Here is a 72,089-nt window from a genome sequence, read left to right on the forward strand (position 1 = left end):
GTATGGACACACAAATAGAACAGATGATGTCACAGTGTCACTCATGTGCGGAAAATCAGTCCGCTCAGCCACAAAAATTCTCTGCTTGGCCTAAGTCGCCATCACCATGGCAACGTGTGCATATAGACATTTCGGAACCTTTCTGGAACACTCGTTGATTGATTGTGGTGGACTCATATAGCAAGGTTCTTCTTGCTGCGCCAACGAACTCGACAACGTCACATAGCCCAATTCAGGCGTTGTCCACTATTTTTTGCCTCGAAGGTTTGGCTGAAGCTACAGTGTCGTGCAACGGCCCCCAGTTCGCGTCAACTGAATTAGAAACAGTCTGAAAACGCATCTAACTAGTGCACCGTTCCATCCACAGTCAAACGGCGAAGCGGAACGCTTTGTTAGAACCTTCAAGCAGCAGATGGCCAAACTTGACACGGCACACACCAGGAATTAAGCATTGCATACTGTTTTTCGCCTCCTATCGTTCGCATCTACGAAATGGACCATCGCCGGCGGAATTGTTTCAAGGCCGCCGCCATCGGACACTGCTCCACTTTCTTCAGAATCCGGCGCCGAAGGATGGTCGCAAGTTTCTCTTGGTATTGTGTTTTACTCGGATTTTAGCGGAAGCAGACGGTGAGCTCGGGCGAGATCCTTCATCGACTTGGCGCTTGCGTTTATCTCATTTCAGGTCCTGAAGGCTGGCAGCGTCGACGACACAACCAAATTCGCCACTGTCATTTGCACGGTGTTCCCTCTGTGTATCTTCCTCCAGATTCACGGATCACGAGGACAGCGCAGCCACAGCAGTCGCCAGAGGGTATCATCACGACACCACGGGTCGACCCCATGGAACCTTCGCCTCCTCCACCTCCTCTCGTCCTACCGATGGAGCTGGACTCGCCCATGCCGCAGCAGCCGACGCCTTCTGCATCTGGTTATGGGCCTCACGAGGTGGACGCGTACGCTTTGGTCGTTTTCTGGGGACGTTTCCACCGGAGCCAAGTCCGGATGGCTGGGTGCGACTGGAAGCCTGGCGTCCCCTGCAGCCACAGCTTCCAGCCCACCGCAGCATCCATGCCCCTGCCTCCCGCACCGTTGTCGTGTGCCTTATACGAAGACAGCCCGTCGCTTTCGGGTGGCGGGGGGGAGGGGGGGGGAGAGGGAGGAATGTTACAATGTTACAACGTAAAGTCAAGCGCCGCCACGCAAGTCGGGTACGATAGAGAAGAGAGGGCGGTGTAAAAGACGTCAGCCAATTGCATGCTGACGGACGCCTCTCCAGACGACAACGCGACAACAGCGGCCTCTATGCAAAGAGAACATAAGCGCCGCGGCCGACTTGCCACGCCCAAGTTCAAGAATAGCATCAAGGCTAGTCATTTCGTTTCTACTATATAGCATTGTCTGCACAGAAAAACGTGCTTATTTTGTCCATTGCCCTTTGCATGCGAGGCATCTGTGTAAATACAAAGTCAAGTATTGTAATCATTGCTTTTTGTAATAAAATTTATTAATACGATTTGTGATCCGAGAAAGCATGTTTCCTAGACACCCCATATTTGACGAGTAGGCAGGATTCAACAAGAAGAAAGTTGGTGATTGAAATTTAGTGATAAGATTCCACGGCAAAGAAAACGCCTTTGTTTTAATGATGTCCACCCAAAACCCTGTGACAGTCTCTCCCCTATTTTTAGATAATACAAAACGTGCTGCTCCTTTAGAACTTTCTCGGTGTACTCCTTAATCCTGTCTGGTAAGGATCCCACACTGCGCAGCAGTACATCAAAAAAGGAGAAGCGTATTGTAGGCTCAAATGGTTCAAATGGCTCTGAGCACTATGGGACTTAACAACTGAGGTCATCAGTCCCTAGAACTTAGAACTACTTAAACCTAACTAACCTAAGAACATCACACACACCCATGCCCGAGGCAGGACTCGAACCTGTGAGCGTAGCGGTCGTGCGGTTCCAGACTGAAGCTCCTGGAACCACTCGGCCACACCGGCCGCCTATTGTAGGCGGTCTCTTTAATAGATCTGTTCCATCTTCTTAGTGTTTTGCCAATAAAGCGCAGTCTTTGGTTCGCCTTCCCTACTAAATTTTCTATGCGTTCTTTGCTATTTAAGCTGTTCTTAATTTGTACTGCGTAGGTATTTTGTTGGCTTCACTGCCTTTAGATTTGACTGCTTTATGGTGTAACAGAAGTTTAACGAATTCCTTTTAGCACTCAAGTCGGTGACCTCACATTTTTCGTTATTAAGGGGCACTTGTGAATTTTCGCACCATACAGATCTCTCTTCTAAACCGTTTTGTAATTAATCTTCTGATGACTTTACTAGACGATAAGCGATGACATCTGCAAACAAAGTAAGACGGCTGTTCAGATTGTCACCTAAATCGTTTATATAGACAAGGAACAGCAGAGGGCCTATAACGCTGCCTTGGATATCTGTTAAATTCGACTCTATGAGGATGAAGGAGACAGCATTTTTATTTTTTCTATCATGGGGTTCGTTTGCAACTCCTTCTTGTTGAAAAATGAAGCTTCCGCTATTATGAGACTGAAGTGTTATTTTTCTCTGTATTCCTTGACCGAGCGGTATGGATAGACAGCCCAAGATTCATCCTGCTACAGAGATGGCTTCTTGCTAACCAAACATCACAGAATTGACAGTGGAGCTGACCAGTTTCCAAACAGGACTATTTGGGAGCGCAGCACCAGTTTCAGCTTTTTTTTATTTTAAACACAATGTAAACTACATGAAAACCTTGGCCGGAACTAGAAAATTTGAATTTTTTTAAAATGGGGCACTAGGAAAGCATATTCCAAGTAAGGATACGAATTCCTAGAGTTTATGTGTGAATTTTGTTGTACGCAGGTTGTCTCAGGACGAATGGTCCATATTCAGGCAAGTGACAGGAACAATCATTTGAAGCTAAAACTTCACACGGACATATGACTATCCCAAGGCTTTCCGAGATAGAACAGATTTCTATGTACATTGTTCTAAATTTTATGCATTATTCAGTATATTAACAGGTTTACACATGTACTACACCTAGTAAACACTGCAGTATGCATTTTACAAAGTATCAGTTCAAAAGTACCTATTTTTAACACATTCACGTGCAGGCATCATCGTGCAGATCACCACGCTGTGCGATTTAAACAATGTGTTGTTGTTCCTGGGCAGGCTCTTGAACTACATGTTCGAAAGTAAAACGGGTACTTGGAAGAATATCTATTTCACGCAATATGCTGGTAACTCTGCCAAACACCTTTCCATGAGGAACTGTGCATTTTACCAAATACGTGCAAGAATGATTAACGTGGTGTTTTCTTTTGTTGGCTGCCGAAGGACAAACACCGGTAGACGTCCATCAGAGGATGAAGAATTTGTGTTGGACAACAAGTGTGTCGGAAACTACCCTTGTGGAATGGTCAGGTGCTGCTGCTTCCTGATAACGCACTTCCTCATACGGCAAATGTCCTAACGCCGAAGTTACACCATGTGGGAGACATTCGAGCACTCGCGCTATAGTACATCTACAGGGTGTTTCAAAAATGACCGGTATATTTGAAACGGCAATAAAAACTAAACGAGCAGCGATAGAAATACACCGTTTGTTGCAATATGCTTGGGACAACAGTACATTTTCAGGCGGACAAACTTTCGAAATTACAGTAGTTACAATTTTCAACAACAGATGGCGCTGCAAGTGATGTGAAAGACATAGAAGACAACGCAGTCTGTGGGTGCGCCATTCTGTACGTCGTCTTTCTGCTGTAAGCGTCTGCTGTTCACAACGTGCAAGTGTGCTGTAGACAACATGGTTTATTCCTTAGAACAGAGGATTTTTCTGGTGTTGGAATTCCACCGCCTAGAACACAGTGTTGTTGCAACAAGACGAAGTTTTCAACGGAGGTTTAATGTAACCAAAGGACCGAAAAGCGATACAATAAAGGATCTGTTTGAAAAATTTCAACGGACTGGGAATGTGACGGATGAACGTGCTGGAAAGGTAGGGCGACCGCGTCCGGCAACCACAGAGGGCAACGCGCAGCTAGTGCAGCAGGTGATCCAACAGCGGCCTCGGGTTTCCGTTCGCCGTGTTGCAGCTGCGGTCCAAATGACGCCAACGTCCACGTATCGTCTCATGCGCCAGAGTTTACACCTCTATCCATACAAAATTCAAACGCGGCAACCCCTCAGCGCCGCTACCATTGCTGCACGAGAGACATTCGCTAACGATATAGTGCACAGGATTGATGACGGCGATATGCATGTGGGCAGCATTTGGTTTACTGACGAAGCTTATTTTTACCTGGACGGCTTCGTCAATAAACAGAACTGGCGCATATGGGGAACCGAAAAGCCCCATGTTGCAGTCCCATCGTCCCTGCATCCTCAAAAAGTACTGGTCTGGGCCGCCATTTCTTCCAAAGGAATCATTGGCCCATTTTTCAGATCCGAAACGATTACTGCATCACGCTATCTGGACATTCTTCGTGAATTTGTGGCGGTACAAACTGCCTTAGACGACACTGCGAACACCTCGTGGTTTATGCAAGATGGTGCCCGGCCACATCGCACGGCCGACGTCTTTAATTTCCTGAATGAATATTTCGATGATCGTGTGATTGCTTTGGGCTATCCGAAACATACAGGAGGCGGCGTGGATTAGCCTCCCTATTCGCCAGACATGAACCCCTGTGACTTCTTTCTGTGGGGACACTTGAAAGACCAGGTGTACCGCCAGAATCCAGAAACAATTGAACAGCTGAAGCAGTACATCTCATCTGCATGTGAAGCCATTCCGCCAGACACGTTGTCAAAGGTTTCGGGTAATTTCATTCAGAGACTACGCCATATTATTGCTACGCATGGTGGATATGTGGAAAATATCGTACTATAGAGTTTCCCAGACCGCAGCGCCATCTGTTGTTGACAATTGTAACTACTGCAATTTCGAAAGTTTGTCTGCCTGAAAATGTACTGTTGTCCCAAGCATATTGCAACAAACGGTGTATTTCTATCGCTGCTCGTTTAGTTTTTATTGCCGTTTCAAATATACCGGTCATTTTTGAAACACCCTGTACATCTACACCCGTACTCCGCAAGCCACCTGACGGTGTGTGGCGGAGGGTACCCTGAGTACTTCTATCGGTTCTCCCTTCTATTCCACTCTCGTATTGTTCGTGGAGAGATGGATTGTCGGTATGCTTCTGTGTGGGCTCTAATCTCTCTGATTTTATCCTCATGGTCTCTTCGCGAGATATACGTAGGAGGGAGCAATATACTGCTTGACTCTTCGGTGAAGATATGTTCTCGAAACTTTAACAAAAGCCCGTACCGAGCTACTGAGCGTCTCTCCTGCAGAGTCTTCCACTGGAGTTTATCTATCATCGCCGTAACGCTCTCGCGATTACTAAATGATCGTGTAATGAAGCGTCCTGCTCTCCGTTGGATCTTCTCTATCTCTTGTATCAACCCTATCTGGTACGGATCCCACAGTGCTGAGCAGTATTCAAGCAGTGGGCGAACAAGCCTACTGTAACCTACTTCGTTTGTTTTCGGATTGCATTTCCGTAGGATTCTTCCAATGAATCTCAGTCTGGCATCTGCTTTACCGACGATCAACTTTATATGATCATTCCATTTTAAATCACTCCTAATGCGTACTCCCAGATAATTTATGGAATTAACTGCTTCCAGTTGCTGACCTGCTATTTTGTAGCTAAGTGATATGAGATCTATCTTTCTATGTATTCGCAGCACATTACACTCGTCTACATTGAGATTCAATTGTCATTCCCTGCACCATGCGTCAATTCGCTGCAGATCCTCCTGTATTTCAGTACAATTTTCCATTGTTACAACCTCTCGATACACCACAGCATCATCTGCAAAAAGCCTCAGTGTACTTCCGGTACTACAAGGTCATTTACGTATATTGTAAATAGCAACGGTCCTATGACACTCCCCTGCGGCACACCTGAAATCACTCTCACTTCGGAAGACTTCTCTCCATTGAGAATGACATGCTGCGTTCTGTTATCTAGGATCCACAATTGGATCTGATAGTCCGTATGCTCTTACTTTGTTCATTAAACGACTGTGAAGCCGTGTCTATGGCCCTCTGAGTCTCGTGGACGAATACCGCGAGCTGGGTTTCATACGACCGTCTTTTTCGAAACCCATGCTGATTCCTACAGAGTAGATTTCTAGTCTCCAGAAAAGTCATTATACTCGAACACAATACGTGTTCCTAAATTCTACAACTGATCGACGTTAGAGATAATGGTCTATAGTTCTGCACATCTGTTCGACGTCCCTTCATGAAAACGGGGACTACCTGTGCCCTTTTCCAATCCTTTGGAACGCTACGCTCTTCTAGAGACCTACGGTACACCGCTGCAAGAAGGGGGGCAAGTTCCTTCACGTACTCTGTGTAAAATCGAACTGGTATCCCATCAGGTCCAGCGGCCTTTCCTCTTTTGAGCTATTTTAGTTGTTTCTCTATCCATCAGTCGTCTATTTCTATATCTACCATTTTGTCATCTGTAGGACAATCTAGAGAAGGAACTACAGTGCAGTCTTCCTCTGTGAAACAGCTTTGGAAAAAGACATTTAGTATTTCGGCCTTTAGTCTGTCATCCTCTGTCTCAGTACCATTTTGGTCACAGAGTGTCTGGACATTTTGTTTTGATCCACCTACCGCTTTGACATAAGACCAAAATTTCTTAGGATTTTCTGCCAAGTCAGTACATAGAACAATACTTTCGAATTCATTGAACGCCTCTCGCATAGCCCTCCTCACACTACATTTCGCTTCGCGTAATTTTTGTTTGTCTGCAAGGCTTTGGCTATGTTTATGTTTGCTGTGAAGTTCCCTTTGCTTCCGCAGCAATTTCCTAACTCGGTTGTTGTACCACGGTGGCTCTTTTCCATCTCTTACGATCTTGCTTGGCACATACTCATCTAACGCATATTGTACGATGGTTTTGAACTTTGTCCACTGATCCTCAACACTGTCTGTACTTGAGACAAAACTTTTGTGTTGAGCCGTCAGGTACTCTGTAATCTGCTTTTTGTCACTTTTGCTAAACAGAAAAGTCTTCCTACCTTTTTTAATAATTCTATTTACGGCTGAACTCATCGATGCCGTAACCGCTTTATGATCGCTGATTCCCTGTTCTGCGTTAACTGTTTCAAATAGTTCGGGTCTGTTTGTCACCAGAAGGTCTAATATGTTATCGCCACGAGTCGGTTCTCTGTTTAACTGCTCAAGGTAGTTTTCAGATAAAGCACTTCAAAAAATGTCACTGGATTCTTTGTCCCTGCCACCCGTTATGAACGTTTGAGTCTCCCAGTCTATATCCGGCAAATTAAAATCTCCACCCAGAACTATAACATGGTGGGGAAATCTACTCGAAATATTTTCCAAATTATCCTTCAGGTGCTCAGCCACAACAGCTGCTGAGCCAGGGGGCCTTTAGAGACATCCAATTACCATGTCTGAGCCTGCTTTAACCGTGACTTGCACCCAAATCATTTCACATTTCGGATCTTCGTCAATTTCCTTCGATACTATTGCACTTCTAATCGCTATAAACGCGCCTCCCTCTGCACTGTCCAGCCTGTCTCTGCGGTATACATTCCAATCTGAGTTTAGGATTTCATTACTGTTTACGTCTGGTTTCAGCCAACTTTCTGTCCCTATGGGCGTTGTGACCGTTTATTAATGAGAGCAGTTCTGGACCTTTCTGTAGACGCTCCTGCAGTACTGATCTCACTCGCCAAGCGATTATCACGCCTTCGGTCACTTAAAAAAAGGCCTTGAAGAATCGACGATCCATGTTAGATGAGGATGTTCGGTAGGCAATTACGAACTTCTTCACGCAGCAGCAGACGATGTTTCATCAAGCGGGTATTTTCAACCTAGTGCTTTGGTGAGATCATTACCTCAATGCTCAAGGAGATTTTGCCTGATTGTCACACCGAATCTGGACTATACGGCCTTCGAACGGAAAGTTTTTCATCGGCCATTATATTTTAACATTATACCGTTCTCTACTACAAAAACGAAGCTGATTTTGGTCGTAGATCGCCGAGAAAGATCAGTAAGAAGATGCATAGGTAAGAATATACTAAATAATACCAATAAAATCGTCTCGTGTCACGAACAAATTAACTGCATCGTCTTGAAGCGACGTTCACACATATTCTCTGTTGCCTTTGGGTAGCCATACTCATATACTTAAGTTGAAATGCAACCTCAGGTTGCCATCGAAGACCATATCAATAATTCAGTTGAACAATGATACGAAGAAGCAGTTAATGCTAGCTGCTTTAAAGAAACATCCCAGCCTTCATCTCCACCTATTTTAATGCCAACGGGAAGGATATAGTTTAGGACGTCTGGGCAGTAATTTCAAAATTTAGGTCACCTTGAACATTCGCTACAGGTTTATGAAAAAAAAAAAACTCGTCTAAAGATGTAAGCTTCGACTAAACGGGATGAAGCCCCAGACCTGGAATAGACCAGCCCTTTCAATTGACATTCTCAGGAGTGTTTGATTTCTTCCACGCCTCGGAAGAAAAGGTCGTGATCGATTACGATGTCCATAGTTAAACGCGATACAACATATTCGCCCATAAGTCAGCTTTTGTACAGTTGCTAGTATGTTTCAAAACGTCCACGGAACTGAATACAGAACAAGTCACTGTAATTTGTTACCGCTGTTACACATAAATAATTATTCGAAGTTTGTTGATTGCCGTTTTCTAAGCTTAGTGTCCCTGATTCTTCATTTCTGGGTCATTACAATGATCCTCGTCATTCGTTAGCGTGCTTGTTCTTCGAGTAGCTTTTTGTGACGTACACTTGTATGGACAGCAGTCACGCACTTCCTAATGAAGATGTTAGTATTGTTCTTTTGTTATCAGCGGTGTAATTCATCTCTGGTAACCTACTCCTACTTCTAGATGTTAAGAAAATACCTGAGACCAAAACTAAGATAAAAGAATGGTCCATCTTCTTCTAGAAAATGAGAAACATTTTGAGTTTTAAATGAACTTTTTTCGAAAGACGTCATGTTTACGCCAGTGATTGTTAAACTTTTTATTTCCACTATTGCAATTTCAGCTTTAGGCCATTATCAAGTGCAGCTGAAATACAATGTTTATAAAATACGAAGTTAATTTAAAAGAGCTGTACATCTGATTAACACTATTTCCTAACAGAACAATGTTTATGATTTTGTCAGTGCGTTCCAGTCGTTGAAACACAGACTGTCGAGGTGTCGCAGTTACACAGAGAGAGATCATGTCTGTTACATTCTACAAAAGAATATTAACTTATCTGAATTAATATTCGAAATACAAATTCGTACATCAACAGTCACCCTCATGTACCTCAGTGGAAAAGTAATGTCCTTTGCGGTTATTTTACATTGCGTCGCTTCCTTCATTTCGAAGCCGCATAACCTTGCTACACGTATTGTAAATTTATTCTTTTTCTGTCAGAGCTGCAGAGGTATCGACGACTAACTCGTAACACATATAAATTCGTATTTCTTCATATAAATTTATATTTTTATCTGTATAGGAATTTTATCGACGGTGCCTGTTTTATTGTATCCCAAATTCGCCATTTATCGTGGCAAAGGTGAAATGTATGGGGAATTAAAGTTGCTCAAAATGGATTGTATTTTTATCTCTTATTGCGAACCATTCATTTGGAACACATGTTATTATGATTATTACTTGTAGCTGCTCGATGTGCCTCGTATAGGCTATATATCGGAGCTGAAGGCGTGTCAGTGTGCTCTTCCAAATTATGGTAACGGGGAACAGTTAATTGACGTTTATCGCGATCCGCTCCGCATACATTAATGCATGTGTCCAGAATATTTATCGCCTCATCCAGCACAGCAATTTTCGTGTCAGAAGCCTGAGAAACTTCGGTGTGGTTCTGGGGAACAAGGTCTACATTCTTTTGGGGTTTCAACAGTTTTAAATGAAGTTCTGCCATTGATGATTCAGCCTCCTGTCTGAGACGACACACAGAACCTGCAACAGTTGCTTTCAGCTATTTAAGGCCATCGGCCTTGCTAATGGCACTTAGAACCGAACGTACAAACAGAGCTCAGAGAATATAATTACACTAAGTAGAACAGAAATTTACTATGGACGCCTTGTAACTGGCGAGCCCCATGTCAAACAAAATTGTAGAAAAGGGCTATGCAACGGAATCTCCTATCAAACACTCGAACAACACTGAAGAGTAGCTATGTCGATTGAAGGTGCAATTTAGGAACTTGTTGGAAAGAAACCCATCTTTAGTTGCGAAGAAAAGATAAATTTGTGAGGTCCTATGAAGCAACATGTATTATGCATGACACAAATAATAAAAGTAAACAGTTCTACGTTATTACCCTTGGCGGCAGTAGCGCCACTGAATTAATAGACCTGTCTGGCGCCACTGGCTCACGTGTAGTATCGACTATCCCTCATGCGGTTCAAATGGTTTAAATGGCTTCGAGCACTATGGGACTTAACATCTGAGGTCATCAGTCGCATAGAGCTTAGAACTACTTAAACCTAACTAATCTAAGAACATCAGACACATCCATGCCCGAGGCAGGATTCGAACCTGCGACCGTAGCAGCAGCGCGTTTCCGGACTGAAGCGCCTAGAACCGCTCGGCCACAACGGCCGGCCTGAAGTTACTCCGTGATCCTACTTGACCAGTACAAAAAAAGTAATAATAATATCAATAATGCCAAAGACTCGTTGGAGAACATGCCAAAAGCTCCATTTGCCTATGGCAAGTAACAAATATGTTCACAAGCCATAAAATGTTGATGAAAAGATACATACCATATTACTGCGTGGCTTCCAACTTAAGACATATTCGAATACTGGGACACAATACAGCAGAATCATAACTGTGGAGAAACAGAAAGTGTAGATCATTGACACTGCCATCCCACGAGATGGCACAAACAACGCGTAACGACAAGAAAAGCTTGCGAGATACGAGGATTTGAAAACTGCTACAACGAGTGAAAGTGGTCCTAGTGGTTCTCAGCGCAGTCGGAACAGTGACAAAAGAGCTCAATGTTCACTTGAGAATCACTGGTATTGACAAAATATTCATATTCCACGTGCAAAAAGCAGCTGTGATGATATCTGCACGAGTTATCGGCCAATACATCACATAGTCACAGACGCGACGAAAATGTCCAACTGGTGCGAAAACACGAAATCCAGCATAGTGATCTAATTTTCTGGTGCAGTAATACTACACTGATAGCATCAGATAAAAATGTATTTGTAAATATACGAAAGTGGAACTGTCCTGAGAGACAAAAACTTAGATGGACTGCAGTTCTCTGACATAATGAGGGAGGACATTCAGCAGTCGCGTTCCTGCTACTGAAAAAGACAGCGAGAAAGCTACTGTATGATGTAATGGGACAAAAAGATAATGACCTGAGGAAACGAGTGTTTCTCCTATTTTGTTCAGACAAGTTGTGAATGTGGAGGAGAGACTGTATACGCTGAAAAGATGGTAAAGGCCACAGAGTGTCCCTGTGCTTCAGTTGGTGTAACCACGACAGCATTAAATGGTGAAATATTATAAAAAAGCTGGGTGCCACAGCTATGTAGTACGCTGGCGTTCATGACCAGTTAAAAACGCCATCAGTTTCCAGAAAAAGACCTAGCAGGGTAACAGCGCTATAATCTATGACTGGAATTACAAGCGTCTGTACAATTTTTTCAGGTCAAAAACAAAGATTTTTGTGTTTTTCTAGGGCTTGGAAAGATGTTGATGCCTTTCTGGACACTGCAGCTATGTTCTTAGCCCATTTTAAGTGTTCACCTATTATTATCCTAAGCTCCTTGCTCAGGGAGAGAAATTGATATTTATGCCATTTAGGACTAAAGGTGGTAAATATTCCCCAAAATTTCGGGCAAATGAGCCTTGAATGATCAACAACGACCGCTTGGTTTTGGACTGATTGAGCTTTAACACTATATTCTGTGCCATTCTCATAATGCACACAGGTCTGCACTGAACCTCTTGATAGCTGTTTTGAAGATAATTGGTTTCGTACTTTGATATAACTGGAAGTTTTTAGCCTCCATGTCGTATTACGGAACTCACGAAACGACACTGTCGTAAAAGGAAAAAAAAAATATATATATATAGAACCTAAAAGCGAAACCTCTCTACACAGAGGACAAGAAAACAATTCTAATTCCTCATTTTGGTATATACGAGATACATTCACTAAAACGAGACAGAATGCTTGGATCTGAACTACCGGGCAAGTATAATTGCTGGAAGATGGCAATTTCCACAAGGATGTGTGAGTTTTACTTGTCGGTCTTCTGTCTGTATTCAAATCCTTCTAGCCCATCACTTGCACACTACAGTTATGTGGATGAAATCGGTGTTATTCAAATATTTATAACCATCAGGCAATGTATGAGATTCACACAAAGGTATTTATCACAATGACGAACATCATAGATTAGACCTACTGATCTGCTTCTTCTTATAACTTTACGCACCACATTTTCAAAGGGTGCCAGGTACTTTTCATTCCTTTGGTAGTGAATTATAAAGCAACGTTGGTGACCAGTTTTCTTCCATACGCTGAACATACTTCTCTCACTTAATTCTATGTACTTGATCGAATGTTCAATTTCGCTTTCAACATAGCGTATTGCGTAAGGCAGTTGGCACCTAATCAACATTTACGTATTTAACGTGTTGTGTCGGCAGATAGAGTAGAAGAGACCATAAAATATTCATATTTATGGAACAGTAAATTCACTACAAACTTTTGCAAGTATGGTTACGATAGATATGGTGTAATCTTAGTGAAAGAATTGTGATGAATATGAGACATAATCGTTGTTTAGATTTCCTGCTTAATTAAAGATTTATGGATGATTAAAATCTACTGATTATTTTCATACATCGGTTATTCAATAGAATTTCGTTATAGACTGTCTGGTCAAGTATGATCGCCTCTTCTTGTGTTTTGTAGTCACTTTGCTTCTTCGCAAGTTGATTGCCTTCGAATGAATACACACTGAAGAGCTAAAGAATCTGCCTAATATCGTGTAGAGCCGCCGAGAGCACGTAGAAGTGCCACAACACCACATGATATGGACTCGACTAACGACTGAATTAGTGCTGCAAGGAACTGACACCGTGAATCCTGCAGGGCTATCCATAAATCCGTAAGAGAACAAGGGGATGGAGATCTTTTCTGAACAGCACGTTGCAGGGCATCAAAGATATGCTCAATAATGTTCATGTCTGGGGAGTCTGGTGACCAGCGGAAGTGTTTAAATTCGGAAGGGTGTTCCTAGAGTCACGATGTAGCAATTCTAGATTTGTGGGGTGTCGCACTGTCCTGCTGGAACTGCCCAAGTCCGTCGGAATGCACAATGGTCATGAATGGATACAGGTGATCAGACAGGATGCTTATGTACATGTCAACTGTGAGAGTCGTATATAGACGTATCAGGGGTCCCATATCACTCCAACTGCACACGCCCCACACCATTGCAGAGCCTCCAATAGCTTAAACAGTCCCCCACTGACATGCAAGTTCCATGCATTCATGAGGTTGTCTACATATCCGTACACGTCCATCCTGTCGATACAATTGAAACGAGACTCGTCCGACCAGGTAACATATTTCCAGTCATCAACAGTCCAATGTCGATGTTGACGGGCCCAGGCGAGGTGTAAAGCATTGTGTTGAGCGGTCATCAACGATACACGAGTGGGTCTTCGGCTCTGAAAGCCCATACCGACGATGTTTCGTTGAATGGTTCGCATGCAGTGTATTTGTGGAAATCTTTACATTAGAAGGCCATGGTGTGTGTCTCGTTTACAGCCGACAGAATACTTTATCTAGTAGCTATTTTCTCGAAAAACGTTTGTCATTTGGCGTGGGGTAATCCCCCAAAAAGAATGAAAGGCATTACTGCATTTACTAGGCAATCTTGCATTTTAATAACCGTTTAAATTTTGTGTCGAATTGTTTGTGCTCTCTGTAGATTAGTTCAGACGTTCTTTGCACAACAGTTTTAGCATGGATAGGGACTGCAACTGCTGTGTTCGGATGCAGGCTGAGCTGGCATCCCTTCGCTCCTAGCTTCAGGCAGTGTTGGCTTCGGTCACACAGCTTGAGGCTGTTGCCAATGGGCATCACTGTGGCGGTCCGGATGGGGATTTGTCGGGGCGGCCAGCTCGTCCCAGGCATCCCCCGATCGGACTACAACTGTGGCTGCCCGGGATACTGCCCACATTGAGGCTCATCCCTCACCTGTGGTAGCGTGGGAGGTAGTCTCGAGGTGTGGCAGGGGGCGAAAGACATTCCGGAGGGCTGAACGGAAGGCCTCTCCAGTTTGTCTGACGAACCGGTTTCAGGCTCTGTCTGAGGCTGATACTGATCTTCGGCCGGACATGGCTGCTTGACCTGTTCCAGAGGTTGCCCCTCAGTCTGCAAGATACGGGCGGTCGCAGAGGGAGGGCTTACTGGTAGTTGGGAACTCCAACGGCAGGCGCGTAATGGGGCCCCTTAGGGATATGGCAGCAAGAGAGGGGAAGAAAACCAATGTGCACTCCGTGTGCATACCGGAGGGAGTCATTCCAGATGTGGAAAGGGTCCTTCCGGATGCCATGAAGGGTACAGGGTGCACCCATCTGCAGGTGGTCGCTCATGTCTGCACCAGTGATGTGTATCGCTATGGATCGGAGGAAATCCTCTCTGGGTTCCGCCGGCTATCTAATTTGGTGAAGACTGCCAGTCTCGCTAGCGGGATGAAAGAAGAGCTCACCATCTGCAGCATCGTCGACAGGACTGACTGCGGACCTTTGGTACAGAGCCCAGTGGAGGGTCTGAATCAGAGGCTGAGACAGTTCTGCGACCGTGTGGGCTGCAGATTCCTCGACTTGCGCCATAGGGTGGTGGGGTTTCGGGTTCCGCTGGATAGGTCAGGAGTCCACTACACGCAGCAAGCGGCTACACGGGTATCAGGGGTTGTGTGGCGTGGACTGGGCAGTTTTTTAGGTTAGATGGCCTCGGGCAAGTACAGAAAGGGCAACAACCTCGAAGGGTGCGGGGCAAAGTCAGGACATGCGGGAACCAAGCAGCAATCGGTATTGTAATTGTAAACAGTCGAAGCTGCATTGTTAAAGTACCGGAACTTCAACCGCAGATAGAAAGCACCGAAGCTGCAATCGTTACAGGTACAGAAAGCTGGCTGAAGCCAGAGATAAATTCTGCCGGAATTTTTACAAAGGCACAGACGGTGTTTAGAAAGAATAGATTGCATGCAACCGGTGGTGGCTTGTTTGTCGCTGTTAGTAGTAGTTTATCCTGTAGTGAAGTAGAAGTGGATAGTTCCTGAGAATTATTATGGGTGGAGGTTACACTCAAAAACCGAGCTAGGTTAATAATTGGCTCCTTTTACCGACCTCCCGACTCAGCAGCATAAGTGGCAGAACAACTGAGAGAAAATTTGGAATACATCTCACGCAAATTTTCTCAGCATGTTATAGTCTTAGGTGGAGGTTTCAATTTACCAGATATAGACTGGGACACTCAGATGTTTAGGACGGGTGGTAGGGACAGAGCATCGAGTGACATTATACTGAGTGCACTATCCGCAAATTACCTCGAGCAATTAAACAGAGAACCGACTCGTAGAGATAACATCTTGGACCTACTGATAACAAACAGACCCGAACTTTTCGATTCTGTAAGTGCAGAACAGGGAATCAGTGGTCATAAGGCCGTTGCAGCATCCCTGAATATGGAAGTTAATAGGAATATAAAAAAAGGGAGGAAGGTTTATCTGTTTAGCAAGAGTAATAGAAGGCAGATTTCGGGATACCTAACAGATCAAAACGAAAATTTCTGTTCCGACACTGACAATGTTGAGTGTTTATGGAAAAAGTTCAAGGCAATCGTAAAATGCATTTTAGACAGGTACGTACCAAGTAAAACTGTGAGGGACGGGAAAAACCCACCGTGGTTTAACAACAAAGTTAGGAAACTACTGCGAAAGCAAAGAGAGCTTCACTCCAGCCAAAACCTCTCAAACAGAAGCTAAACGATGTCAAAGTTAGCGTAAGGAGGGCTATGCGTGAAGCGTTCAGTGAATTCGAAAGTAAAATTCTATGTATCGACTTGACAGAAAATCCTAGGAAGTTCTGGTCTTACGTTAAATCAGTAAGTGACTCGAAACAGCATATCCAGACACTCCGGGATGATGATGGCATTGAAACAGAGGATGACACGCGTAAAGCTGAAATACTAAACACCTTTCTTCAAAGCTGTTTCACAGAGGAAGACCGCACTGCAGTTCCTTCTCTAAATCCTCGCACAAACGGAAAAATGGCTGACATCGAAATAAGTGTCCAAGGAATAGAAAAGCAACTAGAATCACTCAACAGAGGAAAGTCCACTGGACCTGACGGGATACCAATTCGATTCTACACAGAGTACGCGAAACAACTTACCCCCCTTCTAACAGCCGTGTACCGCAAGTCTCTAGAGGAGCGGAAGGTTCCAAATGATTGGAAAAGAGCACAAGTAGTCCCAGTCTTCAAGAAGGGTCGTCGAGCAGATGCGCAAAACTATAGACCTATATCTCTGACGTCGATCTGTTGTAGAATTTTAGAACATGTTTTTTGCTCGAGTATCATGTCATTTTTGGAAACCCAGAATCTACTCTGTAGGAATCAACATGGATTCCGGAAACAGCGATCGTGTGAGACCCAACTCGCTTTATTTGTTAATGAGACCCAGAAAATATTAGATACAGGCTCCCAGGTAGATGCTATTTTCCTTGACTTCCGGAAGGCGTTCGATACAGTTCCGCACTATCGCCTGATAAACAAAGTAAGAGCCTACGGAATATGAAACCAGCTGTGTGGCTGGATTGAAGAGTTTTTAGCAAACAGAACACAGCATGTTGTTATCAATGGAGAGACGTCAACAGACGTTAAAGTAACCTCTGGCGTGCCACAGGGGACTGTTATGGGACCATTGCTTTTCACAATATATATAAATGACCTAGTAGATAGTGTCGGAAGTTCCATGCTGCTTTTCGCGGATGATGCTGTAGTATACAGAGAAAATTGTAGCGAAATGCAGGAAGATCTGCAGCGGATAGGCACTTGGTGCAGGGAGTGGCAACTGACCCTTAACATAGACAAATGTAATGTATTGCGAATACATAGAAAGAAGGATCCTTTATTGTATGATTATATGATAGCGGAACAAACACTGGTAGCAGTTACTTCTGTAAAACATCTGGGAGTATGCGTGCGGAACGATTTGAAATGGAATGATCATATAAAATTAATTGTTGCCAGTTTGAGATTCATTTGGAGAGTTCTTAGAACATGTAGTCCATCAACAGAGGAGGTGGCTTACAGAACACTCGTTCGACCTATACTTGAGTATTGCTCATCAGTGTGGGATCGGTACCAGATCGGGTTGACGGAGGAGATAGAGAAGATGCAAATGAGAGCGGCGCGTTTCGTCACAGGGTTAATTGGTAACCGTGATAGCGTTACGGAGATGTTTAGCAAACTCAAGTGGCAGACTCTGCAAGAAGGGTTCTCTGCATCGCGGTGTAGCTTGCTCGCCAGGTTTCGAGAGGGTGCGTTTCTGGATGAGGTATCGAAAATATTGCTTCCCCCTACTTATACCTCCCGAGGAGATCACGAATATAAAATTAGAGAGATTCGAGCGCGCTCGGAGGCTTTCAGACAGTCGTTCTTCCCGCGAACCATACGCGACTGGAACAGAAAAGGGAGGTAATGACAGTGGCACGTAAAGTGCCCTCCGCCACACACCGTTGGGTGGCTTGGGGAGTATAAATGTAGATGTAGACGTAGAAAGGTATGTGGAACCACACTGCGAAAAAAAGGGGACACGGCTAAGGTAAAAATTGTGGATGACTGATCTCAAAACAGGTAGAAGGATGTCAGAAAATAGGTATCATACCGTTTGACAGAATTGACTCTGATAATAGAGAAGACATTTCACACGAAAACAGTCACTCTTTTTTTCTCAGTCATACATTGTTGACATACACATGTCCCATCCCATGTCCACTATTCAGCCTACTAAAGTGAAATTTAACAAAATACGTATACGTGCTCCCTGGAAGTCAGCTTTGAGACTAGAATGCGTCTGGTCGGAACGAGTGTAAAATGTGGAGAAATGTATAGGACGATTCAGAGGAAGCCGTTCACTTCATATTTCAGACAACGTTCAGGACACGCAAATATATTCTCACTCATGGCAGATGTTAGAGACTTCTTGCCAAACGACTTACTGTCTCTGGTATTTGCTAATTACAGAGGTGTAGGTATCTACTTTGCTTTTTCAAATGGAACTGTAGTAACTGTTGCAGTTACCGGCGTACATCGTGTTTCACTATCAGAATATAGTGAGTGGTTTTGGACGAATTACAATACATAGGACACAGATTTTATCTTTTGAGAAAATTGATTGCTATCGTCTACGGAAGTCCGTGTTATTAGACGGAATTGCCGCGTCTGGTTGATGGGTCGTTCCAGCTTGACGTATATAAGAAAATCCTATTACAAAAAAGTAATATTCTGGGAAAGTTTTAATTTATAACTGTTCCTAACACACATATGGCTCGAACGACACGCCAGATGGAAGGCAAAGGCTTCGCTTCTAAGGATGGTTGACCAGTTATTGTTCTGTTATTGTTTCCGCCATAGACTTCAAAGAAAGATGAATGTCAGAAATTGAATGAATTTATAAAACTGAGATATGAAGCCTATTAAGTATCAGCTTTGCACGCGGAATATGTACTACTTTGAAACTTCCTGGCAGCTTGAAACTGTACCTTTCGTGAGTTGTGTTTATACCGACTGACAGCTTCAGTTCTCCCTGAACGCCAGTCCTACTTTCACAAATTAAGTGTTTTTCGAAGCCGTAAAGATCATTCAGTTCTTTGATCTAATGGGGGACGCAATTGTAGGGTCGTGTTCCTGCTACTTAAAAATGACTTGGAGAAAGCGGCTCTGTGATGCATACCTTACTGGTTTGACAAGCGCGGAATACAGAGTAAGGCCCACCTCGAAGAAATGGATTATACAGAGTCCATAGATAGTTTCCAGAATGAATTCGTTAGTCTATTGCGGAGTGTGGTCTATCTGAAACTTCCTGGAAGAGTTAAACTGCATGTCTGCTGTGTGCTACCCGCTTGTCTCTCGCATATTATCGAACCATCAGCTGAATAGTTCATGGTTGTAAAACACCGACACGGTTTATTTAGAGGAATAAGGAAAAACTGGTAGAGGCCAACCTCTAGGAAGCTCAGTCCAGGTTTCAGAGAAATGTAGAGGTACGCATAGCAATACCAATCACAGGGCTTATTATTGAGGATAGATTAAAGAAAGGTAAAACTACGTTTATAGCATTTGTATATTTATAGAAAGTCTTTCACAATGTTGACTGGACCACACCCTTGAGAAATATGAAGGTAGCAGAGATAAAACACAGGGAATAAAAGTCTGCCCTTATGTTGTACAGAAATCAGCCTCCAGTTGTAAGAATCGAAGAGGTAAACGGTAGGTGGTAGTTGAGAACGCAGATGTAGTTGTAACCGTTCCCTGACAAGGATGATGGAAGTAGTTGAGTTAAATCAGGCCATGCTGAGGGAATTACGTTAGCAAATGAGACAAAGTAGTCTACAAGGCTATGGGAATACGCATTCTCAGTTCTAGCAACATTGCTGTAACTGTACGAACGGAAATGTTGTCGTTTAAAGAATCTCGTAGGCCGAAATTACACTAAAAAAAACGTACTAATCAGTGTGATCACTGAAAGACTTGCCAGTGTCTGATGTGATGGTATTCTATTGGCAGAGGTCATTCTGAATATTACCGGACATTGGAATGACCACTTTTCCTGGTGTGTGGGGTGGGTTGTAATGTATCCAGATACACGTGGTCTGTGAGATTTATCTAGGTGATGAAAATTAAATCAAACAAATACACTACTGGTCATTAAAATTGCTACACCAAGAAGAAATGCAAATGATAAACGGGTATTCATTGGACAAATATATTACTAGAACTGATATGTGATTACATTTTAACGCAATTTGGGTGCATAGATCCTGAGAAATCAGTACCCAGAACAACCAGGTCTGGCCGTAATGACGGCCTTGATAGGCCTGGGCATTGAGTCAAACAGAGCTTGGACGGCGTGTACAGGTACAGCTGCCCATGCAGCTTCAACACGATACCACAGTTCATCAAGAGTAGTGACTGGCGTATTATGACGAGCCAGTTGCTCGGTCACCATGGACCAGACGTTTTCAATTGGTGAGAGATCTGGAGAATGTGCTGACCAGGACAGCAGTCGAACATTTTCTGTATCCAGAAAGGGCCGTACAGGACCTGAAAATTGCGGTCGTGCATTATCCTGCTGAAATGTAGAGTTTCGCAGGGCTCAATTGAAGGGTCGTAACTCATCTGAAATGTAACGTCCACTGTTCAAAGTGCCGTCAATGCGAACAAGAGGTGACCGAGACGTGTAACCAGTGGCACCCCATACCATCACGCCGGGTGATACGCCAGTATGGCGATGACGAATACACGCTTCCAATGTGCGTTCACCGCGATGTCGCCAAACACAGATGCGACCATCATGATGCTGTAAACGGAACCTGGATTAATCCGAAGAAAATGACGTTTTACCATTCGTGCACCCAGGTTCGTCGTTGAGTACACCATCGCAAGGCGCTCCTGTCTGTGATGCAGAGTCAAGGGTAACCGCAGCCGTGGTTTCCGAGCTGATAGTCCATGCTGCTGCAAACGTCGTCGAACTGTTCGTGCAGATGGTTGTTGTCTTCCAAACGTCCCCATCTGTTGACTCAGGGATCAAGACGTGGGTGCACGATCCGTTACAGCCATGCGGATAAGATGCCTGCCATCTCGACTGCTAGTGATACGAGGCCATTGGGATCCAGCTCGGCGTTCCGTATTACCCTCCTGAACCCACTGATTCCGTATTCTGCTAACAATCATTGGATGTCGACCAACGCGAGCAGCAATGTCGCGATACAATGAACCGCAATCGCGATAGGCTACAATCCGACCTTTATCGAAGTCCGAAACGTGATGATACGCATTGCTCCTCCTTACACGAGGCATCACAACAACGGTTCACCAGGCAACGCCGGTCCACTGCGGTCTGTGTATGAGAAATCGGTTGAAAACTTTCCTCATGTAAGCAAATTGTAGGTGTCGCCATCGGCGCCAACCTTGCGTGAATGCTGTGAATAGCTAATCATTTGCAAATCACAGCATCTTCTTACTGTCGGTTAAATTTTGTGTCTGTAGCACGTCATGTTCGTGGTGTAGCAATTTTAATGGCCAGTAGTGTACCTTTTAAATGTGTCAGATACTATGTTTCCTTTCTATTGCCCAATTTCGATCTCAAAAACAATGCAGATGCCTCATATTTTGTGCCTATTGTATTTTGCAATTAAAATGAGAGAGCGCCATTCATAATGAAAGAGATTTAAAAGATATTGAAAAATTGTTAAGTTTAACGGCAGTGATCAAACAACTCATTCAAACGCATGTCTGTTTATGTGAATATTAGGATGTCGTTCCGTGTCACGCTAGATTGTACGCAATAAAGTTCATTTTCTGGTAACTGCTGATGTGTGTTACTGCAGCCGTACTCTCGCTCTCGGCGTTAATCTCTTTACGCTCCAAAGCAAACCTGCATGTGCTTTGACCGCAGTAGGTATGTTCACTTTCGCTTGTTCTTCCAGCCCCGTACTACAGGGTGAGCACAAAGTCTTGCCCTGATTATAAGAATTTATTGCAGAATATTTGACATAATAATTTACATTTGATGCTGTTACATAGGTTAGTGTTACTAGTTTTCTTAAGACCATTACCGTTAGTAAATCTCAACGCGTGCTTCCTTGGTAGCTCTAAGAATCTCGCGGCGGTACTCCAGTCCCCGCCAGGTGTTTCGTAACATGTGTTCTGTCACGGTACACACAGCAGCTTGTATCCTAGCCTTCAGTTCGTTGACGTTAGCAACTGGTGTGACGAAGACTCTGTCCTTGATATAGCCTCAGAAAAAATGGGCGTAATGTCTGGAGAGCGGGGTGGCCAGGTTGTTGGATCGTTCGGTGTTTCGGTCTTCTGTGTGTTACCCTTCGTTTCGGTGTGTGGAGCGATTTAGAGCAATCATGCAAAATCTAAGTCTGGATCGTCGGGCGGGGATTTGGTCCAACGTCCTCCTCGAATCCACTGAATCGCCTCATGTATTGAAATGTAGCACTACGGTATTATTCTAACAAATAAGTGGACAGATAAGATATGAAATCGTGATGTTCTCCTTAGAACGCCGAGGAAATGAATATACAGAACACAGTGACTATTAGAAGGAATAGGATGAGACAATCTTCTTTAAGGCAATAGTAATAACTTCCATTTTACTAGAGGGAGCCGTAGAAGCGAAAACTTTAAGTAAAGTCAGAGATCGAGGTATGTCCAACAAATAATTTAGAAAATTAGGCGTAAGTACTAGTCTGAGGTTGCGAGGTGATGAAGCTGGAGCAGGCCGTGCCAAACCAATCAGACGATTCGCCGGCCGATTTTGCCGAGCGGTTCTAGGCGCTTCAGTCCGGAACCGCGCGACCGCTACAGTCGCAGGTTCGAATCCTGCCTCGGGCACGGTTGTGTGTGATGACCTTAGGTTGGTTAGTTCTAAGTTCTAGGGGGCTGATGACCTCAGATGTTAAATCCCATAGTGTTCAGAGCCAATCAGCCGACTGAACAGCCCCCACCCCATCCAACCCTGCCCTTGCCCCAACTCACCCGAAAAGGTACTTGTACGGCTGGGGAGCAACAAGGGGGTGTCGAATGAAAACCTTTAACATTTTATTAAATTTTTTGTTGTCAAGAAGTGGAACACAAGTGTACCGACTTTTCAATATAGTCTCCCTGTTGTTCAAGTTCTGTCAGCGCATAGGATGTGCATCAATTCCTCTGAAAGACAACTGTCTTGGTCTTCTGCGCAGTCATGTGTGTACCAACTGCTGCATCTCTTCATAGAAACGAGATTTCTTTCCTTCCCTCCCCTCTCTGAGTGGTCCAAACATGCGGTAATCACTCAGTGCGAGGCCTCCTGAGTACTGTGGGTGTGACAGTGTACGAAAGTGCGGGTCAGGCCGAGCATTGTCGTGTTGCAAAGTGGCAGCTGCAGTCAGATATCCACATCGCTTTGATTTTATTGCACCCCGAAGATGATTTTTTGACTTATGGAATACGTCGCACTAGTTATTTTGTTTCCCCCCTAGTCGCAAAGTTTTCCAAGACAACGCCTCCTTCATCCCAAGAGATAGCAAAAGCTTCCATGCAGATGGCTGCACCCGGAATTCTTTGATTTTGGTGGTGAGGAATGGTGCAAATCCTTTCTCGCTCCCTTTGCTTCGGTTTGGTGGTTGAGTAGAAAAGTTTCGTCTCCTCCACCGATTCTCACGAAGGCGACATCATTTTCTGCTTCGAAGCGCCGGCACAGTTATTCACAGGCGCCCTTCCTGTTATAGAGTGAGCTGCCCTGGCATCCATCTTGCAGACAATTCCAAAACTTAAGCACTTCATGAATGATGTGATGTGCTGAGCAATGATTAATGTTTAGATCTGCGGCTGTTTCATCCACTGTAACTTGGCGGTTTTCCAACAGATTGGCTTCAGCTCTTGCAGTAGACCTTGGTATCAGAACTCGGCGTTCCTGACCCTGGCGCTGAGCGTCTGCCATAGAATTCACGCCATTTCCAAACTTTCTAGTCCACTCATAGACTTGGTGCAGTGATAAAAATGCATCACCGTACTGCACCTTCATTCACCGATGGATTTCAATTGGTTTCGTACCTTGGCTGCTTAGAACACGTCCGAGTGAACATTTTTCTTACTTGGTGCATGTCGCAAGCGGAGCAACCATTGTGCACTGATACTGTGGCCCCGTTTCACTTGATCAGTAGTACGGTGACGGTGCTTCCTGTAGAAAGTCCCTTTAGTCATCGGTAAAAATACTATCGAATTACGCAATAATGGCAAGAAATGTCAATTTTTAATTTCATTTGACTGCCGCTCGTATGTAGACATCACGGATGAAATTAAAAAGAAACTTGTATCTGTAATAAAAAGCAGATCTGTAGTACATGATTATGCTGATGTGGTACAATGACCCTTACAGTATTTACAGAGATTTGTGTGGCTGCTCTCTCCCTCACCTGGTACCTCACACAGGTGGCATGTATAGTGGTCATTAATAACGATTCCATGTAGTGAACAGTAACGTTGTCATGTTCTCCAGGGCCAATGTACGTAGACAGAACTAAACGGACTATTTCATGGGGTCAAATGTCTCTTCCGAAAGGTAGGAAAATCACGTACTGATGCTCATCGACGACGCAAACAGGCGCTTCATGAAACAGTCTGCGTTTTACAAGCTTTTGTATAGAGTAGGCTTACAATGAGGTGATAAAGGTAATGCCGTACCTCCTAATATTGTCGCGGGCCTCTCTTTGCTCTGCGTCGTGCAGCAACTCGAAGCCCCCTGCAGAAATACTGAGCCATGCTACCACTATAGTCGTTCATAACTGCAAAAGAGTTGCCGGTGCAGGATTTTGTGCACGACCTGACCTCCCAATTACGACCCATAAATGTTCGATTCGATTCATGACCGGCGATCTGGGTGGGGAATTGTTCAAGCCAATTGCGGTCTGGTGACATGGCGCATTGTCATTCATAAAAACTTCATTGTTGTTTGGGAGCATAAAGTTCATGAATGGCTGCAAATGGTCTCTAACTAGCTGAACGTAACCATTTTCAGTCAATGGTCGGTTCAGTTGGCCCAGAGGACCCAGGCTTTTCCATGTAAACATAGCCAGCACCGTTGTGGAGCCACAACAGTTTGCACAGTGCCTTGTTGAGAACTTGAGTCCATGGCTTCGTGAGTCTGCGCCACTCATGAACCCTACCATCAGCCCTTACCAACTGGAATCGGGACATATCTGACCAAACCACGGTTTTCCAGTCGGCTACGTCCAACAGATATGGTAAGGAGATTATATGTTGTGCTGCTAGCCAAAGCATTCACGTCTTTCGTCTGCTCTGCCATAGCCCATTAATGCCAAATTTGCCCGCACTCTCCTAATGGATATGTTCCTCATATGTACGACACTGATTTCTTCAGTTATTGCGTGCAGTGTTGCTTGTATGTTAGCATCGACAACTAACAACATTCAGCGAAGGCCATCAGCCACAGCGTTATCCGCGGAGAGAGGCGATGCCTGAAATTTGGTATTCTCGGCACAGTCTTGACGTTGTGGATCTCGGAAGATTGAATTCCCTAGGGATTTCGGAAATGTAATGTCGCTTACCTATGGCGCCAACTACGACTCCGCGTTCAAAATCTGTTAATTCCCATAGTGCGGCCCTAATCACGGCGGAAACTTTTTCACATGGATAACCTGAGTAGAAATGACAGCTGCGACTGTGCACTGCCTCTTTATACCTTGTGCACGCTATAGTACCGCAACCTGTATGAGTGCATATCGCTATCCCATGACTTGGGTCTGCTAACCCTAGAGATTTGCTTCCTCTAGACTGTGACCCCTCCATGGGAGCGGCAGTGAAGCCTTGGGGCCCGACGCAGGCCGCTGCATTGTCCGCTGTGGCGCCGTGTTTGCCGGCGGGCGGTCACTTAGCGCTGACAACCTGCCGATACCACTCTGGACGCCGTTCCACAGCCTCTCGTGGACACTCGAAACCGCGACGCGTGGCCCGCGCACGTGTCGCTTGTCTCAAAGACTCCCTACTGCAACCCGTCCAGTGCCATAAACCTGCACTTGTTTTGTTCGATGAACATCACACCATTCGTTGTAACTGTAACAACCTGTGTCGGGATGCACGTGGACGACAGTCCTACCCTTCAAGGAAAGAAATAAAACAGAAATAATCAGAAACCTTCCTATTTGATTGAAGATTTACGAGCTTTTGATGATGAGCCACCCACCAGTGTCAATTTTATTTGCATTTCTTTTAATTTTCGGTTACAACCAAACACGTTAGCAAATATTCTGAGAGAAAACAGACGCTATTATAATTATTCCTGAGGCACTGGGAAGCAGAAATCTGGAAACAGATACGACGTGCTGACATTTTGAGATAAGTTTTGAACGGGTCCTTCTTTCTCCTCATAGGGGGCGCAAGGACAGAGTAAGGACTGAATGTGTATGTGAAAGCATGTTGCCAAAAGACGTAGTCAGCTTCCTGTGTTCCCCACCCCGTATGTTGGCAATGTCCCTATTCTTTTGGGATAAGAAGCTCACTACAGGTTTGCCCTACAAAGCAATAAAAGGTGGCACAGCTGCCGCGGCAGCGCCATTCAGTTTCACCTTGGATGAACCCGTCAATATCGCTCCTGTACGAACACCGCGAAGGTAACCACCAGCGCTACGGCTACAGACACAGTGCCAGCAATGCGCTAAGATTCCACTCTCGTCTCCACCTGAGTCGGTATATTACAGTTCAGTTTTCTCCGAGTTAATCGAATTCCCTCACTCTTTATGATACACAACTACCCTTGTGTGAATACTTTGAACGTATTATCTCTGATTACTTCACTTTTTTCTGTTAAACGTGCTCTTATTTTTTTGATTCCGGACATATCACCTTTCCCCCTCTCTTCCCTTTGTCTCGATACGATCAAAGATCCCTTGCGAATGGGAATGTTGTTGGCGACCTACACCACCAGAGACTCAACAGATAATCAACTTCAAAATCGCGGCAGCCTGTTGATCTTTACTGCTTCTACAAACTAGGGTATATTCTTTCATACTAGCAGCGTGGGGTAGGAACGTAGTTCAGAACCAGCGAGATAGAACGCCAAGTTGGAGCACCCGACGTCCTTTCATTAAGGTGGGCACCAGTTTCGAGAACACGCCCATCTCGACCTATGTGGCGCCTGTAGCATTGGCGGGTACACTCCTCAACTGCTGAGAGAACTGGATGGACAGAAAACAGAAGCATTCTTACTCTGAAACAGAGATCTGAGTAAGCAGCTTCATTTCACTTCAACGCGAACAATCTACCCCGGCGGCATATAAAACTAGTGCAGCGTCGGGGGAAAGAGAATAGGCAACCCGCACAACCGTGCTGCGGCAACAGCTCTGTGTTGCGCTAGGCAATCGAGATGCAGCTCACAGACATGCACAGGGCTGTCTCACACACACAGCATCCCAGGATGTCCTTGAGAGCTACAACACCGAGAAAAGTTTATCGGATTTTGGCAAGATCAATCTCTAGTTCCTTATTTTGTGGGGGGAGAGGGAGGGATGAGAGTTCTTCATTTATAATAATACACACTCAAATCACCAACAAGCTTTAGAGCTTCACAAACACCAGATCCTTTACACCACACATAGAGCACTTCATCCTCATCCACCTTACGATGTCCTCGAGTCCTCAGAACAAAAGACATTGAGGAGCAGAAATTTGATGCACTAATATCCCTACTAAAATCTTCACCACATTGCATATCGGGAAGAAATGACATCACGATTATTTAAAGCAACATTCTCAATACCTCCACAAGGAACAATAGCCACGGTAAGCCATCGTGTACCATGACTAAATTTATAATCCTTATCAAGGGAAAAATTCAGAATACAACCTGCAAAAACATAAGGACCATCAAGGACAACATGGGAAGCAACCCCTTTCACCATAACTTTATTTCTCTCCTTGGTCCCAGAAGTGATTTCAATATCGAATTTTCATACGACTTAATTAGAAGATATTTTTCATTTATTAGTGAGTACGGCTGCTGAAGAAGGCTATATTATTACAGCAAAAACCATGGTCAAGGTTTAATATAAATATAATTTAGCGCAACTGTGGGCTGTTTTTCATTCGAGACAGAATCAGATTAATTAAAGATTCTGCTTCACAAAGCACTAAACGTGATAGCAACGTGCACAATGGTTAAAAACTTGTTCGCTTATTTCTCCAAATTTCAAACTGTGTACGAGAATGACTTTGACAGATAAGCGGGTATTCTGCCATAATTAGTACACGACACTTTTTATCTCACACCTTTTTATTCAGTCAAGGGTCTAGTGCAGACGGCAGTTCAGTACTGACGAACAATCACAATAGACCTGTACACAGTATTCTTCATTTGACTATACCCACACATATATTTCACGCCGAACTGTCTATTGTCGAACAATTTGCATTTCATTATTTGGGCAGGCCTCAGACCGATGCGACAGGAGGCCACGGCCCCACGACTTAAGAGTAATATCGGGGTAGAGCCGTGAGCGCTTGCAATATCTAATCGAAAGCGCCAAGCAAAGCTCTGCACGGCGTCCACCAGGCGGGTAACAGGCAATTCGGAAGACTTTGTGCAAACATGACGTCATTTTGACATCACACGCACCTATCGAAGAGCGCAGGAACTATTATCGGCTTTCGTTAACATTCGATTTTGGGTGCTTTGGAAACACAATAATTTCGTATCGTAACTTGCGTTTCATTCAAGTATATCGTTTCAGTGCAATGAAAAATTGAACATTTATAAGAAACATGTCATTCTTGACACGATTTCTTATAATTAAACGTCACATAATGATGTATTGGCTGTTAAAACCTTTATGAGATGTAAGTTACAGTACGAAAAACAAGCTTTCGCTAGTTCATTGTGGTGTAGTGGTTGTAAGCGTTGCGTTACAGAGTGTAGTGTAGCTATGTAGCAGCTTCGTTCCCTGCCATATCTGAATTTCATTTTTTCACTTTCACTTTTCTCCAAGATTCTGGGACTACCTTATGTAGTCAACAGAAGTACGTTCTGTAATATTCGATGCTATGTACAATAAGAGTGCTCTGTGACTCCGTAAACTTTACCACCGTAGTATTTGAAGATACTCAGAACTGGTTATGATGAGACACAAGCCGTTGCAAAAAATGATTCAAATGGCTCTAAGCATTATGGAACTTAACATCTGATGTCATCAGTCCCCTAGAACGTAGAATTACTTGAACATAACTAACCTAAGGACATCACACACATCCATGCCCGAGGCAGGATTCGAATCTGCAACCGTCGCGCGGTTCCAGACTGAAGAGCCTAGAACCGCTCGGCTACAGTGGCCGCCCATTTGTGGTTGCCCCTGCATCACGTTATTGCGACTGTGTCGTGAAAGAAGGTATTGAAATCCGACTATTTGACAATATTATAAACAGAGATGAGTTGGAAGCCTGTTTTGCTTGACATTAAAAAACAAAGCTCTTTGTTTCGCTAATCAAAAGGTGTCGACAGTATTTGATATGTGTTTATCGTTTCCACTAGTTTTCACCATCGGTGTCCTGTCGTGTTTTCCTCTAAAGGGCAGTTAACTTTCGCACACGTGCGGTGGACCTACGCGTGTTGTATAAAGGAGCCGCCGCTGCAGTTTCATTTCAATTCCGGCGAGTTAGTGTGACGGTTTACTGACCTGACCATGGCGGGCAGGTGTACTACCGATATATTGGGTCAAGATGACGTTATGTTCCGGTTGTGAATATCATAAGAGTGCCTGCCCTTCTGCCTCAGGAGTGAATTATCGTAGTCAGTAATTTACATATTAAACATGAAACACGCAAATATTCAGAACACGTTGATCATCTGGCAAGGCAAACCAACACCCAGAATGAAAAGCATAGAAAAGACTGGCACATCTGGAAAAGAATTAAAAGGCAACATAATCTCAGTTCTCTCTGAAGTATAAAAGAAACTTTACGAGCTGATCCATTTGGGACACTTATTTGTCAAACAAAAATGTCTTCATTTCAAGTACATCTTTAACCACCAATATGACGTTTTCTGTAATTTTGTTACAACAAATTTTCGAAATGCCGATATGATTTCGAGAGATCCTCGATATTTTGAAATACCGTTTACTCATTGGCCTTAAGATAACTGAGCTGCTGATTTAATTCGTCTGCTGGATTGGCTACCCAATCTTTCTAATTACAGACCAACTTCTCAAGTTAGTTTCAGAATTTCTAAAAATAAGCTATTTTGTTCAGACCCCTTAATGAACACTAACGAATGCATACGATAATGAAGCCAAAGCTGGCTGGCTTCTGTTTCATCTTGTTTGTAAATCAGTAAGTCGTCTCACTTTGAGGGTTGGCGAAAGCATATTAGGAAAAAGAGTACACCTTCATTAAATTTCGGAGGTCATTCTTACCAAGACTTAAATTTCTCCCTTATCCGCACCCCAATTAATACGCATGCAAAACTTACTTATTTATAACAGATATGACTTGTAGGTTAACGTGACCAGCAGTAGAGAAAAATAACCTTCTGTTCTCTCTATTTGAGGCGAACGCTTTTGTTTTGAACGTCTTGTTCGTCTCATGTGTTGTGAACTGAACGATCACGAAACCCGATAAAGCGCTTCCGTCTTCGACACAGCGCGTGATGCCAAAATGGCGTCTTTGCAGGAAGTCTTGTGAACTGTGACAAGTCTTCCTGGATCAGCTCCGGCTCACTAGCAGGAGGAAGGCCATCGAGCAGCGCCAACTAGAGGATAAGTGGGACCCGATGGCTGCGAGCACTTGCCGGAATTGGGTCCCATTCTGAGCGTGAGGACGGCCAATTTTGCTGGGCTAGGAAACACGAGGGTCGAATTGCAAGATGGCCTTGGTTTCAACCCACTGTTTGTTACTTACAGATACATAACCAGAGCGTAGCGACGGAAGCATATGGCCTTATTTGGTGAGCATCTAATTATGGACGGTGGCGTGCTTGTTCTCTGTGCCCCAGTTAATCCACTTAGTAAGACGTTTTTACTGGTAGTTACGTTCATCGATTTAGTCTTACCTCCCGCTTTTGTGCGCTTGTGGTCTTTGCGAATTGGGTATTGTGGATCATTCACGAAGACTGTGAGATGTGCCTGTAACAGGGGTTTAGGGTGCAGTTTTCTCATCTTTATTAAGTCCATTGCAACGTCCTCACGTTTGTGTGTGTGTGTGTGTGTGTGTGTGTGTATGTGTGTGTGTGTGTGTATGAGTGAGTGAGTGTGAGCTCAACTGGCATATTTCACGAAGAGTCTGGTTCAAGTTAATAGTCACTGCTCACTCCATGTCACTGAGATTAGCTGGCCGTTAATGTGGGTATTTTCGTTCTAGTTAATTATTAGCGGCCTCTTTGATATATTTTTGTTACTGCCCACTTCTCTTACACTGTGAGCGTTGTATTCCACTTTCACATATGTTAATCACTCTTTTTAGAGGGTTTTGTTATTGTAGCTCACTGCTTTGAGCTGTTGATCATACAAGCTTGTGTTATATTTAATAGTAGGTAATTTTGCAAATGGAGTTTTGTTCGAGTTCATATGTGCTTGTCCAATGCAGGTGGAACAGAGCCACTGGAGAGCTTAAAAGCAACTCATGTTAAATTATACTGTTTCAAATCAGAAAAATTTTATTATCTGCTGAGTGTATGTGTCAAAGGTCTTATACTTGCTAAAAGTATTTTAAAGAATAAGATACATACATAATATTTTGTGAATAACTGTCTTTTTGGGTAAAGATGTTATCTGACTATTTACCCCACCCAGCTCCCTGCACCCCTAGAGTCAGGATTTGTAGCAGGTATGGAGGCTAAGCAGGTGAGGTAATGGCGCTACAAGAGCTGGAGGCTGAGCTCAGGTGCTGCTGTGGGTGGCTGTGGTACACCCTAAATCACCAGCCAGACATATTTACCACTTGTGATTTTGCAGCAGTTGTCTTCTCTGGAGCGACAGAAAGCACACTAAATCGCACATTCAAGTCCAACAAGGTCTGTGGAGACAGCATTTGTCTTGTGCAGCCATATAGAGAAAGACTTGACAGCAATGCCGTGCAGGTAGCCGGAACATGAGTCTGAAGGTAGAAGCCTACGGTGGCTCACAATCAGCGAGTGTGGCCTGCCCCCAGCTCTCTCTCTCACTCTCTCTCTCTCTCTCTCTCTCTCTCTCTCTCTCTCTCTCACACACACACACACACACACACACACACACACACACACACTTGCCCACACATGTAAACAAAAACATCCATTATAAGGTACAAAGCACGCCAAAATCAAATATTTTTACATCTCAATGTCTGTATTATTTATCAAAACACATGTGGATCGCATATTGGTACTTAGAGGCTGTCAATGGGCGTAGCTCAATCATTGTACCAAGCATGGTTGAAGATGCACTGGAGCCCCAAAACGAATATTACTGTACCTTATTTTTCTGCGTAATAGTTATACAACTGTGCAAAACGCAGGTTAGCTAAAATAATTGAGTGTGAAGTGCCACGTTATTACCGTGAATAAATTGCCTCTGCCATTTTTGTACAAAACAGATGTTAGATAGAATAACTTGTCTGATACTGAACGTGTGCAGTTAACGTGTAACTTAGACTTGACCCCTCAGACATGACTGGACTCTCAAATTAAGTGCCAAAATATTGTTTACATATCTATACTGTTTGTAATATGTCCTTCAAACCATGTTAAATAAAATTATTTGTCAGCCACTGGAAGAATGTAATTAGTGTGATACTTATGTTACACACTTGTCACTCTCACCCCCACCCTCCTCTCCAACCTAGCGGTGTGCATATGATGTAAGATATGTTGTGTCACGAAGTGTAAAGACGTACGCTAGGTCAGCAAGCTCTCTGACAAGTCGAGACTTGTTTTAAATTTAAGAGGCAATATCGGAAGTGTGCATGTACATTGATACAATCTCCATTTCACGTTCTGCCAAGCCGACAAACTGTGTGTGCTTTCTCGGACAAGCCAAGACTTGCTACCATCTGAAAATACACATTCAAGGTACTAAAATCTCCTGGGCTTTAATACTAATGAATAATACAGTCAATTTTTGGTTTCCTTAAATCAGGTTATGGAACATACATAGCTGTTGATGTTACAGTAGCTTACAATTACAGTAGCTTAACCCACTGCCAGGCAATGGCGGTCACCATCATCAGGGTAATAGGAGTCAACTTATCAACTGACCATCGTTGCCCTAATATTACCCACCATATACTTGGAAATTGTAGTCAGTATGCTAGGGGAAGTAGCAGCCATAATCTCAGCTAACCGTCTTTGCTCCCCAACAGTATCCACCATACATTTGTTGTAGTGATGCTGACCATGATTGGGGTAATCGCAGGCACCATGCTAGCTGATCACTGCCCCAGTAGTATCCATTACGAATTTAGTGTAATGATAGTCTCCATGATTGAGGTAATGGCAGTCACCAGATCAACTGACCATCATTGCCCAAAATGTTACCCATTACATGGTGACCTGAGATCAGTATAGAACATGAATTTTCAATGCAAGAAATAGCTGTTATCGTTATGGACATGCAGGCCACATACACAGGGAACGCTGCGAACCGCAATGAAGAAAATGTGAATTAATACGGCATGTGGAATGGGTCTCCAGGCATGAGACTACAGTACCAACAAAGAGTGTGATCGTAGACATGAGGTGGGAACAATAAACCAGTGTTAAATCCGCAAGTGATTTTTCTGGCCAGATTTATTTAAGAGTGCCAGAGGAGAAAGGCAGTTCCTCAGAAACCACCTAGCCGACTCATACCAATTCCACCAGCCGAAACGCCTTTCCAGCGTATAGGATTGACCTCCTTGGACGATTTCCAACGCCTGCTAGTGGCAATAGATGGATTTTTGTTTGCACTGATTATCTGACACGCTATGTCATTACAAAAGCCGTGAAAACAGCCGAAGCATTCGAGGCAGCCAAATTCATCGTGGAGGACATTGTGTTAAAACACGGTTCCTCAAGGTATTTAATTACGGATCGAGGGAAAGTTTTCAATCGAATCTTGTGACGGAGATAAACCGTCGGTGCATTATTACTCACCACATGACGACTGCCTCCCATCCGCAAACCAACGGGCTTACTGAAGGCCTTAATAAGACCTTGGGTGACATGCTATCAATGTTCGTCAATGTTGAGCAGAGCAACTGGGATGAGGTGCTATCTTTCGTGACGTTTGCCTAGAATACCGCAGAACAAGACACCACAGGGTTTATGCCATTTTTCCTGGTGCTTGGGCGTGAGGCGACTACGACGATGGACACTGTGTTTCCGTTACACCCCGATGACGTGGACAACGACTACATCGGCCAGGTGTTAACTGGAGCTGAGGAAGGTCGGCAGTACGCTGCAGGCTCAAGAAAACGATCGCCGAAGGTATGACTCGGGCCACAGCCCTGTTGTCTACCAGCCTGGTGATCTTTGACCTTGTCTGGATCTTCACTCCTGTTCGGAAGGTTGATCTCTCTGAGAAGCTCCTCAGGCGCTACTTGGACCTTATAAGGTTGTAAAATAGTTGTCTTATGTTACTAATGAAGCTGAAGATTTCGACCCCGACACAAAACGACGAAAGATCAGAGACACGGTCCACGTCCTTCAAATGAAGCCCTATAAGGATCCTGCAACCCAGAATAAATTCGAAGCTCCAGAGACAGGCAACAAACGGAAAGGTGATGAAGAGTGTAGGTGCAAAGGAAGTTCTAAGAAGATCACCGCCAGGGCGAACTTCATTCATCGAGAGTTAGCAGGACCTATGACTCGTTCACGGACGAGGCGGATATTACACCGAGACGCTGTTCTCTTTAGGAAGGAGCAATGTCGCAGAAGAAGCTGAGTAAGACAGTCACCGTATTGTAGCGGTTATGATACTAGACTGTTACATGGAGGGTCGTGAGTTCAAAACTCACCTGAAATGTAAAATTTTAATTTCTATATTCGGTTCGAGTACATTCTAGAACTATCCAAAAATGTCAACAATCATTGTACTGGAATGTTCCGTAACTATATATATATATATATATATATATATATATATATATATATATATATATATATATATATATATCGTATGTGTTCTGGCCGGAGGCAGTTCGCTCCGAAATTAGTGTTCGTCATTCATGTAATTACACCTTCTTCTGCGTGACAATATATAATTTTTTTTAGAAAATAAATCTTTATTTCCAAATCTTAATAATTATCATACAATTTTAACCCACTACCTTTTATGATTAGTGGGACCAGGTAGTGATACAATGGTTACAATTGCAGCTAATCTAAGTTATATTTAAGTGACTAGTTAGTATGTAAGCTACAGGATAAGTGCAATGGACAAGTTAGTTGATTTAATTATATATGAATTAGTTAACCTAACTATTGACTAGTTGCTAATGCCTACAGCGTTACATATGTGTCAGCTAAAAGTATAAACCTACTTATAGAGCCTTGCTCACTGTGAAACGTCCCCTTATAACAATTGTACAAGACTATGCTTAAACTGACACACAATATTTTTAGCGCAACGCAATCTGACTATCAAAGATCCCTGCAAAAGAATGGCCCTGAGTAACTTTAACCTATACCTTTCACAAATCATTTACCTCACAAAAATCTTCGTTACTCGAACTACTGCAATACAGCGAGCGCCACTATTGCCAGCTAAATAAAAGATTCAAACTACGGAAGTCACTAACTACTGATAGGGATAGTTAGCAAATGAAAGATTTTAATAGAGAACAAACACTGTATTTACCTTAATAATCATAATATATATAGCAGTTCAATTTCTAAACTTCCGCCATCTCTCTCCCCACATCCACCACTGCTGGCGGCTCACCTCCAACTGCACAACGCTACGCGCTGTTCACATCCAGCTGCCGCTGCCCAACACTACAATGGCAGACAACAATGCAAACTAGCCACAGACTGCATACAGCACAGCCAGTGATTTTCATATAGAGCGCTACGTAACGTTGCCAATAAGAAAACATAAACAGCCTACTTACATAAAGAAAACATAAACAGCCTACTCACATAGCCCCCACACTCCCCACAAAAAATTTTACAAATTTTTTTGGGCAGTGGCCAATACAGATTTGAAAAAATTTTTATAATCGTAAGTACAATAACAAAGAAATCAAATGCACACACTTATTGATACAATGTTGGTCAAAACCTAAAATTTTCTCACAGTCCATAAAGATAGTCCTGATCATTCATCATAATAGGAATTACAGTTATTTTTTTTTCACAAAGTCTCATTAGTAAAAGAAATTTCACACAGAAGTAGTGGATTTCCATGCAGTCTTGAAGAAGTAGTGTTGTCCTTCCAACGGAAAGACTGTGCTGACTCTTGACATGCAGACAGGTAATGGGCCACAATGGAGCAAACCCACAGCAGAGTCATTCGAAGATCTGACGAAGATTGGTAGGTAGGTCATCACAGAGCAGACCCACTGTAGTCCTGGTAGAGATTACGGTATTGGTGGGCCACCAGAGGTGCAGACCCACTGTAGTCCTTGTAGAAATTGTGGTACTGGTGAGTCAGCAAAGGTGTAGACCCACTGTAGTCCTTGTAGAAATAATGGTATTGGTGGGTCATCAAAGGTGTAGACCCACTGTAGTCCTTGTAGAAATAATGGTATTGGTGGGTCATCAAAGGTGCAGACCCACTGTAGTCCTTGTAGAAATAATGGTATTGGTGGGTCATTAAAGGTGTAGACCCACTGTAGTCCTTGTAGAGATGGCCAGCAGCCATCTGCTGCGACGGTGCAGGTGCACATTCACCATCGAAGAGTCTTGCAGAGAACATAGCAAGTCCATAACCACCACTTGTGCACTCACAAAGTTTTTGGAATTGTCCTTAGAACCAGCAATGCTGTTATCCAGTCCCTTGCTGAATTATTAACACACGTACAAACACTATCAGTCCCTACTTCTCACATATTGTCCATATACTATGACCAACAGAAACATGTGCAGTGAAATGTAACTTACAAGTTACTTAATTTGATGAACTGGTGTCAATTACAATATTATAACATGAGAATACAATTACAAAGGTACAAAATACATCATTAAAGAATCCTGGCAGGGTCGCCATATGAAACGTCCCCTTATAACAATTGCACAAGACTATGCTTAAACTGACACACAATATTTTTAGCGCAACGCAATCTGACTATCAAAGATCCCTGCAAAAGAATGGCCCTGAGTAACTTTAACCTATACCTTTCACAAATCATTTACCTCACAAAAATCTTCGTTACTCGAACTACTGCAATACAGCGAGCGCCACTATTGCCAGCTAAATAAAAGATTCAAACTACGGAAGTCACTAACTACTGATAGGGATAGTTAGCAAATGAAAGATTTTAATAGAGAACAAACACTGTATTTACCTTAATAATCATAATATATATAGCAGTTCAATTTCAAAACTTGCGCCATCTCTCTCCCCACATCCACCACTGCTGGCGGCTCACCTCCAACTGCACAACGCTACGCGCTGTTCACATCCAGCTGCCGCTGCCCAACACTACAATGGCAGACAACAATGCAAACTAGCCACAGACTGCACACAGCACAGCCAGTGATTTTCATATAGAGCGCTACGTAACGTTGCCAATAAGAAAACATAAACAGCCTACTTACATAAAGAAAACATAAACAGCCTACTTACAACTGAGCTAAACCCAATGAGCGTGCCCCTGACACTGGGCAGGCCAAGATGTTGGTCGCTGCAGGTTCCTAGAAATAGTACCTAAAACTAAGTCCTACAACTAAACCTATCATAAAATCAAGTTCGGTGCATTGTACACGATCAGTGAAGTTGCACCCCACTCCCCGTAAGTCCCGAAACGCGGCGGATTCCAGACTGAAGAAGTCGGCCTGTCCGCACCCAGGCGGTATGGGAATAGGGTACCAGACTCTATAGGTGTTTAAATAATTCTCTCATTCTTGCTAGTTCAAGCCTCTTAGATATTCGTTTAAAACTTTTTGCAATACCACGTTAGCCAGTTCGTTAATGATCTGAAAGGTGTCGTGTTGTCTAAGTAAACTGTATGTGTCGTGGTGTGGCAGTTGGTCGCGTAACATTGAAGCTACGTCATTGAAAAGGGGGCACTCGTAGACGACATGGTCAGGAGTACCCTCTGGAGCACCACAGTCGCACGCAGGTGTAGCCTTTTTCCCGAATCGACATAAATATGTCGGGTAATGTCCATGTCCAGTGAGAAAGTGAAATAGTCCCCAGGTTGGTTCGAAGTATGTCATTCCCATCCGTTCCCTAATATCTGGAAGAAAATCAAAAGTTCTACGTCCGGTTTCTTCAGCTTCCCAGGATCCTTGCCATAACTGGTCCCCACTTAATCTGGTCTCAACCCTGTTCCCAGCCCTGCTGCCTAAAATCTCCTCTGTTTTCTCTGTGTTCCCCTTCTTTGCCCAATACCAAGCGGCCTGATACCGAATTTAGATGTCCAGGGGGCAGAGCCCCATTATGACTAACAGGGCTCCTCCCGGCGTAGTCCTGTATGCCCCCACTGATCTCACTATCATATTTCTCTGGACTCTTCTCGTTCTCATGGCAGGCACCACCTTCGTGAGTCTGTGTGCCCAGACTCCCGAGCCGTAACCCACTATTGATGTGAGTATACTATTGTGGTATAATTCGATGAGATGTAGTGAGAGATGAAATATTTTGTGTCCAATGGAAATGAGGTTATTGAGTACTTAAAGGGCTCTTTGAGTTACGGTGTCAATGTGCCTTCCGAAGGACCACCTTTCATCAATGATGATTCCAAGGTATCGAATCTCTCGTCGCCGGAGAACTGGTGAGCCCTCGATCCTTACTGTTACATTACGAAGTAGCTGCCCTTTCAGAACAAGGTAAGTGGACTTGCCTGGTGAGATTTTCATCTTTGTATTTCGGCACCAAAGTTGTATTCCTATTGCACTTTCTATCTTGGGCTTTATATCTTCGCGGCTACGGCCGCCGACCAGTAGGAAGAGGTCATCTGCGTAGGCTATCACCTCTAGCACTACATCACTTTGCTGTAATTTGTCTAGTAAGGGTTCCATATGGATGTCCCAGAACAGGGGACCTAGGACAGAGCCCTGGGGACATCCTTTAGTGATAGTTTTTCTCACTCTTGTGCTAGGGGATGATAGCCAGACCTCTCGATCCTCGCAGTAGCTCCTCAGACACCCATATAGCGGCCCTGGGCACTCCTTCTTCCGTAAAGTAGCTTATAGGGGACTCCTCACGGGTCCAAGGCTAGTTGATTCAGGACAAAGTGTTCCAAGCTTTTGGATCTTACTTCACGCTGCTCTTTTTGAAATATGTCTTCTGCTTCCCGGTACAGCTGCAACCATCTTTTTCTTTCCAACCAGACGACACTGCGCTGGTAGTGCCTCCAGAGCCTTCTGACAGACCAGCGCATCTCCTCCAGTTCGGCTGACCATGGTCACGAAGAGGCCGCCATGGCCTTCCTCCCAGTAGGCACAGCAGCTTTCACTGCTCGAGTTATTATGTTCACCAGTTCCTCGGCTCTTTTGTCCACGTCAATGTCCTGGTCCTGGTGTCCTGGTGTCTGTCACCTTCTGGCAGTGCAGGAATGTCGCACTCCCTTGCGAGTCGTTCCCAATCGGCTCTTTTATAGTTGTATTGCACCTCCCACTCCATGGCCCAGCGGTTCTCCTTGTCTCCTATGGTGAAGGTAATGAGATCGCGATCGCTAGTGGTGGCGTTCTCTTCTACCCTCAATTGCTGAATGAGATTGACTACATTAGATGTGACCAGGGTCACATCAATATTTGTTCCTTGACTACCTCCCGCCACGTAGGTCGGAGGGTTGCCCGGATTGTTGGCCACCACTAGTTGCAAGGCCATGATGACCTCTTCTGCCTACTCTCCATTTGGGTCCCTGTTGCTGCTGTACCATAGGGAGGATTTACCATTTATATCAGCAGCTATTATTACTTTCCGCCCCTGCAGCGCCGTGATCACTGTGGTCAGATGTCTCAGGTGTGTCTCGATATCGTCTCCATACTGAAAGTACATGTTGATGATAATGATCGTTCCCATTGGAGACTGCAGCTTCTCGACGATGCAGTGGCTGGTTGTGAATTGTGGTAGTACTGTAGCCCTCAGGAGTCTATTGGTTATTATAATTGCTGACCTTCAGTCCTCTCCTCTACTTACAATTTGCCAAGTCGCAGCTGCAAAAGCTATTTTCCCAGATTGGGAGTACGGCTCCTGCAGACAGAGCACATATAGTCTCTTCTCCTCCACTTCCTTACGTAGCTCCTGTATCAATAGTCTGCTGTTGTGGGTGTTAGGTTGGCCAATGGTAATTTTCGTCATTTATGGAAAGTACGTATGAATTCTGTCATTTGGCCATGTCTTGCTCCAGTCGAACGTAATACGTCCATTTCTCAAAACTGCTTGTTCATAAATGTCGTCAAGATCGAATTGTTCCCCTTGTCTTTCAAAGACTTTCTTAAGTAAGTCTCGCAGGGCTCCGAAGTCGGTGGGGAGATTCACTGACTTGAACTGTATCCTGTCCACAGCCTGCATTACCGAGAAGGTGACTTTCCTACCATTTTCATGTTCCACCTGGACCACGTGTCTCAAGGCACTGGTCAGGGTAGTCGGCTGGTCTAGTCTCGCTAGTTGCATAGTGAATTCAATGTTGGGACAGACTCTGATTGGGTCAACTGGTGGTAATCTGACAACAGGATCTGATGTGGTCAGTTTTTCGCTAGAACTGGTTACTGTGTTTTCTTGAATGGGTTTCTGCAGAGTTCTATTCTCTTCTGGCTTTGAGATTGCCACAGCCTCTGTTACAGGATGCCGTTGCCATTGATCTTTAGTCGGCCACATCTCCCGGCTTGGGGAGGTGGGAGTTGTAGCTGTGAAGGGGAGCTCCGTTTGAGTCCCTCTGTCCATTGTGAGAAAGTCCGTTTGAGTGCTAGTGTCGGTGGTTTTCATGGTGGCACCCGTAAGCGACCTCAAGAATAGTTTGAAAGCACTTGCCCTCATGGCATCCCTCCTCCTTTTGCTAGGGGATTTTCACTTAGGCATCCTGTTAGCCTTAGCACAATCAGCCATAATCTATCCTTGAGATTAACCTTTGTTCTAATAATCTGTAAGTGGGGCAGTTGCGTCCAGTGGCTCCGCAAGGTTTCTTGCCCCGTCTTTTGCAAGAGATGCAGACTGCTGCAGCCTTGAAATCTTTCCTGACATGACCATCTTCACCATATTTTGAGCAGGCCGGCCCCCGGGCACAGTGCCTCAGAACGTGGTCAAGGTCTCCACAATTGTGGCAACGTCGTACCACAAGATAATCTCTAGTGCTGACCTCGTGGAAACCAATGTATAATTTGCCCATTGCTGTGATTCTTTTCCACATGTGAGCCGAGACCTCGGCAACGTGATGGACCACATCACAGTCCCAAGGCCCCGTCTTGAATCACAATTTAAAGCTTTCTTTGAATTCTTCATCTTTTAAATCCTCAAAGGTCTGAGCCCTTATGGTATCGTATAGTTCCTCATTAGTCATGACAGTTGGGATATCTTATAAGATTACTAGAGGGTTTCTTTTTCTTGGTGGCTACATTTGACCACCGAGTTTAATTTGGCGTTGTTTAACAGTTTCTCTTTATCCTCTTCTGAGGCAACCTCAATAATTACTGAATTTTTACTAGGTTTGACTTTATTTATTTTGATTATATCCTTAACGGGGTTAATCGTAGTTTTTAGAAATTCCTGAATCTTATTGACACTAGTATCTTGGCCAGGCAGGGTCCTTAGAAAGACCGTTGTGTCTGACTGTTTTGTTACTCGTGCAATAGTGTCTTTTGTTGTTTGCGGTTTGGGTGGCGCTTGTGCGACCACTCCCCCCCCCCCCCCCCAGGTCTTGATCGGTTGCTTTCTCAGTCTCTCGTTTTCTTTTTCGAGTTCTTCTACGCGGCCCTCGAGCTTGGCATTGGCGATGGCCCATGCCGCCAGCTCGTTCTTGATGGTTGTTAGTGCCACTTGACTGATCTTACCATTGTTGATACACTGCTCCAAGAGTAGCGTGATTCTCGAGTGTCTTTGCAAGACATTTTCATCGGTTGCCAGTCCCAGCTCGTCCTAAGGACTGGGTTCAGGCATCGAAGAACCCCATGAAGGCGCACTCGTATCACTCGTTTCTGGTGTAGCCATTTTTGTACGAGTGATGTAAAGGTGGGAGCCCGTCTCTTGCCCCGGACCGGCTCCTCTGGCATGGGGGGGGGGGGGGGTGGACTTCTGCAGCTCGCACACTGACCTCGCCCCTAGGTCAAGGGCGCTCTCAAGCTGCTGGGTTCAGCGCACCGTCTCCAGTGCACTGGCCCCCACGGTGACTCCGTCATCGACGATTTCACGCGACGCACCTCGGCAACTGCGCCCGGCACTCCAGAGAGGCGGATGCACCTCTCGCCCTTCGCCGAATACTTGCCCAAGTTTCCACCTCTCGGCCAAGGACCCACTCCTACTCAGGTGGCAGGCTGGTCCCCCAGACGTTCGGCGGTCTGTATCCATCTAACCTGGCCCAGGCGTTGTCACCACCTTCTGGGTTTGGCAGGACACGCCCCGGTTACCCAGGGGCGCGGCGAAGCACCCTTGCCGCTATCCCACACCGACAAACGAGGTCGCCGGCATGCAGAGCACCTGCTGGTCTGTGCCCTGCGAACAGAAAGGGACTGGTCCCTCGACGCAGCTCCCCTTGTGCCACGCACCCTTCGCTTTCGCATCGGGCTGGGTTGCAGCTCTCCCTTTTGTCGCAAGGCAAAATGCCGAGCTTAAAATCTGGCACCACGGGAAGGCGGAAAGAGCCACTTGGGAAGGAGAGGCTATGAGTGACGCGTCACTTCCCCCTGTGAGGACTGCCGCAGCACGCCCGACTAGAAGCGATACGCCCTAGTGCGAACCTCTGTGCCTTACGGCGCGCCGGCAACGGGCAGGGCCGCGCCGAACGCGCCATCAAGCGACCGAACTCACGCCACAATATATAATTTCAAAGCAATCAGTTGAATTTCGGGGATCACGATTTTGAACAAACGAACATTTACATTTTTATTTATATAGACAAAATGTTTCGCGAACTAATGTTTTGCTAGCCCGCCCGGTTGGCCGTGCGGTGTAACGCACGGCTTTCCGGGCGGGAAGGAGCGGCTGGTACCCAGCACGAATCCGCCCGGCGGATTTTTGTCGAGGTCTGGTGAATCGACCAGTTCGTGGATGGTTTTTAGGCGGTTTTCCATCTGCCTCGGTGAATGCGGGCTGGTTCCCCTTATTCCGCCTCAGTTACACTATGTCGGAGATTGCTGCGCAAACAAGTTCTCCATGTACGCGTACACCACCATTACTCTACCACGCAAACATAGGGGCTGCACTCGTCTGGTGTGAGACGTTCCCTGGGGGGTCCACCGGGGGCTGAATCACACAATAACCCTGGGCTCGGTGTGGGGCGGCGGAGGGGTGAAGTGGAACGCGGTAGTTGTCGTGGGGTTGTGGACCACTGCGGCTGCGGCGCGGACGGAGCGTCTCCGTCGTTTCTAGGTTCCCGGTTAACATACAATACAATACATACAATGTTTGGCTAAGTCAACTTTGTACATGCAAAAGATGAGAAGATGTGTCTGTTAGCCAGATTTCATGTGGAAGAGCGAGTATCGTATTTAATATGTCAACGGAAGAAACTGGAACTTACAAAATTGTTAAGGCTTTCGTGGCCACTTGTTGACAAACTGCCTTTTGGCTTCTGTCTAGGATTCTTCGGCCGACGTTCATCTAATGATTTTTCTGACGTTTCGCCAGCACGAGCGGTTCGCAATGTCAAAGCTTCACCCTTCATTGCCGGTGGTGAACTGGAGCCGAGCTCGCGGCCGCAGACTATGTGTACCTGGCGTGCCAACGTCCGAGGGCTTCTCCGCTGTCATTTCCGGTGCGGTTCTCCTCTTGCTACCTGCGACGGTCGTTCGCTGCAGTACGGGAAACCAGGATCCGTTTACCTAATGGCTTTCCTCTTTCTTGTTCAAACTGTTCGCATGTTTTTGTATTTCTCTGAACAAGCGCGTGTGATAGTGCTTCTCTACAGCCAGAACTTCCGTGTCGACGAATTTTATTACGTGGTCGGTCTCATTCAGTGCGTGCTCTGCCACGGCCGATTTCTCCACCTGCCCCAACCTGCAATGTCGCTTATGCTCTTTGATTCTGGTGTTAATGGATCGTCCAGTCATTCCGACATAAACTTTTCCGCAGGTACTCCACAAATTATATTAGAAGTGTAACAGAGCCAAACACTCGGCGAAGTAAGGAACCAGAAAAAGAAATGTCGGGTACGGCCTTTCTGCCATACATTCCCAGAGTGACGGACAGAATCGGCCGTACATTGCGCAAACATGGCGTAAAGACGATTTTCAAACCGACAAGGAAGGTCAAAGAGTGTCTTAGATCGGCGAAGGAGAAAAGAGACCTACTTGCAATGTCGGGAATATACCGTATACCATGCACATGCGGAAAAGTTTATGTCGGAATGACTGGACGATCCATTAACACCAGGATCAAAGAGCATAAGCGACGTTGCGGTACTGGCACTGCAGTCCAGAACCGCGGGACTGCTACGGTCGCAGGTTCGAATCCTGCCTCGGGCATGGGTGTGTGTGATGTCCTTAGGTTAGTTAGGTTTAAGTAGTTCTAAGTTCTATGGGACTTATGACCTAAGATGTTGAGTCCCATAGTGCTCAGAGCCATTTGAACCATAAGCGGCATTGCAGGTTGGGGCAGGTGGAGAAATCGGCCGTGGCAGAGCACGCACTGAATGAGACCGACCACTTAATAAAATTCGCCGACACGGAAGTTCTGGCTGTAGAGAAGCACTATGACACGCGCTTGTTCAGAGAAGCTGTAGAAATACAAAGACAAGCGAACAGTTTGAACAAGAAAGAGGAAAGCCTTAAGGTAAACGGATCCTGGCTTCCCGTACTGCAGCGAACGACCGTCGCAGGTAGCAAGAGGAGAAACGCACCGGAAATGACCGCGGAGAAGCCCTCGGACGTTGGCGCGCCAGGCCGCGAGCTCTGCTCCAGTTGACCACCGGCAATGGAGGGTGAAGCTTTGACAATGCCAGCCACTCGTGCTGGCAAAACGTCAGAAAAATCATTAGATGAACGTCGGCCGAAGAACCCGAGACAGAAGGCAAAAGGCAGTTTTTCAAACTGAAAATTGGCTGTGCACAAGACAATGCGCCTGTCGGAAGCGAATTTTAGTGCTAACAGGCAAGTGATTATATAGAAAATTTGGAGGAAGGATATTGCAAAGGCTAATTATCTGATTTCAATACTTCAAGAGAATGTCGCATTGATTTTATAGCTGAGTTTGCAGAGAGGTTTCTTTTAGCAGCAAAGTCTAACATCGTCCTGCATTATTACGAGAATAAGCGTTCCTTAGAATACGCTGCAGGGAGCAAAAAAGTTTTTGTGCCCAGTTTCATCTTTCGATTGCCATCGGTGCATGTAACGAGAAATTGCTCGAACGGAGACGAGCTACTGTATCAGCGCTGGAGGGGACTGTGATTAGCGACAGGCGGAGGGTCGGGATGAAAGCTTTGGTGGCCCGCGGAGCGAACGTCACCGTCGAGCAGCCCCGCCCCCACACCCCTTCTCCCCTTCTCGCTCCCCCCCCCCTTACGTATCGATCCACGAGAGAAGCCTCAGGACCGAGCCGCACGCCGACAGATAATTGGAGCGCTCAGCAAATCTGTACTCCGTCCCTCTTCCCCCTTCACCCACTGCCGCCTAACCCGCACCCGTTGGCACTTCAATCGGCGTCTTTGCGCGGGCTCTGGGTTCTGTTATCTCTGTGGCGCGGTTTGTCGGGGGCCCAAAGGAAGGCGAGAGTGGCGAGGCGGGAGCACGGCGCGGTGCCTGCCACCTCACCTGGGCGGGGGATCGCAGGTGCTCCGTGAAGCAGGTTGTTTGCGTAGAGCTCCCGATTTTCTTTTTCGATACCAGTATTTTGTGGTTTCTTCCGCATAAAGCGTAACTTGATTTCAATCACGTCTTTTCTGCTTAATACTGTATCCTTCAAGCTCCAAATGTAATCTCAGGTTTTTCGGCGTGTTCGATTAATTTTTTTCTTTCGAGTATTCAGGTGAGTTGTTGTTTTCTTTGATAGGTATAATTTTTTTATAAATCCCACTGTGGCCTTCTTCTGGCGTGCGGACGCACAAAAAGAATCTGCTTTCAATACCCTCCACAGACTAAAATCAGTACCACTTCACAAACATAACTGTAATAAGGAGCTGGACATAACACTTCAGGTAGCAAGAATGACTAGTAACAAAACTACAATAATATCCGGGAAAACATAGAAATAAGAAAGCAAAATACACACAACATCCACCACAAACACACATACCAACAGCACCATCACAGTACAGCATGGACAAACACAGAAACTCAACAGGCCAGTTAGTACACATTCAAATGAAGAAACAAACTGAACAACAGAAAAGGGAACTTACTGAAGAAAAAAGAAATAAAAATAGCATACCATAGGAATAACTCTATACAGAAATGTCTAAGAAAGAAAAATCATGCTAGATTGTACAAAAACACTGGCATTGACGAACTGCAGTGTAGCAGCTGTGATGCTCTCTATATTTACGGAAGATAGGCAGAACATTCAAAATAAGATACAAGAAACACAAAAGAGTATGCAAGTATGGCATCAGCAATTCAACATCTGCAGAACACCGTCGACAAGGAAACTACCATTCTATCTGAGGCGTGCATGGCGAGTGTTCCCGCTATCATGTATTTTTCACCCCGTTTTTAACGTACTTCCACCTCACTAAGTTAATTTAAACTATTACTGTCACTGAGTCGCTGCTTTGCCTGACCGTGACCGGCGCAAACAGCGCATGTCGATATATCCCCTCTCGTAGTATCTTTGCTCGACTGCTATTACTTCTTGGTCGTTGTCTGTCGTAAGCGAGTTCGGGTGACGAGTTCGGGCAGCCAGTCGGTTGGAACGCGTCGCGCACGCAGTCCGGACCTGCCGGTCGGGGAGTTGCAATGAGGCACTAGTGCAGTCGGGTTGAAGCTGTGAGGTCTGCGTCGACATGGCTCGCCCGACAATTGCCGCCACGCATCACTTAAGTCGGGCCACGGTCTTGGTGGATCGTCGGTCGGTCGCCTACCGGACGACATGTTTTATCTCGCCGATCATTCATGAGTCGGTTGTGTGTGTGTGTGTGTGTGTGTGTGTGTGTTTCTGTGCTCACGCGCATCGACTCCCGATTTGCCTTCGTGTGTGCTTAGTTACTGTTGGGTATCGCTCAGGTGTTCGTGCAAGTGTTGGTCAGGTTGGTGTGTAGTTGGCGTTATTTCCACTGACGACTATTTTAGATGTCCGCATTCTGAGAGGAGTCTGTCTTTTGCTGCGGACCAGGGAAGTTATCTCCGCACGGTGCAGTCGGCTGGGTACGCTGCGGTCCCTGCACACTGTCAGAGCCTGTGTGGAGCTGTCCGATCGCTACGACCTTCGTGGTTCACCGACCCAGGTCGCCAAAGTTGAGTAGGGATTTCAACTATCCAAGCCACGTCCATTCATGTTGTGGTTCGTTTCGGTGGTTCGCTGTTGTGGAGGTTTTCCTGTGAGCAACACCGCGTGTTTCTATTGCTGAAACGGTGCAATTAACGATATTGGTTGACTACAATTTGAATGTACCAGCGGAATTTTCTTCCTTGTGGCCTTAAGTGTTCCAGTTACCTGCCCCGGTCACTAACGTATTTTTAGGCAGCGTCCTTTCCTCACCGTTGTCGCTATCCATCATGGTGTGTAGTTTTGACAGCTAATACATACTTCATTGTGGATTATCACGTTCGTAACCTTTTGCGTTTGAGTTCTCATGTACTGATTGATGGCAAGCAAGTCGTTGTGTCGGTCGGTCCGTGACTGTCCCCTGGTTTGGTTCAGACAGATCAAGTGTAGTTGGGCTCACCACCTGTCTCACTTAAGTGAACGAGGGCAGACCGACCTCCCTGGAGGCTTCTAAGTGCTGTTTTCTTTATTGTCCTTCTCACCCGTATTTAATTGTCTGTTTACAATCTATCTTAGCCAATGATTTAAAAATTCTTGCTTTTACTGGACTTCAAGTATTTTGAATTTTGGAAAATCAATTGTGGGCATGAATCCACTTAAAACCTTGTTCTTGAAATTGCCCTTTAAGCAAAAACATTGCGGCTTTCTGCCTTAAAAGATTGTGGTAATACATTATAAACATTTTAAATTTAATTGTGGCCCTCAGCCGCTTGTGTTGCACATTGCGTATTTTTGTTCTATCTACTTTTGCCTTTGGCTTTCCAGACTAACTGTAATACCATATATATTTTAATTACTTTATTTTATATTTTAACTGCATTTTTATTTTGTTTATTTAAAGATTTCTTGTTTGGAGGCCCTCAGCCGTGAAATAATTGCCTTTTGAAACTCGTAGTTCTAAAAGTTCAGCTATGTGCCGTTTTGGTTTAAAGGCGTTATTAAATTACATTAAATACAATTTTGAGTGAACCTGACCGACACCTTATTTGGCTCTTTCCACAATCCTCATCACCTGTTCTGCCCTGCGAGTCTAGCGGGCGCCTCACTATCAAAACCAAAACGGACATAAAAATAAAAATAGTCAGTTTCAGCAAGAAAAAATATTTTCTAAGCTTACAACAGAACTTCCAGTTTCAAATATCTGTTTTAGAGATGAAACATGTAATAAATAACCAGACAACACCAGCAGCCAGACGTTATTTTAACCAATAAAACATACTGAAGAGAAAGAACAGCTCCCTCTACACACCACAAAATAAAATCACAAACGAGGCAGTATTCATTCCCTAGATCAGCCACCACTGTACCATAGTTACGCGTACCTGCTGCCTGGGTTCGAACCAGACTGAGAACTGTTGTTAAAATCGTGAATCTGCTTATAGCCAGTTGGACTCCCGGCGCCTGAAGCACCCGTTGATACTCTTTAGTTTCTCGTAACTCGCATCGGTATTCCACGAAAGAAATATTTCTTAGCATTTTACAGCTGTGTTGGGCGAGATAATCGACGAGAACTTGAAAAATTCACCGCTATAGTTCAAAACTTGTGTAAATTGAAACTTAATAAACCAAGAGCGAAGTTTCAGTTTAAACAAGTGAACCAATATCTTCTGTGTGTTGTATCGTGACAAGGCTGAAGAGAAAGCCTAATAATAGCAGCTAGGAGGAGAAGAGATTCAGACAGTTGTACTTTATGTACAACCAATAGATTTGACCAAGTGCCAGAGTTGAGTGGAGAGGAGCCTCTTGTAGCTGTGCGTGTAGGAAACATGCAGCAGTTATGAAGCCTAAGTCAGTTGCAAATTCTAACAGAAAGAAGAAGGTTCTGCTGTTAGGTAGTTCGCATGGCAGAGGTGTGGGCCAGCAGTTGCAGCAGGTGTTGGGGAGTGAGTGCCAGGTCACCTGCGTTGTGAAGGTTGGTGCAGCTTTGGCTCAGGTGACTGTTAACATAGGAGAGTTACGTAGGAATTTTACGAAAGAATATCGAGTAGTGATTGTGTGCGGAGCTGGGAATAGTCTTGAAAGGGATGGTGAGTATGATTATGGTGGTGACCTGGTAAAGATAGCTACTCATACCGGTGGCAGTAAGGTGCACTTTGTGGAACTGTTTCAGCGTCATGATTGGCTTCATCCTAATGCTGCTGTTAGGCTTGTTAACAGCGGGCTGGAGAAGGCACCGATGGCGGAGGGCATGGCTCACATTGCAGTGGTGCCAGTTGAGTCTGTCAGTAGACCGGGTTTCACTAGGCATGGCCTGCATCTCCATAGGTGTGGGAAAGGGAGACTGGCAAAGCTTATAGGCGATAGCATAGTCGGTGGTGGTAGGATCACTCATGGAAAAATTCCGGTGGTAGATGGTGTTAGAGCGCCACCTTTTTCAAACTGAACTCAGCTGACAGGTATCCCTACTTAAAGGAAGTCCTTCTAACAACAGAATCACTTTCAGAGGACGTCAGGTACCTAAGTATGGCAGGAATTTACATAGTTCATCAAAATACAAGAGGTATTAGAGATAAAGTTAGTGAACTGCTTATAGATGTTGACTCCGATTTTATTGGTGCATCAGCGCACCACTTAAATAATATGACAATTCCTTTACCAGGATACAGATTATCTGGCTGTTCTTCGAGGAGTTCTTTGTGGAGTGGGGGAGAAGCCACGTACATAAAAAACAGTATTCCATTTGGGGCCGTAGATGTACCATGGCACTGCACTGAACAGATATTTGAATGTTGTGCAGGGGCAGATGAATTTGGTGAAACTAAACTTCTAATTGATGCTGTTTATAGGTCCCCTAACTCTGACTTCAGAGAATTTCTGCTCAAGGGAGAGAGTGTTCTTGGTTCACTTTAAAGGAAGTCCGAAAAACTAGTTGTATATGGTGACTTCCGTACCAATTTTGTATATGATTGTGCAAGAAAAAGGATGTTGAAAGATCTCCTAAATAGATATGATCTGATGCAGACTGTTTTTTGTTTTTTTCAATCAGGGCCCAGGGGAACAGTAGCACAGCCTTGGAAAATATTTTTATTCGTTCTTCATTAATAGATGGGCATTCTGTTAGTAAAAGGCTGAATGCCCTTTCAGACCGTGATGCATACATTTCAACACTAAAAGATTTTTATGCTCAAGCAAAACTTATATGCAATTACAAACTATGTAGGAAATCTAATCCAGCAGCAACAGAGTTTTATAAACCTCGTCAAGGAACAAGGGTGGCAGGATGTTTATAGTGTTCATAATATAGATGACAAATATAATGCTTTCTGTAACATATTTCTCATGCTCTTTGAAATTTGTTTTCCATTATAACGTTGTAAACAGGGTACTAGCAATAAAAAGTAGGCTTGAGGGGGCGAGGGCTGACTAGCATGATAAGGATGTCATGTAGAACAAAGTGGAAATTACATTAAAATGTAAGAAGTAATCACAATCAAGCTACATCAACCCGTTATAAACAGTACTGCAATATACTTAAAAATGTTATTAGGAAGGTAATGAGTATGAGGTACGCAAATAGAATAGTTAGTTTACAAAATAAAATTAAAACCGTATGGTCAGACATGACAGCGGTGTTTGGTCAGCGGCACAGGTCGACGATATAAATTCAGATCGTGGTAAAAATATTTCTGTTACTGGTATTTACAGAATTTAACAATCACTTTCTGAACATTGCTGGTGAATTAAATAAAAACTTAGTTTCTACAGGGAATCATACAACTCTCTTGGAAAATGCCTTTCAGAGATTGATGTCTGAAATACGCCTCTGTGATACAGACAAGGCGGAGATTGAGTCAATAATTAAATCACTGAAGACTAAGGACTCTCATGGATATGACGGTGTGCCTAGCAGAATATTAAAGTACTGTGCTGCACATGTTAGCACTGTACTTGACGACAACTGTAATTTTCCCTTTAAGAATGGTCAGTTTCCGGAACGATAAAAGTATTCAGTAATAAAGTCATTTTATAAAAATGGAGAAAGGGATAATTCAGACAATTTTAGATCTATTCCTATGCCATCAGTGTTTGCTAAAGCTATTGAAAAGGCTGTGTATGTAAGGATAATTGGTCATATTATTTCACATAATTTGCTTTCAACTATGCAGTTTGGTTTTAGAAGTGGTTTAACAATTGAAAATGCTATATTATCTTTTCTCTGTGTGTTACTGGATGAATTAAACAAAAGGTTTCGAACGATAGGCACCTTTTTTATTTAACTAAGGTGTTTCGTTGTGTTGATCACAAAAAATTGCTCCAGAAGTTGGACCATTATGGAATATGGGTAGTGTCTCACAATTGGGTGACCTCTTACTTTAACAACAGACAGCAAAAGATCATTATCCACAGTGTTGAGAATGGCTATGATGTGGTGTCTGAGTGGGGCATGGTCAAATGGGGAGGGGGGGGGGGAGGGCGGGGGTGATATGCCATCTTGCAGTACAATTTATTCCAACATATTTCTGTTTGCTGATGACACTAACTTAGTAGTAAGGATGTTTTGTGGGAAACTGCCACTGTTTCAAATCATGCAGTTCATGACGTAAGTTCATAGCCTGTAGAAAATAAACTAACGATAAATCACAGTAAGACTCAGTTTTTACAGTTTCTAACATACTATTCAACAAAACCCGACGTTTCAATACCACTGAATGTATATATTAGTGAAACTGAGTAGTTAAAATTTCTAGGTGTTCAGATGTATAGAAAACTGCCGTAGAAAGCTCACATTCAGGATCTCATTCAAAGACTTAATGCCGCCATTTTTACTGTTAGAATGGTATCTGAAGTAATTGACAGTGCGACATGAAAATTAGTCTACTTTGCTTATTTTCATTCACTTATGACGTGTGGTATTATATTTTGGGATAATTCTTCCCATTCTCAAAGGATATTTTTGGCTCAGAAACCGGCGGTTTGAGCAATAAGCGATGTCAGTTCGCGAACCTGTTGTCCACCACTGTTCATTAGTCTGGGTATTCTGGCAATGGCCTCTCAATAGATATATCTTCAATGGCGTTTCTTGTTAACAATATCAGATTATTCGCAAGAATTTGCAGCATTCAATCAGTTGATACTAGACAGAAATCCAATCGGAATTCGGATTGCACTTCCTTGACTCTTGTGCAGAAAGGTGTGCAGTATACTGATGCATCTATTTTCGACAAGCTACCACAAAAATTCAAAAATCTTAGCAGTAATCCACGCGAATTCAAATCGAAACTGAAGGGATCTGCAGATATCAGAAGCTAATTATTGTTTGGAAATACCAAGATTCTGAATAGAACGCTCTAATAACTAAGAGTGTCCGCGTCTCGTGGTCTTACGGTAGCGTTCTCGCTTCCCGCGCACGGGTTCCCGGTTTCGATCCCGGCGGAGTCAGGGATTTTTCTCTGCCTCGAGATGACTGAGTGTTGTGTGTCTTTCATCATCATTTCATCCTCATTCACTCGCAAGTCGCCGTAGTGGTGTTAAAGAACTTGTGGAGCGGCGGGCGAACCGCTCCGCGAGGGGTCTCCCGGCCACCAATGCCATACGCTCATTAATTAACAACTAAGAGTTATAGGAAAGTCCAAGAAAGGCAATGCTATGCATAAAAACACCATCTTTGATTATAATCATAATCATACCTTACACCATACACGTTTACACTCTCTAGTAACAAAAACGACTTTTTTACAAGATGGACATAATATGTGATAGTGGCATGCACAGTAGCCATTATCACACGTAACAAAGCAAATTACATTATTATTAAATACACTGTGATGATAAGTTTCTACATTAATTGTGTTATACCAGAGAGTACTCCACATGTACAATTATAAATGAAGTGGTATGTAGCTATTAGTATATCAGATTAATTTAACATATTAACCTTGTCGACGGTATTTGATTGAAAGTGCAATAAACTCAAACCCTTGTGTGCATAACTCATGTATCTGTATTTGACGGAGTAACAATTAGTGTTAGTAGACAAGGTATCAAATAAAGATTCATGTAGCATATTTAATACTTATAATTGAAGGAATGCAGGTCCAATCCCATTTACATTAGATTTCCAATTCATTTTCATTCCATTTCAACTGCACACGATATGTCAAAGTGTTGTAATAAATGCGTTATGTAGTGGGAAACCGCTTGAGATCCTATTGCTGCGGTTTGATGAGGTCAGTGGGCATGGTGGTGCCAGATATGTTCTTGGGAGGTGTTGGAAAATGCAAGAAAAAGGTTCAGTTACAGCTATCGGCCAGAGAGAGCAGTTTGTGGCATTGGCTGTCGGAGCATGAGACTGTATTGTGCTATACATGGACTTTAGTTTTGCATCTGAGCATGGGGTAGAAGGATTTAACACACTTAATAATCTGTGCATATTAAGTGAAGACTATCAGTAGTAGATTAACCTATTTTTTAACATAGTTTGTTAGTGTGGGTTGCATACATTCAGGGGAACACACATTATGGGGCAGACTTCCTTGGTTTGTGACCTTAACATGTTGATTTATGACCTCTTCCTGGGATAATCTGTCCTTATGAGTAAGCCCCCACCCCTCTGGGAAATCCCCTCACTCATACAAGCACACTTCTGATGTTAAATTAATTGACTAATTAATTTACTTGGTTAACTAATTAGCTCCTCCCCCTCTGAAAGATCCTCTACTCCCTCTCCCCTCCGCCATCCGGAAATTGGCGGGAAAGGCACTCAGTCTGTGTTGCAGAGAAAGTATCTCATGATATAAAATTGAAGTCAATGTCACTTACATAGGACAGGATATACTGTTTATTTAAAAAAAAATCAGTTTTAAGATTCTGAATCTCTTTATTTGGTGGGAAAATCTCACGTCCAGCAACTACTTGTCGTAATTACATAATTATGTCATTGTGGATTGGAGGCGATGGCTTGGTGGATCGAGTGAGATGGTGCACAATGTCACTGTCAGAGTACGTCCTACACCCATCCCTCAACCCCTCCCCCCACCTCTCCCAGAAAATATTGGCAGGAAAAAGACTTAGTCTGTGCTGGAGAGGAGGGACCTGACAACACGAAATTCAAATTGATGTCAGTAATATAGTTACACGCATTCCTTATTTAATCAGGTTGCGGGAGACAAATCTCCCTAACTTGGATAAAGCTAATGTCTGCATTTCCCCCATTCCTGGTTCCCATGAGTGAGGAACAGAATGAAGTGCGTCATAGTAGCCACCATTTGGTTTTTGTCTAGCGTCTGGGCGCCACCACAGAAGTCAAAAACCGCCCAATGCCCTAGATCACGATACTAAAGACCACCGACCATGGACCAACCTCCTTCGATCTCATGGCCCCAAACAAAATGTGTGTTGACAGGGAACTTCCGGACTCGCTTCCTGTGTATGTATCTCTCAAGAGGCTATTACCTGTTTGTATGTGTGAACCACTGTCTCCAGACGCGGACAGAGGTTTCCGTCCCTCCTCAGAATACTGTGTTCCTATTGGCTAAGGCTGAGGACAAAGGGAGAGCTGGCCCAATTCAGATATCAAAAAATATAGGGAAGTAGTCCATTTGCACTACTCTATCGAACTAGTTGCTTAACAATTTGCAGGAGTCAAACAGATAGCTTAAAACCCTCACAACCACCTACGAAGATCCTTCCTCATAATAAAAACGTATTTTCAATGTTTGAGTATCACTCGCAAACACTATGTAAATCAAGTAATTAAATTTCCGTCACAAATCGATCGTGGCACTAAATATATCTTGAGGTCTTGTATGCACAGGCGTTTGAGGACTCAAGTACCCTCCCCCACCGCAACGTTTCCACTAAACGTATCTGGTGAAAAAATCCAACCGGTCACACACACTCACGATCATGAAGAGCGTGCCATTCGCCGACTGCTGAGAGCCGCGGTCGCGCCATCCGCCGCCGTCAAGGACATCACTTCATGTCACAAGTGCCAGTCAGGAGAGACCCGCGCACATATTGGTAAACGCCAGCAGCTGCACGCCCATGCCACACCATCCACATGCTGGCCCTACCGAATGCTCAGGGACCAGAGACAGTATCAAAAGCAGTCGGCCGATCAATTTACACGGTGGGAATAATCATCTAACACAAAAACCAAACATATTGGGTCTTCTCACGCGACACACACGTCCACTTTCGTCGCCGCTTATGCAGCACACTCACTTCGCTAGCCACCACTGCCACGGGATAGAGCAGACAGGTTGACACCTTCTTTGTACCTAAGTGCACATCACAGGCCAAGCTAATCCATGACTTCCGGTCGCCAAAGCATTGTGATCACTCATGCTGCCGGCCGGGGCACACTGTGAGACAAACAGCTGTGGTTTGAAAGTATACAGTAATTCTAACTAACTGCACCCTCACGTAGGCCTCCCAGTTCAAAAAATTATTTTTACCCAATTCCGAGACAGGTATGTTGTTGACCATGGACCTCGAATTTCTCATGTGAAATGTAGATTTCCTCCTTTTATACGAGTTCCTTTTGAAGACAGAAGAAATTGGAGAAGTTATAAACATAATATGCTTTATACTACTAAAACTTTACAAATTCAACAACACATCTGATTTTATTACGATGGTCATCGCTCCAACTCTCGAATCATATCTGTGGTACCCTAGCCATCGCTTCTACACGAAAGGTGGCACATTATTCATATAAAATTATAGATTAATTGATTACATTGCTCATGACAGTGACTTTTGACTTTGCCGTTTCTTTCAGTAGTAGGATTACACTTACAAAGTAGCTCAAATGGGAATCCTTGAAGGGAAGACAATGTTATGTTTGAGGAACACTATTGAGAACCAACATTTGAAGCTGAGTGCCGAAGGATTCTACTGCTGCCAATATACATTCTATATAAGGTCCGCAGAGACAAGATAACAGAAATTAGTTCTCGTAAGGAGTCATATAGTTAATGTTCTTCCCTCACCTATTTGGGACTGGAATAGGAAACGGAATGACAAATAATGGTACAGGGTACCCTCCGCCACACACCGTACGATGGCTTGAATAGTTATCATAGTTACATATAGTGTGCCTACTAAGATGACAGTCCAACCACTTATAGGTACACAAAACTCAAGGAAGGAAGTTGTCTCTTATTTATCGAGAAAACAAAAGATGGAACTTTTGCTGCTGATTGTCTCTCAGTAAAAAATCTTCATATTAGCTCCAAAATTTTTCATTGCAGTCACTTCATGAGACAAATGTGAGAAATTGTAATATGTTTTCCCACAACACTTAGAAGAAGTGGTACAGAGCTCACCTCTCAACTCCCCTTTCGTTGGAGCATCTCTTACCTACCATACTGTCACGAATCATCCAGTCTTTGATATATATAATTTGAATCCACATCATTTCCACAAGTAAGAGATGTCCTCTTTCAGAACACAGACCCCCACGAATTCTCTCTAAATCCCAACACGTTTTGACAGCACTGTTCCATCAGTTAGATGGATGTACCCATCAGTGACTATGTAGAGGGCTATCACAATGAGAAAAACAGCACACTAACGAACTATGAAAACATGGCTAATGTTACTCAGTGGAGTACTCAATACGATTTTACCATGTCCCTGTCTTCTGATATATATGGAAACAAATATTGCTTGCATGCTGACATAGACCACATGTGATGATCCCATTAAATATACATGTAGTGGTTCACTGGAGCAGGCGACCAGTGATCCAAGTGACTTCCATTGAATGGTGTGAACTTGTGTCACCTGTACTGGAGGAAGACGATATAACATTATCAGACACAAGGAGAGGGTTCTTGTGTTGTTGTTTAATAAGAAGCTCGATATATTATTTTTTGCTGTAACACATCGAAGCAGTGTATGACTACAGCTCTGTCTACAGCCATACACTGTTTTTCTGCCATAACTTCGAAGTTTGTATCAGTGCTTAACTTAAATTAACATGTTTCAATCCATTGGCACTCACCCCACTGGTGTAAACTATGTTACTCCTACAACAAACAGCATTGTGGCCGTGCGGTTAAAGGCGCTTCAGTCTGGACCCGCGTGACCGCTACGGTCGCAGGTTCGAATCCTGCCTCGGGCATGGATGTGTGTGATGTCCGTAGGTTAGTTAGGTTTAATTAGTTCTAAGTTCTAGGCGACTGATGACCTCAGAAGTTAAGTCGCATAGTGCTCAGAGCCATTTGAACAACTTCCCTGCAGAACTATTAAACGGAGTAGGGGAAAACGGACACAAAACTTCAGTCAGATATCTATGTCCTATACGCAATTGCGCGAGAGCCAAGTAGGTGACACACCTGTAAAAATAATGGACATTATTGCCTAAACATGTACAAACACAAACAGCACAAGTACCAGCTTGGTGGCGAACCTGAAATAGAAAATGACAGCCGCCACACTGATGCACATCAAACAACAGAGAAACACACTAAGACTAAGGACACTTGATACCCATCCAACAACAAACATACAATAGTGTGTAACTTACAATAGTGTATAACAATAATGTATTGAGAACTGGCGTGTGGGGTGGCGGGGTGTGGGGGTTGGGATCGATTTCCTGAAAAATCTTTAAATGAATACGTAAACTATATACATAAACTATATAGATTACCTTGTATGTCCTAAATGGTTTAAATAAACAATATTCCACACATTGCCTAAATTGCATAAACAATGTTCTATGCATTGAAATCGATTTCCTGACGAATTATTTATATAAATAAATAAACTTTATTCCATACAGTGCCATTAATAATTAAACAATATTCTGTACATTGTCTAAATTATTTAAACAATATTCCTTACAATGCAATCGAATTTCCTGTGTAAGTAGCCTGTTTATATGTTTGTATGTTGACAGCGCTAGAAACTGCATTAATACCACTGACAGCGCTCTGCGCCCTCGCTAAGAGACTCTGTGGCTCGTCGGACTCGCAGTTGGAAGTTAATAGTTAGCAGTGTGGAGGTTGCCTCGCAGTTGAGAGTTAATAGTTAGCAGTGATGGAGATCGGAAGTGTCAGCGCGAGCAGACGGTTTGGACATATGTTCATCATGGAGATTTAATATTGGTTGGAAATGGATTGTAAAATGATGATTCATGTATTTGTTAATGTCTGGAAAGTGGAATTATTGATGGTTATATAATGTTTGGAATTGGATGTCACATGATTAAGGTAAAATTTACTAAATAAATTGTTTTCTCTCCAACAAAATCTCTCCTTTGCTACCCAGATGCCTATTAGTAGTTAGAGCCTACAGTAGTTAGAATCTTTTATTTAGATGGCCTTAGTTGCTGCTTGCTGTTATTGCTGAAGTCATGTAAAGAAGATTCTCTGTGAGGTAAGTGACTTATGAACTAGGATTTCTACTAATTCAGGGACATTATTTTGTGTTAATTATTTGCAGTCAGATTGCATTGCATTTGTATATTGTGGGTCGTAAGTGAATGGGGTTAGTTTGAGTTATATTTGTCAGGGAAAATTTTGTAGACCAGTGTTGAAATGTTAAACAAGTAACGAGACTAGGTTCGGTTTCACTCAGTTGCACTCATCAGCATTCAGTAGGTTTAGTTGCATTCAGCAGTTGTAATAAATAAAGAAGTTTCACCTCCAAACGACCGATCAACTGAGTCTTTATCCCTCCAATTTCCGGGAGGGAGGGTTTACTAGAGAGGGAGGGGTTAATTAATTGATCAATTTAGTTAAGTAGTTGATTAAATTGATTAAAATGAGAGGGGCTATTCTAATAACTGAGACTTTAATGTGTATGTGTAGCTGTGGCTGTAGGTTGAAGATTTCCTGAGTGGTGGTGGGGTGGGTGAGAGGGTGGGGCAAGAGTAGGTTAAGGACCTGTCAATCAGAGGAGAACAGTAGGTTAATGACCTGTCCATCAAAGGAGAACAACAGGTTTGACCTAGAGTGCATACCTGCCCCTGATGTAGGCAGCCCATAGTAATAAAATACACTGATGCTGGCCTTGTCCCCATACTCACACGGCTAAGAAATTCCTTCTTTTCATTTATGTCAAGCGTGTTGACATCATGGAAGACAGTCAAAGGAATGTAGCAATTTTGTGGTTGGGAGTAATTACGACCATCTCATGTACAAAAGTCAGGGCTTGAATATTGTAGCTCGCATTAAAAAATACATTAGCTAATTACAAATTCATCCTTTTTTCATATCGTAACGATCTAGTGCTTGTATCTGCAGTAATATAACTCACCTCTCACTATTTCACAGTCAATTTCATTGACTCGGCAGATTTGTTGTCAGACCATGGAAAAACTAGATTGTAAGCTCTTTTCTGCCTTCTCGCCTTCTCACTCATCAGTCTCTCTTTAAATATTTTCAAGGAACTTCACAGTTCTTCCCGTAAGCGGAATTATTTCCCATCGCTTAAGTAACAGCATCGTTGTACTGAGTGTGTAAGGACTCTAGTATAGCGTACAGGCTCTTCGACTGTCCACTGATCTCTTGTTTCAGAGATGATTTCAAAGAGAATCACACATCACTTTTCTACATTTGGTACAAAATGCATTTTGCAGTATTTATTGTTGCTGCAGTTTTCAGGGAATCATTTAGCAAGAAGCAAACTTCCTCAAAAGTGTGGGAAAGTGATGGTAGTAAAATGACCAGTACAAAGAAGCTGTTCATTATTTATAATGCTTTTGTTACATTGGCATCCAGGTCAATGGCAAAAAATTCGTGCAACGTGTCTGGCGAAATGATCCAGTCAATCGTACTTCCTTATTTTTCTTTTTTAATAACTTCTCCCATCCTCTTAACGTCTTGGAATTAAGTTTTAAACAAAACATTACTCACTAATTACACATTAGGAAATACTGCAACAAAGTTTTTTAAATGATGTTGCTGTACCATTACTACACTCATGCTCATAAATTAAGGATAATTGCGGAATGTGGTGCCACACAACGTGGCACTACACGAAACTGGCGCTAATAGCATAGGCACATAGGAAACACACACGACACAGATCTGTAAGTCCACGGTATTGGTGGTAAGTTGAGAAAGCCGTCCCGAAACACATGTGCAACAAAACAACGCATCTGTTTGCTGCGCATGTACCCCGACATCAATATGGGATATGATCACCACGCACACGTGCACAGGCCACACAATGGGTTGGCCTACTCTGGATCAGGTGGTCGATCAGCTGCTGGGGTATAGCCTCCCATTCTTGCACCAGTGCCTATCGGAGTTCCTGAAGTGTCGTAGGGGTTAGAAGACGTGCAGCGACATGTCGACCGAGAGAATCCCAGACATGCTCAATGGGGTTTAGGTCTGGAGAACAGGCAGGCCACTCCATTCGTCTGATATCTTCTATTTCAAGGTACTCCTCAACGATGGCAGCTCGGTGGGGCAGTGCGTTTTCATCCATTAGGAGGAAGTTGGGACCAACTGCACCCATGAAAAGGTGGACATACTGGTGCATAATGACGTCCCGTTACACTTGACCTGTTACAGTTCCTCTGTCAAAGACAGGCATGGGTGTACGTGCACCATTCATAATCCCACCCCACACCAGCAAACCATGACCTCCTTAAAGGTCTCTTTAAAGGGCATTAAAGGGTTGGTATCTGGTTCCTGGTTCATGCCAGATTGAAACCTGGCGAGATTCACTATTCAGACTGTACCTGGACTCGTCTGTGAACATAACTTGGGACCATTGTTCCAATGACCATGTCAAGAAAACAATATGTGTTGTTGACACCAGGCGTTAGGGGCTCTCCCGTGACCAGAGGTCAGTGAAGTGCACCTTACAGGTCCCCAGGCGCATAAACCATATCTGTTCAATCGTTCGTAGACTGTGTGTGTTTGGAGACAACTGTTCCAGTGGCTACGGTAAGGTCCCGAGCAAGGCTACCTGCCGTACTCCGTGGCCGTCTGCAGGCACTGATGGTGAGATATCGGTCTTCTTGTGGTGTTATACACTGTGGACGTCCAGTACTGTAGCGCCTGGACACGTTTCCTGTCTGCTGGAATCGTTGTCTTAATCTTGAGGTTACACTTTGTGGCACATGGAGGGCCTGTGCTACGACCTGCTATGTTTGACCAGCCTCCAGAGGCCCCAGTATTCTACCCCTCATAACTTCATCAATATGTGTTCTTTGAGCCATTTTCAACACACCGTCACCATTAGCACGTCTGAAAACGTCTGCACACTTAGTCGCTGCACCGTACTCTGACTTGCACCAACATACCTCTCCGTATGTGGACTGCTGCCAGCGCCACAGTGCGACGACCGCAAGTCAGATGCACCACACGGTAATACCTCGTGGTGATTTAAACCCGCAAACCGCCTACCAGACGGTTGTTTCACCAAGTATCAGAATTTTCCTTAATTTATGAGCATGAGTGTAGTATCCAGTCTGAGTCCATCGTAAGATGATAGCTTTGACTTCTTTGCGAATTTTACATTTGTTTTTTCATGAAAAGCTCTCCTTTACATGTTGCTAGATAGAAGTTTGATTTTCTTTGCTCATCCCATCTTTTATTTTGTGTTCGCTTATTCGGTCATGCAGGGCTCTAATTTTTACATTCATTTAGATATTGGCTTTGAATGAGTCCTTAGTATTTTTATACTACTTTATTTTACAAAGCATGCTTTTGACGTCCAGTTCATTTCTATTTTCGCTGTTCATTTTCCAGTGTATGAGTTTGTAACAAGGTAGTTGTCTTAGGAGTCTCATCTCTGCTACTTCAATCCTCCTCACTTGACTGGCTGTTAGAGTCGAAGTCTCTGATGTATACATTAGAAGTGGTCCTGCCCCCTCATTCTATATAATACGATTTTAGTGCTCCCTCCTACCTAACTTTGTGAGAAGAGTTCGGTTTATAGCACCTGCTCAGCCTTTTTCAGCCTGAAGTCTTCATCATTGAATGTAATATAAGACATCTCACATCCCAGGTAATGTTTTAGCGGTTTATCGTACATTGTAATTTTTACTCTTAAATGCTTCTTTGCATGAAATGTCACTACATTAGTTTTATCATTAGATGTTGTTTTTAGTCGTTTTCTACCTTGTGCAAGAATCAAACTGCCCTCTATAATTTGTCTCCCGAGTCCACTAAGGTCGGTAGTTCACCTGCAAACATGACTGTATGTTTAACTTAATTATTTAGCTTATAACACTACACTACCATATTCTGCCATGTCTTTACGATATCGTCTATTTATCTTTTAAATAATGCGCGTGATGAAAGACTCTTTTGTCTCACTCCTTGAGAGATGGTTCTTCCAAATGGACTTTCTATTTGTACCTTGAATTTTTTTGTGTGTGTACTTACTTTGAATTACGCTATTGACATGCTGACGTATACCATTCATTTTCAAAGTTTCCCAAAACCTCAGCTGTGTCAACTTTATCAGAGGTGGCTTTCTCATAATCAATAAAGGCTTAGTATATGGGATGACTGTGTTCTCTGTGTTTTTTAGTAATTTGTCAGAGCGGAAGGATAATGTTGAAACAAGATCTTTCCATTTGAAACCCCTTTCTGCTGTTCTATAAGAAACATTTCTAAAATTATCTTTAGCCTATTTGTTACTAGTTCCACATTTATGTTGTGTCCAAAATTCAAATGGCTCTGAGCACTATGGGACTTAACATCTCAGGTCATCAGTCCCCTAGAGCTTAGAACTCCTTAAACCTAACTAACCTAAGGACATCACACACATCCGTGCCCGAGGCAGGATTAGAACCTGCGACCTTAGCGGTCGCGCGGTACCAGACTAAAGCGCGTAGAACCACTCGGCCACAGCGGCCGGCGTTGTGTCCAGAATTCAGAATACTAATACTTCAATTATAGTCGCACAAGGTGTGGTCCGATTTGTAAGTAATAAGATAGCATGTAGAGTTTACCAATATTATGTCGTGCTGCTGTCTTCCAGCAGGTATTTACGGAATTAAATAGGATTGCGAGTAATGGTTCCCAATTGTATTTAAAAATTTCAACATTGAGATAGTCGTCCTCTGAGCAGTTTCTGTTTTCGAAAGTGTTTAACGCAGCCTTTAATTCTTCCTTGGTATAAGATCAACATGCACGTCACTAATTGCAGCATTCATGTGTCCTTCGTCACGTGTACGTAAACTTTGGACATAAACTAATCACCATTTTCTGAAATGTTTTTAATTTTAATCATATATCTTTCATTTTCATTAAGTGGTTTCGGAATATTATAGACTTTTGTTTGTTGCCTATATACATCATCTTCCATTTCACTCCGATTTTCTCAGCTTTACTTTTTATTTTCCTTGTCTCTCTTCTGACAACAGCTGCATGGCGCTTATGCTTGATATAATCTTTCTGTTTTCTTGACTGCCGATATTTCATGTAGGCTTTTTTTACATTTTATTATGTCTGCTAGTTTTTGTACCAGATTCGAGGTCTCCTTTAGCTTTATATTTCACATTTACCCGAGAGCTACCTCGGCAGCTGATGCATTATTTTTAACATTTCGTTCCACTCTTCATTAATATTCTATTTTCCTTGCATGCCTTTTAACATGTTATCCAAACATTTTCTGTATAAGCACCCAGTGCTTGGATCTCTGTAAACTTCCTTATTTGTTACATTTATGTTAGTGTTTTTATTGCTGTACAACAGGTTTCTTAATTTTGATAATACCTGAAAATGGCCAGTACTAACTTAATATCTTCAACAGACCTAGTGTCTTCTAATAATGGTGTAGCTTTCCAAATTTTAGTAACATAGTCTGTTATAGATCTACGATGCCTAGCACCTGACGTAAATTTAGGAAAATATTTATGAAGAAAAAACTCCTATAAGTGACTGAAGGCGCAAAAAGCTCCTAACAGATCTGCATTATAGCTTTTAATACGTTCTCCATGTGGTTCCACTATTCCCTTAATGTCAAATTTATCTATCGTTGCATAACATCTCCAGAAATTATTAAAAGCTCTAATTCAGGTATTCCATTAATAGTCGTCTGCATGTATTCGTACTTTAGAAGCTCTCGTTTATATTTTCTCTCCACTGAAAATTCACATCAATTATATTCACCGACTTCTACAGTATCATTAATTTGACACGGCAGAGTCTCTTATTTATAAACGTGTATGATTGTAGTCATTCCTATTAGTACTTTTGAACTGCAACTCCATCTCTTGCACGTTCAGTTCTTCTTACTATACAGTATGTCACAAAATAATAATTAATTTCTTTGAACATTGTAGGTACTTCCTTGTTTCTGAAATTACAGGTATATCTCGTTTTACAGTGTTAAATTTCTTTGTAGTTGTTCTTCTGAAATGCTTATTCCTCTGAAATTCCATGCGGTTATTTCTAAAGTTTTCCCAGTCCTTTTATTCTTAATGTTTTTGCTCCCTTCAGTCGTAAACAAAAGATCAGTCCGTTTTTTTACTTGAGTTTTGTGAGTAATTTTAAAATTACCCCGTTATAGGATACCGACCTGCAGCTTGGATAGCCAGGGACGGTGCTACCTCGCTTATGTACTCCAGCATACTTATTTTTCCTTTGTGATTATCTCCCTTACACGGTTGCCTTCACTACGGCTGCAGATTTATCTCTGTAGTTTCTTTAGGATATCTTTAGCAGTTTTTCATGATGGTTGTCTTCTCTCTAGGAGGATGTGCTTCAGTATGCCGAAGAACAACCCCCCTCCGTCCCCCTCCCCACCCCTTCTGACAGCATAGCTATCTGTGTCTTAGAAGTGAGCACGAAAATCTTAGCTACGGTAAGACAGCTGTCCTCGAGGAGGCTAAAATTTCTGAAAAGTTACAATTTTGCGTCAGACAGCACTTATAATTCTGGTTCCTGCCTACATGAGCAACTCTCTACCTATTTCGTGAACAACGCACGCCTCACGAAGCTTCTCGATATTTCAAGTTATTACTTGTTTCTCTGCATACATTGCAGCATACGCAGCGCAATGCAGATGGAAGGCGTGGACATGAACTCCAGCAGCAGACAGACTCTCTGTCTTAACTTGTTACAAATGTTCGACTATGAATATAATATGTTAATAGTAGAGATTACAGAGATGACAGAGTACCTGACGGCTCATCGCAAAAGTTTTGTCTCAAGTACAGACAGTGTTGAGGATCAGTGGACGAAGTTCAAAACCATCGTACAATATGCGTTAGATGAGTATGTGCCAAGCAATATCGTAAGAGATGGAAAAGAGCCACCGTGGTACAACAACCGAGTTAGAAAACTGCTGCGGAAGCAAAGGGAACTTCACAGCAAACATAAACATAGCCAAAGCCTTGCAGACAAACAAAAATTACGCGAAGCGAAATGTAGTGTGAGGAGGGCTATGCGAGAGGCGTTCAATGAATTCGAAAGTAAAGTTCTATGTACTGACTTGGCAGAAAATTCTAAGAAATTTTAGTCTTATGTCAAAGCGGTAGGTGGATCAAAACAAAATGTCCAGACACTCTGTGACCAAAATGGTACTGAAACGGAGGATGACAGACTAAAGGCCGAACTACTAAATGTCTTTTTCCAAAGCTGTTTCACAGAGGAAGACTGCGCTGTAGTTCCTTCTGTAGAATATCGCACAGATGACAAAATGGTAGATATAGAAATAGACGACAGAGGGATAGAGAAACAATTAAAATCGCTCAAAAGAGGAAAGGCCGCTGGACCTGTTGGGATACCAGTTCGATTTTACACAGAGTACGCGAAGGAACTTGCCCCCCTTCTTGCAGCGGTGTACCGTAGGTCTCTAGAAGAGCGTAGCGTTCCAAAGGCTCGTAAAAGGGCACAAGTCGTCACCGTTTTCGTGAAGGGAAGTCGAACAGATGTGCGGAACTATCGACTATCGTCGAACAGTTGTAGAATTTTGGAACACGTATTGTGTTCGAGTATAATGACTTTTCTAGAGACTAGAAATATAATCTGTAGGAATCAGCATGGGTTTCGAAAAAGACGGTCGTGTGAAACCCAGCTCGCGCTATTCGTCCACGAGGCTCTGAGGGCCATAGACACGGGTTCACAGGTAGATGCCATGTTTCTTGACTTCGTAAGGCGTTCGATACAGTTCCCCACAGTCGTTTAATGAACAAAGTAAGAGCATATGGACTATCAGACCAACTGTGTGATTGGATTGAAGAGTTCCTAGATAACAGAACACAGCATGTCATTCTCAATGGAGAGAAGTTTACTGAGGTAAGAGTGATTTCAGGTGTGCCGCAGGCGAGTGTCATAGGACCGTTGCTATTCACAATATACATAAATGACCTTGTGGATGACATCGGAAGTTCACTGAGGCTTTTTGCAGATGAAGCTGTGGTGTATCGAGAGGTTGTAACAATGGAAAATTGTACTGAAATGCGGAAGGATCTGCAGCGAATTGATGCATGGTGCAGGGAGTGGCAATTGTATCTCAATGTAGACAAGTGTAATGTGCTGCGAATACATAGAAAGATAGATCCCATATCATTTAGCTACAAAATAGCAGGTCACCAACTGGAAGCAGTTAATTCCATAAATTATCTGGGAGTACGGGTTAGGAGTGATTTAAAATGGAATGATCATATAACGTTGATCGTCGGTAAAGCAGATGCCAGACTGAGATTCACTTGAAGAATCCTACGGAAATGCAATCCGAAAACAAAGGAAGTAGGTTACAGTACGCTTGTTCGCCCACTGCTTGAATACTGCTCAACAGTGTGGGATCCGTACCAGACAGGATTGATAGAAGAGATAGAGAAGATCCAACGGAGAGCAGCGCGCTTCGTTATGGGATCATTTAGTAATCGCGAAAGCGTTACGGAGATGATAGATAAACTCCAGTGGAAGACTCTGCAGGGAGACGCTCAGTAACTCGTTACGGGCTTTTGTTAAACTTTCGAGAACATACCTTCACCGAAGGGTCATGCAGTATATTGCTCCCTCCTACGAATATCTCGCGAAGATACCATGGGATTAAAATCAGAGAGATTAGAGCCCACACAGAAGCATACCGACAATCCTTCTTTCCACGAACAATACTAGAGCGGAATAGAAGAGAGAACCGATAGAGGTACTCAGGGTACCCTCCGCCACACACCGTCAGGTGGCTTGCGGAGTATGGATATAGATGTAGATGTAGTAAGAAAAAGTTATCTCAGTTGTTGTTTCCTCCAGTCTAATTTAATTTTTCAGTGTAGATGTGGTGTAGAACGCAAATGAAAGAATTTACAATCTTCTTGCAGATTTATGGACAGTTATAAGCACAATATCCGACGTGACCTGCTAGTTATTTCACGGTAGTAACCTTTCACACATGTCAGAAAAGAACGTGAATACTGTTCTAATAGCTCGAAGGATTTACCTTCGTCAGATGGTCGAGCTATCAACAAGTATCTCTTAGCTCCGCGCAAAGATGATTAGGTAAATCCGGCAAACCACATTATTTTGTGTAAATTTCCTGGAAACACACTTACTATGAAATTTACCGTACTTGTTTGTAACCTCACTACACAAAATATTAGCTACCCATTTAAAAGACCACGCTGGTAACAATGGAGGGCTGTAGACGGTGCAGAACTAGTACCAGGAGGTCAAGTGACCCGCCGCCGATGATGGAAGTCGTGGCAGTGAAGAGATGTGTAGGTTCCAGCCTGTTATACGAAATCAGTGCAGTAAGGTGGATAAATGTGGAGACGTGATGGAATAGCAGAAATGAGCTTACATATTTTCACTGGAGGCGTATGGCATTGTCCGACGTGTGGGGTGAGGTGTCCTCTACCCATATGCTGCCTCGTGCTGTCGAGTGCACCGACGACCCAGTGAGCCGTTTAACTTACAGCACGTGGAGGGTGTATTTTCGGCTGTAGGCAATTCTGTGTTATTTCCGGAGTGTTTGCCACACCACGACTTGCGACCACTCACTCAGTTTACTGCGAAGATGAAACTGGGTATTTGTTCCAACATTCCCGTTGACCATATGTAAGCATTTCTTCGACAGTGACATGATGAGTATTCTGTCGCCATGACAAGTGTACTGTCGACGCTCCCTCCTCTATCATGACAACAGCTATGCTGACAGATCCGTACGTATATGTTCCTGTTTGACTAACCTATCGCACCTCGACTGGGCCGGTGTATACTCCGATCTTAATCCGATGAAAAATGTCGAGGAGAATTTGTAACAGTGGTTGAAGCGTACCAGACATCATCCTCACAGTTTGGTTGCTCTGTGAGATTTAGTGCTCCACAATTCGCTTCAGCTGCATGTGACATGTGAAGAAATTTGTATAACTAAGCTTCCCAAACTGAATCCATTAAATGGTTCAGAGGCGGTGTTACGCGGCATTAGCGTTATGTCTCCTGGAGTTGACTAATATCTTGTCCGGCGTGAGTAGAAACCATCAGCTAAACGTTAAGCGAGTCCATGTGCTGTGCGGAGAACCTGCGTTCGATTCCGGATGCCGTGCGGTTCTAGGCGCTTCCGTCCGGAACCGCAGGACTACTACGGTCGCAGGTTCGAATCCTGCCTGGGGCATGGATGTGTGTGCTGTCCTTAGGTTAGTTAGGTTTAAGTAGTTCTAAGTTCTAGGGGACTGATGACCTAAGATGTTAAGTCCCATTGTGCTCAGAGCCATTTGATTTGATTCCGGATGTCGCGATGTATTTTTACTTGTTGTGAGATCTGGAGATGGCTGCACTCAGCATCTTGATATCAGTTGAGAAGCTACTTGAGAGAGAAGTAGCGACTCCAAGGTGCGCGAAGCTGCCAACGGCAGGGAAAGCGAAGTGCTCATCCCATGCCCCGCTATATCATATCCGAATGAAGCCATTGGCCTATGGTGCCACGGTGGCCGTCAGTACTGAATATTCCGCCAAGGACCAGCAGGTGGAACTTTCGGTGCTTAGCTACAGTTTTAACTTCTTTTCCCGCACCTCATTAGCTGTACAGGTTTCTAGAGATGAAATCTCTGGCGTGTAACTACTTCCTTATGTACGATTTCCGACCCTGGTAGCTGAGTGGTCAGTGCGATGGAGTGTCATACCTAACGGCCCGGGTTCGATTCCCGGCTGGGTCGGAGATTTTCTCCGCTCTCCTTATCATCGTCATCATTTTCATCCCCATCGACCCGCAAGTCGTCGAACTGGGGTCAACTCGAAAGGCTTGAACCAGGAGAGCGGTCTACCCTACGGGAGGCCCTAGCCACACGGCATTTCCATTTATGTACGATATTATATATTGTGTCACACAGGCACTTCAATATCGTTTTTTAAGTACCGAAACCAGGCAAGTGACTTTCTTGTAAAATGGGTAGCCAATATGAGAATGTACGTAATGGATCTACGAGTACTGGCTGTAGACAAATGGTTGACGACATATGGAAGTTCGGGTGCGGCCGTGAGTCGTGCTCGGATAGCCTAATGTTGAGGCGACCGCTTGCAATAAGCGGGAAATCATGGTTCAAATCCCGGTCTGGTACGAATTTTCATTGACATCATTCCATTATTTTTTTGATTGTTCATACTCGCAACTGCAGATACAGTTAATGTATTTCATATACTCCTTAGTGTAGATGATGTCACTGCACACGATTATTCGTTTAAACCACGCCGGTCCGTCTCAAGGGAAAATTGTTTGAACAACGAAGAAAGTAGTAAATTTATGCATTTCACAAAATGTTACGCTAAATTCAGTAGAAGAACTAATGTCCTCACAGTTCCCGTCATGAAGCTAATCATAAATCTTTCTGTGCTAGTCTAAGTACGCTTACTCGCTATTGGCGTTACTTCTGGTAATAATGTAGTTCACAGCATAATTATAACCCCAATAGGATTTCATTGGGTTCCTAAAGGGCATTAACATTTACAGAGAATTAAACTACCGTACAAATTAGAAGACCCTTTCGTCGAAATGTGTCTGTAGTAGATGTGGTTTCAAATAGCTGTGAGCACTATGGAACATCTGAGGTCATCAGTCCCCTAGAACTTAGAATTACTTAAACCTAACTAATCAAAGGACATCACACACATCCATGTCCGAGGCAGGATTCGAACCAGCGACCGTAGCGGTTGCGCGGTTCCAGACTGAAGCGCCTGGAACCGCTCGGCCACAGCGGCCGGCAGTAGATGTGAGAAAACCTCTTATTTATGCACTCAGGGCGTATTCATAACTTTCTTCTCCTTTTACGTTTTGCGTTCCTGGAATGCATGTACGCCTACAAATGACGCGGAAGTACTCTCCGACTCTAGGGAAATCTTTTTGCAGATGTTTCCGGAGTCTGGCTCAGGTGTATCCAGGTCGGTTGAGGGGCGCGAGTGCTGACAGCAAACAAACATGTCCTGGTTGCGGGCGCTAGCAGTCCCGTACCAGCGCCCTGACAACCCGACTGCACTGACCTGTTCTGGGCTGCCGCTGAGAACCCTAGCATGAGAAGCAGAAACGTCTGGCTCACAGGTGTGCTACTTTCTGCCGACCGAGGCTGCCATATTTGTGGTATAGCGTGCACTGCTGAACACATGATGATACCGCTTTTAAAATCAAATAGCTACTGAGAATGTGTAAATCTTATATGGCCACCGGTGTGTCTGAAGTTATTTTAAGTGTCTACTCATTATCTGATGACGGAGCCATTTTCCCATTAAAGCAGCACTACAGTAACCTCTCCCGCATTGTGTCATATTCCAGAAAGTCCTGTTCTGATATAGCTCAGAATGTTCGTATTGACTATAAGATGTCGCGATGTATTGTGAACAGTACCTTAGATATAGCTGCAACAAAGACCACGAACACGGAGTAAGAGTAATTACAGCCCAGACAGAGAGATCTGACCAATCATTCTGTCCGCGAACCATACGTAAACTGAAGAGGAACAAGCGACAGAATGCAAATTGCCATCATCTGTGCGCTTCACAGTGGCTTGGAGACTATGAATTCAGACGCAGATGTTTTCAGTGCCAGACACTGATCCAGAGCAGACGATTCTCTTAGATTGTTCTCCATTTTTTGGGGTCATTAGCCTTCTGACTGACTTGGTATACGTAGTTTTTGGCCTTTGCGGCTCCCAATACTAGACCGTGGAAGTTTCGCCTGAATTATTGTCCTATTATCGCGCCTTCCTTACTGTCAATCAGCGCAGTATTGGACGTTCACCACGCATCGGATGAGGCGATAAAATGGATTTGGAAACTAGATCAGGAGATGTAAGCTTGTATGAATTTGTGATTGTGTACATTTGACCACATATATTGTATATCTGTGTTTGCGTTACATCGTTCGATAAATAAATAAATAAATGGCGTCCGTCCTTATAATCATTGTTTTACATGTGTTTCTTTCCTTCTGTGGAGAAACTCCTAATTTCTTATCTCACAATTTCAAATAATTTTTAGTATTCTTTTGTGACATAACGTCACAGACGTTTTGATTTTGTTCTTTACCAATATTTGTAAAGTTCAAGAATCACTTCCATTTGGTTCAGCGCTCAAGATGCACATCCCCCAAAAACTTCGAT

This window comes from Schistocerca cancellata, chromosome 2 (assembly GCF_023864275.1).
Source record: "Schistocerca cancellata isolate TAMUIC-IGC-003103 chromosome 2, iqSchCanc2.1, whole genome shotgun sequence".
NCBI lineage: Eukaryota > Metazoa > Arthropoda > Insecta > Orthoptera > Acrididae > Schistocerca > Schistocerca cancellata.